The sequence below is a fragment of the Triturus cristatus genome, chromosome 2_1 (genome assembly GCF_964204655.1).
Source record: "Triturus cristatus chromosome 2_1, aTriCri1.1, whole genome shotgun sequence".
Lineage (NCBI taxonomy): Eukaryota > Metazoa > Chordata > Amphibia > Caudata > Salamandridae > Triturus > Triturus cristatus.
Genome location: NC_140581.1, coordinates 309685497 through 309757585, shown reverse-complemented (window position 1 = coordinate 309757585; position 72089 = coordinate 309685497).

Sequence of the window (72089 nt, the reverse complement as noted above, 5' to 3'; positions counted from 1 at the left end):
GAGTTAAGGTTTAGTAAGTGCCACTGGGAGTTGACAATATGTCGAATTTTGTTGTTAATCGAGGAGTGTTTTGTAATGCATACCAGTTGTTCGGTTTGTTTTTTCTCTTTGGGGATAAACAAAGTATCCCGATCGTAGTAGCGAGCTCTTTTAAAGGCATCGCGTACCACTTTTTTAGGATACCCCCTTCGAATGAATTTTAGTTTCATAGATTCTGAGTGGTAAAGATAATCCTGAATTGAAGTGCAATTTCTACGGAGACGTAGAAATTGGCCAAATGGGATGCTATTTTTCTGGCTGGACGGATGGAAACTGTCAAAATGAAGGAGAGTGTTTCTCGATGTGGGTTTGGTGAAGAGTGATACTTTCAATTGAGCATTTTCGTGTTTCACTACCACATCCAAGAATTCCAAACTTAGGTTACTAATCTGGGCGGTGAATCTCAGGTTGGGGTCTGCCAGATTGATCCATGATAGGAATTCATCGAGATTGTCCCTCTCGCCCTGCCAAACGAAAAAGATGTCATCAATGAAGCGTGCCCAATATCGGATGTTCTCGTAATATGGGGCCACTTCATTGTAGATGTTCTTTTTTTCAAAGTGTCCCATGTATAGGCAGGCCACACTTGGGGCACTTGATGCCCCCATGCTGACACCTTTGATTTGATGGTAGATGTCTCCATCAAACTCAAAGTAATTTTCCTCAAGAACAGTTTTAAGACATTCCATGAGGAATTTGCTGTTATGTAAAGTTGTCTGGGTGTCCATGATATCCTTAATGACCATAAGGGCATCTTTCTGTGGGATGTTTGAGTATAAGGATTCGATATCCATTGACACTAGGAATTCTTTATGATGGTTGAATTGAAGGCCCTCAATTTTGGATATAAAATGTCCAGTATCTTTGACATAAGATTCCAGGTTGGTCACCATTGGTTGTAAAAATGTGTCAATGTGTTTGGACAAAGGTTCTTTAGCTGATCCGATTGTGGAGACAATCGGTCTCATGGGGGGGTCAATTTGGTTTTTATGTGTTTTAGGTACCCCATAAATGATGGGGAACCTAGTGAATGTGGGAGTAAGATATTCTGCTTCTTGATGGCAAATTTCACCCCGTTCAATCGCAGTTTCCACTGAGCGTAGAATTCTCATTTTTAATTTGGGTTCAGGATTGTTCAGGATCTTGGTATAATGTTGGGGGAATTTCAATAAGTTGTCCATCTTTAGTTTATAGTCATCGGTATTAAAGATGACAATCCCTCCTCCTTTGTCGCAAGGTTTTATTGTTACCTCAGGATTCTGTTTCAATTTGGTCAATGCCAATTTTTCTTCTTTGGGTATATTGTTGGAAGCATATGGTATAAATTTGAGGGCGTTTTGGATTTTATTGAGAACCGCCTTCTCAAAGCATTCCACTTCTTTGCCCACCTGTTCAATGTTAGGTGTGAAATTGGATGGTGGTTTCAATCCCGATAGGTTATTGTTGGGAGCAGAGTCCATAATATTTTGAAAGAAATTTTTAATCGTACTTTGCGGAAGAACACATGTAGGTCCTTCATAAGTTCGAATCTGTTAAGGTTCATAGAAGGGACAAATGAAAGGCCCTTCGTTAGAAGAGCTTCAGTAGAAATGTCCATTTGATGGGACGACAGGTTACAGACTGGAATTTTGGTTAGGTTCTCCAATATTGGTTGTGGCGTGTGCGGATGTATCTCTGTGGTTGTGCTGGTTCCTGGAACCTCTGGGTAGTTTGAGGTTCCTGGAAGTTGCCTCTTGAATGTGAATTTTGATACTGACCTCGATGTTGGTTTTGGTATTGGTTTTGATATCTGGGGCGAAAACCGCCCCTTCGATTCCCTAAAAAACGGTTTTGTCCCTGGTAATTGTCCGTACCAGACCGAAATTGTGGATTATAATGAGGAGATCCCTCACTGTCTGAGTCTGTGGTGTCTGAGAAAGTTACTACTCGTTTATTGTTACGTTGTAAATCAGCGGTATATTCACCTGATGGAGCATAGAAGTTTTCCGATAAGAATGGATAGGCTCGCTCTTGAGAGAATAATCTAATGTCCTTCCTGAGTTTGTCGGTTTTTCTTTTAAGGAGATATTCGCTAAATGACTCTAGTTCAGATGTAATTTCCTCTAACTTCTTCTTGCCTTCTTCGAGGCCATTAGAGAGTTTAAGTTTCTCCTCGATTTCTAATATCTCAATATTTAATAGACGGATAACTTCTCTCGCTGTTTCCACAATGAGGATCATCCAATCCCGTGAGCATCTGTTTGAAATTAGGGCCCACTTTTCTAAGAATAGCCTGATTTCCACAAAGAGACCAGGGATGTTTCTGACTCTAAGACCGATGGGGATTGTTCCTGCTTTAAGGTATTCTAGAATGAAATTTGCATGCGCTTCAGTGCGTTTTGTTTTTTTCTTTAAATTATAAAGTTTTGTCCATTCCTCATTAGGGCCTTTAGAAAGAGAAAATAGTCTATCTGATTCTGTGTCTGAACCTATAAGGCGTGCATAGCCCTCATCCGAGAAACCAAATGTTTTGATACTATCCATAAATGGACTTATAAGATAAATAAAATACAGAAAAAAAGATGATAAAAAATAAAAAGACAAAAGAAAAAAGGGAAGAAATCCTCAGAGCTGAACAAGAACGAATAAAATTGGTTTGGTTAGGTCGTTCCTCTTGATTATATCTGAGGTCAATGTGATGGAGAAGGAAAAGAGGATGGAATGAAATGTGCAGAGACGAACTGGAAATGGAATGAATCAAACCATAAAACGTAAACCCCCCAGCAAACAAGGCTGGAAAAGAATATCCACTACGAATAGGGGTACCCCAATTTGAATATAGGGAGAGCAGTAGGGGACAAAGCCAATAACTCGAACAAAAATGATGCTCTACCTGTTTAAATAAAGATAGATCGAATAGATCTCACTGATAACTCACCCAAAAGGGGTCGCCTACGGCCACACCATTAGGAAGAGAGCACACAAACAACTATAAATTGTGATTGAAAATTATATTTTTCTTTATTCTTTTTGTTCAATAATTTTTTTGATAAATATACAAAAAAACATGTGCTCAAAATAAGCAGAGGGTAGATTTTTTGAAAGGATATATGCAAAAAAACAAACTAGGCCCCCACAGGGGGGTTAGAGGAGTGTATAAACGATTAAATCACAGTCATACTCATCAAGCAACCCATACAATCTTACACAATCAACCCATACATTAGACATACATTTGCTCTACATTTAAAATATTTTTATATACACAAAAGAACAATCTCCTCACAGTCTTGGAGTGTCTAATTTGATGGACACCACTAGATCGTACAAAATGACACACCGACGCGCGTTTCGGTGCAATCACCCAACCATCAGGGTGCCACCTTCATCAGGGCGTTTTCTGTAATCACAGGGGGCCTGCGGATAGGTAAAATTCAAAGAAAAAAACATCTCATTGGGAGTAATAAAATGATTTATAGTTGTTATCATTGTGTACATCAATTGTAAGTTAAAGAACATCAATAAATGAGTAATATTTGTTCGCGAATCAATTTTAGACCAAAATGGTGTGGCGAGCAGGCGCTCAAGTTGGGTTTCAATTTAACGAAACAAAAGACTGATAAATGAACATGTACAATAAAAATAATAGGAACGTAATAACCAAAGCAACTGCACATTTGTAAGCCATCTCTCATTGGATAGGTTAACCATAGAGGAACCGAAAGAGGAAATACAGGGAACCTAACATAAATAGTGCTATAAATTTGGAGATAACAACAACAAAAAATAGAAAAAAGAGTAAATCTATGGTATACTGTATGGAATTTAAACCTCACCTAAGTTCAAATCCTAAGGAACATCAAATAAGGTAGAGAAGCGATCACAGGGAGGGATGTAGGAGGAACCACTACTATAAGTGTCCTAAAATGGGATAAAATAGGAGAAAAGAAGCACCCATTAATGAATAATTTAACACAGGTTGGGCTTAATTTGTACAAGAAAAGTAAAACAACAACTGCTTGCCTTGCAAGTTGTGCGGTAAAGGCTCAGATCGGGAAAGCTTCAAGATCGGTAAAAACCCCTTGTTTTGTTCATTCAGGTGGTTGATTCCTTTAAATGATTACAGGCTAGAGGAAAAATAGAATTAAACCAAAATATGAGCTGAAAATAAGGAGATCCTGAGCGATGAAAGTAAAGAGCTCGTGTCTGATAGCCAAAGAACCTCAAGGGACAAAATCTGAAAGCTAACATTTCGTAAGTTATAAATTGTCCTGATAGAGAAAGCGGTGATGAGTAACAACTGTTTGCTAAGATCTAGGACAAGGCGTCATAATGGGGGTGTTATAATGGAGATAAGAGATTAATTTCCTTATATGTCTGGACAATTAGAGAAGTAATGGCAATTTAAGTTGTCTAGTTAAAGCTTAAGGATCCCATTTCAAAAGTAAACTTAACATAAATATAACTAAATGGGTACATTTCAAGAAAGCGAAAAATAGCTAATTGCTAGCGGCTTTGAGTTAAATGTCGGGAGATTCAATCATACCTTAAGATCCATAACGCGATGATAGGAGGCCAACTGGTCACGTCACGGTATCACAAGGTACTTAGGAACAATATATCCCGGGAGCAACCGCTCATATGAAAATATTGGTTATAACGAGGCAATGAAGTTGAACTAAATAAGAAACGATAAAAGAATATAATCAACAAACATTATTGCTGAACGAATAACCCAAAAAAACACTGTGTTTATATCAGAGTCATGTAAGTATCTAACCTCCCATTCCAAGCGCTAGGGTGAAAAAGAAATCTGCGCGTCTGGTTTTATACCTCATAAGTAGGTTCCTGATGTCTCAAGCCGATGCGTGGCAGGGATAGCGTGATTCCGAATGAGTGGTTACCGCTGCAAGTAACCGCGCGAACGGCGGGTGTATAACCGGGTCTTTAAATACAAAAGTCAACCAATAAAAAGACAACAAAGCTTTGTCGTCAGAGAGCACGTGATATCGGCTTAATCATCATAATGCCGATTGGTGCTCAGTGTTAACCGGGAAGGTAAGTTAAACGATCTATTGGTTCCCTGTATGGCGCAATTGATTCATCAGCCGGGAGAGAGGGAAAACATAATCTCAGACGTACTCGGAATGCACGCGATGATGAAATGAAATAAAGATGTTTCTCAAGAGACAACACAGAAGGTTCATTAGATGGAATCGAATCAGAAGTAAAACAATATATTAATGCTTAAAAAAGAGATCTTTTTTTAAAACAAATACAAAGAACGAAGTTCAGTTACAAAAGTCAATAAGTGTGATGGAAAAATCTGACCATGGAAAAATCAATCAAAAGGGTTCAATGCAGTCAGGAGGGTTGCAGAGATAGAATGTAATTAAACAAACTGAAAGGGGAGGTAATCTAGGAGCGTAAAGGGTGTGCCCCACATATAATTCCCAGATGAGTCAACGTTAAACGGGCCAATAGAGATGGTTTAGGCCAGGCCAACAGGGTGTAATCCAGCCAGAGAACAACTCAAAAAGATTATAATATCGCGTTCTCCCATGGTAAAGATTCGTTAAGGCCATTTTTTTGAGCATCTAGAAGAAATATCCAAAAAACCTCACGTTTTTTACGGATGTTAGTGATGTTAGTGCCCTTATGGCTGTGTATTTTTTCCAAAATGGTGTAACGTAAATCACTTTCATTGTGATTCGCCTCTTTCCAATGGGATACGAGTGGAGCTGAGAGATTGTTACGTCTGATGTTTGATTTGTGCTCTCCAATACGTACCCTGCATTCCCTCGCGTTTTCTCCGACATAGGGTAGTTCGCAGGGACATAGGACGACATAGATACAATTCGAGGTACGGCAGTTGGTCATTTCCCCTAGTTCTACCGAACGATGACGAAAATTGATTCTTTCACTTACAATGGCGTTGACACATGCATGGCATGTTCCGCATTTATGGTGGCCGCGGATAGGTTGGCTGCCAGTGATGGATTTCTGTACAAGTCGGGTCTTGGAGCTTGTGTATTTGGCCTTAACTAACAAGTTCCTCAAGTTTTTGTTGCGTCTAAAGGCAAATAGCGGTTTTGGAATCCTGGGTGCACCAGAGTCAAGGTTTAGTAAGTGCCACTGGGAGTTGACAATATGTCGAATTTTGTTGTTAATCGAGGAGTGTTTTGTAATGCATACCAGTTGTTCGGTTTGTTTTTTCTCTTTGGGGATAAACAAAGTATCCCGATCGTAGTAGCGAGCTCTTTTAAAGGCATCGCGTACCACTTTTTTAGGATAACCCCTTCGAATGAATTTTAGTTTCATAGATTCTGAGTGGTAAAGATAATCCTGAATTGAAGTGCAATTTCTACGGAGACGTAGAAATTGGCCAAATGGGATGCTATTTTTCTGGCTGGACGGATGGAAACTGTCAAAATGAAGGAGAGTGTTTCTCGATGTGGGTTTGGTGAAGAGTGATACTTTCAATTGAGCATTTTCGTGTTTCACTACCACATCCAAGAATTCCAAACTTAGGTTACTAATCTGGGCGGTGAATCTCAGGTTGGGGTCTGCCAGATTGATCCATGATAGGAATTCATCGAGATTGTCCCTCTCGCCCTGCCAAACGAAAAAGATGTCATCAATGAAGCGTGCCCAATATCGGATGTTCTCGTAATATGGGGCCACTTCATTGTAGATGTTCTTTTTTTCAAAGTGTCCCATGTATAGGCAGGCCACACTTGGGGCACTTGATGCCCCCATGCTGACACCTTTGATTTGATGGTAGATGTCTCCATCAAACTCAAAGTAATTTTCTTCAAGAACAGTTTTAAGACATTCCATGAGGAATTTGCTGTTATGTAAAGTTGTCTGGGTGTCCATGATATCCTTAATGACCATAAGGGCATCTTTCTGTGGGATGTTTGAGTATAAGGATTCGATATCCATTGACACTAGGAATTCTTTATGATGGTTGAATTGAAGGCCCTCAATTTTGGATATAAAATGTCCAGTATCTTTGACATAAGATTCCAGGTTGGTCACCATTGGTTGTAAAAATGTGTCAATGTGTTTGGACAAAGGTTCTGTAGCTGATCCGATTGTGGAGACAATCGGTCTCATGGGGGGGTCAATTTGGTTTTTATGTGTTTTAGGTACCCCATAAATGATGGGGAACCTAGTGAATGTGGGAGTAAGATATTCTGCTTCTTGATGGCAAATTTCACCCCGTTCAATCGCAGTTTCCACTGAGCGTAGAATTCTCATTTTTAATTTGGGTTCAGGATTGTTCAGGATCTTGGTATAATGTTGGGGGAATTTCAATAAGTTGTCCATCTTTAGTTTATAGTCATCGGTATTAATAGATGACAATCCCTCCTCCTTTGTCGCAAGGTTTTATTGTTACCTCAGGATTCTGTTTCAATTTGGTCAATGCCAATTTTTCTTCTTTGGGTATATTGTTGGAAGCATATGGTATAAATTTGAGGGCGTTTTGGATTTTATTGAGAACCGCCTTCTCAAAAGCATTCCACTTCTTTGCCCACCTGTTCAATGTTAGGTGTGAAATTGGATGGTGGTTTCAATCCCGATAGGTTATTGTTGGGAGCGGAATCCATAATATTTTGAAAGAAATTTTTATTCGTACTTTGTGGAAGAACACATGTAGGTCCTTCATAAGTTCAAATCTGTTAAGGTTCATAGAAGGGACAAATGAAAGGCCCTTCGTTAGAAGAGCTTCAGTAGAAATGTCCATTTGATGGGACGACAGGTTACAGACTGGAATTTTGGTTAGGTTCTCCAATATTGGTTGTGGCGTGTGCGGATTTATCTCTGTGGTTGTGCTGGTTCCTGGAACCTCTGGGTAGTATGAGGTTCCTGGAAGTTGCCTCTTGAATGTGAATTTTGATACTGACCTCGATGTTGGTTTTGGTATTGGTTTTGATATCTGGGGCGAAAACCGCCCCTTCGATTCCCTAAAAAACGGTTTTGTCCCTGGTAATTGTCCGTACCAGACCGAAATTGTGGATTATAATGAGGAGATCCCTCACTGTCTGAGTCTGTGGTGTCTGAGAAAGTTACTACTCATTTATTGTTACGTTGTAAATCAGCGGTATATTCACCTGATGGAGCATAGAAGTTTTCCGATAAGAATGGATAGGCTCGCTCTTGAGAGAATAATCTAATGTCCTTCCTGAGTTTGTCGGTTTTTCTTTTAAGGAGATATTCGCTAAATGACTCTAGTTCAGATGTAATTTCCTCTAACTTCTTCTGGCCTTCTTCGAGGCCACTAGAGAGTTTAAGTTTCTCCTCGAGTTCTAATATCTCAATATTTAATAGACGGATAACTTCTCTCGCTGTTTCCACAATGAGGATCATCCAATCCCGTGAGCATCTGTTTGAAATTAGGGCCCACTTTTCTAAGAATAGCCTGATTTCCACAAAGAGACCAGGGATGTTTCTGACTCTAAGACCGATGGGGATTGTTCCTGCTTTAAGGTATTCTAGAATGAAATTTGCATGTGCTTCAGTGCGTTTTGTTTTTTTCTTTAAATTATAAAGTTTTGTCCATTCCTCATTAGGGCCTTTAGAAAGAGAAAATAGTCTATCTGATTCTGTGTCTGAACCTATAAGGCGTGCATAGTCCTCATCCGAGAAACCAAATGTTTTGATACTATCCATAAATGGACTTATAAGATAAATAAAATACAGAAAAAAAGAAGATAAAAAATAAAAAGAAAAAAGAAAAAAGGGAAGAAATCCTCAGAGCTGAACAAGAACGAATAATATTGGTTTGGTTAGGTCGTTCCTCTTGATTATATCTGAGGTCAATGTGATGGAGAAGGAAAAGAGGATGGAATGAAATGTGCAGAGACGAACTGGAAATGGAATGAATCAAACCATAAAACGTAAACCCCCCAGCAAACAAGGCTGTTAAAGAATATCCACTACGAATAGGGGTACCCCAATTTAAATATAGGGAGAGCAGTAGGGGACAAAGCCAATAACTCGAACAAAAATGATGCTCTACCTGTTTAAATAAAGATAGATCGAATAGATCTCACTGATAACTCACCCAAAAGGGGTCGCCTACGGCCACACCATTAGGAAGAGAGCACACAAACAACTATAAATTGTGATTGAAAATTAAATTTTTCTTTATTCTTTTTGTTCAATAATTTTTTTGATAAATATACAAAAAAACCTGTGCTCAAAATAAGCAAAGGGTAGATTTTTTGAAAGGATATATGCAAAAAAACAAACTAGGCCCCCACAGGGGGGTTAGAGAAGTGTATAAACGATTAAATCACAGTCATACTCATCAAGCAACCCATACAATCTTACACAATCAACCCATACATTAGACATACATTTGCTCTACATTTAAAATATTTTTATAATCACAAAAGAACAATCTCCTCACAGTCTTGGAGTGTCTAATTTGATGGACACCACTAGATCGTACAAAAAGACACGCCAGATCGTACAAAAAGACACGCCGACGCGCGTTTCGGTGCAATCACCCAACCATCAGGGTGCCACCTTCATCAGGGCGTTTTCTGTAATCACAGGGGGCCTGCGGATAGGTAAAATTCAAAGAAAAAAAAAAAACATCTCATTGGGAGTAATAAAATGATTTATAGTTGTTATCATTGTGTACATCAATTGTAAGTTAAAGAACATCAATAAATGAGTAATATTTGTTCGCGAATCAATTTTAGACCAAAATGGTGTGGCGAGCAGGCGCTCAAGTTGGGTTTCAATTTAACGAAACAAAAGACTGATAACTGAACATGTACAATAAAAATAATAGGAACGTAATAACCAAAGCAACTGCACATTTGTAAGCCATCTCTCATTGGATAGGTTAACCATAGAGGAACCGAAAGAGGAAATACAGGGAACCTAACATAAATAGTGCTATAAATTTGGAGATAACAACAACAAAAAATAGAAAAAAGAGTAAATCTATTGTATACTGTATGGAATTTAAACCTCACCTAAGTTCAAATCCTAAGGAACATCAAATAAGGTAGAGAAGCGATCACAGGGAGGGATGTAGGAGGAACCACTACTATAAGTGTCCTAAAATGGGATAAAATAGGAGAAAAGAAGCACCCGTTAATGAATCATTTAACACAGGTTGGGCTTAATTTGTACAAGAAAAGTAAAACAACAACTGCTTGCCTTGCAAGTTGTGCGGTAAAGGCTCAGATCGGGAAAGCTTCAAGATCGGTAAAAACCCCTTGTTTTGTTCATCCAGGTGGTTGATTCCTTTAAATGATTACAGGCTAGAGGAAAAATAGAATTAAACCAAAATATGAGCTGAAAATAAGGAGATCCTGAGCGATGAAAGTAAAGAGCTCGTGTCTGATAGCCAAAGAACCTCAAGGGACAAAATCTGAAAGCTAACATTTCGTAAGTTATAAATTGTCCTGATAGAGAAAGCGGTGATGAGTAACAACTGTTTGCTAAGATCTAGGACAAGGCGTCATAATGGGGGCGTTATAATGGAGATAAGAGATTAATTTCCTTATATGTCTGGACAATTAGAGAAGTAATGGCAATTTAAGTTGTCTAGTTAAAGCTTAAGGATCCCATTTCAAAAGTAAACTTAACATAAATATAACTAAATGGGTACATTTCAAGAAAGCAAAAAATAGCTAATTGCTAGCGGCTATGAGTTAAATGTCGGGAGATTCAATCATACCTTAAGATCCATAACGCGATGATAGGAGGCCAACTGGTCACGTCACGGTATCACAAGGTACTTAGGAACAATATATCCCGGGAGCAACCGCTCATATGAAAATATTGGTTATAACGAGGCAATGAAGTTGAACTAAATGGGAAATGATAAAAGAATATAATCAACAAATATTATTGCTGAACGAATAACCCAAAAGAAACACTGGGTTTATATCAGAGTCATGTAAGTATCTAACCTCCCGTTCCAAGCGCTAGGGTGAAAAAGAAATCTGCGCGTCTGGTTTTATACCTCATAAGTAGGTCCCTGATGTCTCAAGCCGATGCGTGGCAGGGATAGCGTGATTCCGAATGAGTGGTTACCGCTGCAAGTAACCGCGCGAACGGCGGGTGTATAACCGGGTCTTTAAATACAAAAGTCAACCAATGAAAAGACAACAAAGCTTTGTCGTCAGAGAGCACGTGATATCGGCTTAATCATCATAATGCCGATTGGTGCTCAGTGTTAACCGGGAAGGTAAGTTAAACGATCTATTGGTTCCCTGTATGGTGCGATTGATTCATCAGCCGGGAGAGAGGGAAAACATAATCTCAGACGTACTCGGAATGCACGCGATGATGAAATGAATTAAAGATTTTTCTCAAGAGACAACACAGAAGGTTCATTAGATGGAATCGAATCAGAAGTAAAACAATATATTAATGTGTAAAAAAGAGATCTTTTTTTAAAACAAATACAAAGAACGAAGTTCAGTTACAAAAGTCAATAAGTGTGATGGAAAAATCTGACCATGGAAAAATCAATCAAAAGGGTTCAATGCAGTCAGGAGGGTTGCAGAGATAGAATGTAATTAAACAAACTGAAAGGGGAGGTAATCTAGGAGCGTAAAGGGTGTGCCCCACATATAATTCCCAGATGAGTCAACGTTAAACGGGCCAATAGATATGGTTTAGGCCAGGCCAACAGGGTGTAATCCAGCCAGAGAACAACTCAAAAAGATTATAATATCGCGTTCTCCCATGGTAAAGATTCGTTAAGGCCATTTTTTTGAGCATCTAGAAGAAATATCCAAAAAACCTCACGTTTTTTACGGATGTTAGTGATCTTAGTGCCCTTATGGCTGTGTATTTTTTCCAAAATGGTGTAACGTAAATCACTTTCATTGTGATTCGCCTCTTTCCAATGGGATACGAGTGGAGCTGAGAGATGGTTACGTCTGATGTTTGATTTGTGCTCTCCAATACATACCCTGCATTCCCTCGTGGTTTCTCCGACATAGGGTAGTTCGCAGGGACATAGGACGACATAGATACAATTCGAGGTACGGCAGTTGGTCATTTCCCCTAGTTCTACCGAACGATGACGAAAATTGATTCTTTCACTTACAATGGCGTTGACACATGCATGGCATGTTCCGCATTTATGGTGGCCGCGGATAGGTTGGCTGCCAGTGATGGATTTCTGTACAAGTCGGGTCTTGGAGCTTGTGTATTTGGCCTTAACTAACAAGTTCCTCAAGATTTTGTTGCGTCTAAAGGCAAATAGCGGTTTTGGAATCCTGGGTGCACCAGAGTCAAGGTTTAGTAAGTGCCACTGGGAGTTGACAATATGTCAAATTTTGTTGTTAATCGAGGAGTGTTTTGTAATGCATACCAGTTGTTCGGTTTGTTTTTTCTCTTTGGGGATAAACAAAGTGTCCCGATCGTATTAGCGAGCTCTTTTAAAGGCATCGCGTACCACTTTTTTAGGATACCCCCTTTGAATGAATTTTAGTTTCATAGATTCTGAGTGGTAAAGATAATCCTGAATTGAAGTGCAATTTCTACGGAGACGTAGAAATTGGCCAAATGGGATGCTATTTTTCTGGCTGGACGGATGGAAACTGTCAAAATGAAGGAGAGTGTTTCTTGATGTGGGTTTGGTGAAGAGTGATACTTTCAATTGAGCATTTTCGTGTTTCACTACCACATCCAAGAATTCCAAAGTTAGGTTACTAATGTGGGCGGTGAATCTCAGGTTGGGGTCTGCCAGATTGATCCATGATAGGAATTCATCGAGATTGTCCCTCTCGCCCTGCCAAACGAAAAAGATGTCATCAATGAAGCGTGCCCAATATCGGATGTTCTCGTAATATGGGGCCACTTCATTGTAGATGTTCTTTTTTTCAAAGTGTCCCTAGTATAGGCAGGCCACACTTGGGGCACATGATGCCCTCATGCTGACACCTTTGATTTGATGGTAGATGTCTCCATCAAACTCAAAGTAATTTTCCTCAAGAACAGTTTTAAGACATTCCATGAAGAATTTGCTGTTATGTAAAGTTGTCTGGGTGTCCATGATATCCTTAATGACCATAAGGGCATCTTTCTGTGGGATGTTTGAGTATAAGGATTCGATATCCATTGACACTAGGAATTCTTTATGATGGTTGAATTGAAGGCCCTCAATTTTGGATATAAAATGTCCAGTATCTTTGACATAAGATTCCAGGTTGGTCACCATTGGTTGTAAAAATTTGTCAATGTATTTGGACAAAGGTTCTGTAGCTGATCCGATTGTGGAGACAATCGGTCTCATGGGGGGGTCAATTTGGTTTTTATGTGTTTTAGGTACCCCATAAATGATGGGGAACCTAGTGAATGTGGGAGTAAGATATTCTGCTTCTTGATGGCAAATTTCACCCAGTTCAATCGCAGTTTCCACTGAGCGTAGAATTCTCATTTTTAATTTGGGTTCAGGATTGTTCAGGATCTTGGTATAATGTTGGGGGATTTCAATAAGTTGTCCATCTTTAGTTTATAGTCATCGGTATTAAAGATGACAATCCCTCCTCCTTTGTCGCAAGGTTTTATTGTTACCTCAGGATTCTGTTTCAATTTGGTCAATGTCAATTTTTCTTCTTTGGGTATATTGTTGGAAGCATATGGTATAAATTTGAGGGCGTTTTGGATTTTATTGAGAACCGCCTTCTCAAAGCATTCCACTTCTTTGCCCACCTGTTCAATGTTAGGTGCGGCCGTAGGCGACCCCTTTTGGGTGAGTAATCAGTGAGATCTATTCGATCTATCTTTATTTAAATAGGTAGAGCATCATTTTTGTTCGAGTTATTCGCTCTAACCAGATTGACTTCTTGCTACTTTGACAGAAGATCAATGAGATAAAAAGTGATCAAGAGAATATAATTCTTTTAGCACCTTTCTGAAGGCCAGGTGACAGCTATGTTTACTGTTCCTGATCAGAAGGATTTTCCAGAGACTGGGCTCCCGATGGTGGAATGGACAGGCACCTAAATGAGCTCTTGTCACTTAGGGCACATTGAGCAGCAACTGGTGCTCCAATCTCAAAGACTGGCTGGGTGTATAGGGTAGTAACACTGAACCCGATTCACAAAAGTAATCTGAGACAAAATCCTAAATTTACGACTTTCGGTATTCACAAAAGGCATTTAGGAGTAGTAAAGTTAGGATTTTGTTTTAAGACAAAATCCTAACTTAAGTTAAATTTAAGTTAGGATTTGTCTTAAGACCAAAACTTAAGACAAAATCCTTACTTTACTACTCCTAAATGCCTTTTGTGAATACCAAAAGTCGTAAAGTTAGGATTTAGTCTCAGATTACTTTTGTGAATTGGACCCAGAGTCTTTAATTCAGAGCTCTCTAGTCCCTAACATGCCTTATGGGCCTGTTCTTTGTTTTCTTCATTTTGTAGTTTTCCCTGTGCTGGCCTAAATGTGCCCATTATAGGCCGCATTTTCCTTTGGACACGATACTATGTAAACATGCTTGATTTTGTGCCACATTGTACTTATACACGGAACCTGCATATATTTTCTCATTCTGTTCTTTTCCTGGGATTTAGTCTGAGCACCACTGACAAGGTTAAACAATAATGTCTCTTGTTATTCTTTTCGGCCAGGCACTTGCACCTAGACATAACACAAGAATGAAGCTGTTGTTTATGTGCACACAGGTCCTAGCATATAGATGAGTACATGGCCAACAAACAGACACATGGAATGGGAGTTCTGAGACAAGAACACTGCGTCTGCTGAGACGCAGAGAATTCATCTGCGTATGCTGAGTTATGGAGTCTGCCAATAATCCCAGAGATCTTTCATATAATAATTTAGCTTTCCCCGCAGGGGAGGGGGGTTAGGTTACTTTACCTTATAAACTGGCAGCACTTTTTATGGTATATGGATTATTGACCATGCTAACAGTAGTTTTATTATGCATTTGTTTTCTAATTGTGGCATGTATACTGCATTTCAGAGCACAGTGGTTTGAATAAGTATTCTAAACTTCTTTTGTGTCTCTTTATTATTTTATTGTTAACAAGTATGAGTGAGTGAGCAAAAGGCTGTTTCCTGTTACTGCGTTACCTGAGAGGGTCTAGAGTGTTGTGTTCTGAGGGTGCCAATTCACTTGTTTCTCTGATATGGTTAGGAAGGCAAGTCAGGCCCTGTAACTAGTCGGACTTGGGCTCGTGGATACTGAGGTGGTATGATGACTCAGTCCCTACATGCTGATGTTCCATTTTCCCAAGCATAGTTCTGTTCTAGAGCAGAACCCATGCAACAGGCTAAGCAAAGTGATCAAATGTGCCCTTTTTTGCTCAGCAGGTCGACAATCCACAACTGAGACATGGTCAAATTTTCATAGGCAGATAACGATGCCAGACACCCTAAAGCAAATAATGATGATAGGGGAACACAACTTCAAATGTGCTTATGAGCTTGGAGGTGAATCATGTATGTCTGGTTAGTGGCATGCTTACCCATATGCATTTGAATAAGTGTACACATTGTTCCCCGGGCTTAATTGGACTACCATGAGCCTAGAACAGTATTGCCTCTTTCCATGTCTATCATTGCAAATGTGTGAGAAGGTTGTGATATTTTGTTCCACAACAGCACCATGCACTTGACCTGCTTATAGATGCCTGCGTTCATCCATGACCTATTATGATTCCCTCTGTATTTGAATTTTACTGTTCTCAACCAGGAACTACATCCCACTAGAAAACATATGTGCTTCCCTTTCTGGTTATGTGGCTCCTGCTGTTCAGTTCATTTGCTTCCACGTCAGCGATGGAACTAGGGGCGTGGTAGGTTTTTTATTGCCCCAGACCTGCAGGTGGTTCAAGATGATAATGAAAAGTAAGGAGGCATTTCAATCAGTTTGCTTGACACACAGCATTAGCTGTAGGTTCAAATGCAGGGAAAGGTCAATGGTAATTAAGGAGAGCCCAGAGAACACATTCGAACGAATGTGGCTTCAAAGGGGTGGCAGTAGCTTCCAAAGGTTCTCACTTTCGAGGTTCAATAGGAGTTAAAATAATAAGGCATGAGAAAAGTAGAAATGTTAAAATAGCTCCTTTTTCAATGGCGGCTCCTCCGCTAAGGCACATTTCTACAAAAACTTTCTCAGACTAACATCGCATCCACATCCATCGCCACCACAAACACACGCTATCCACTTTTTTCTTATTTGCTACAGTCACTCATTTAGTAACACAGGGCTATTTTAGAACCCCTATCGTCTTATTGAGTTAACGCCTCTGCAAGTAGCCCAGTCAAAAATTACTCCAGCACCACTGACCAGCCCTGTGTTGTCAAGTAGCTTTTGTCTGGTCATTTTGATGTTGTTCCTGTTGATAACACAGGTAAGCAATGTTGAACTTGGTATCTTCGGATCTGGGAGTTTATTATTTAGTACTTGGAGGCAACATTTATCTGCTAGAATGGTAGGTCTGGCTGATTTACAGGTGGTTTTCTCAGTGTTAGTTGCTCTAAGAATCTGGATCATTATCTATGTAGAAGAGTAAGTGATTGTTTGACTTTTACTGGACCCTTATTTTTTGGTTGCTATAAGGACGCTGTGGACTCTGACACCACTATTCAGTGTCACAGTGTATGTTTTTGGGCCCTATAATGGCATTTGCAAAATTGGTTCCACCCAATTGATCTAAAAGAAAATAGTAAATGGCACAGAAAATGTATCCTTGCCAGGGAAATCAAATGCCATATGTGGGCAGCAATGTGTATTTACAACACCCACTACTGATGAAAAATACATGGTTGCCAGGAACACCGTTGTACTGTGGCTGGGTTCCAGTTTAAAACCACTGCAGTGAAACATAGGAGAGCAAGTGCCTCTGCCATGTTACAAAACGCATTTTATGGATTAATAAATCAAAAGCGTGCACTGTAATCCCAAAGGACAGGGTGCCTAATATATAAAATAAAGCATCATCCTTAAGATTTTAAAGAGGTGCATGCCTATCTCATATATTAATGTCATTTCTGAAGTATGCCTTGTAAGCCCATAGTACAAGGTACCTAATATCTCAAATTAAAGTAACAGACTTAAGGGCATATTTACAACAAAGTGGCGAAGCGTGTCGTTAAGCCAAGAAGGCTAACGACATGCTTTGTCACTTTAAAAACGCTCGTACAGACTGAAGGACTATGAATAGTTTTTATTGTCTGCATTCTCCAGAAATAAGCCTGGTATTAATAGAATTGTTTATATTGTATCTCCATTTGGCAAAAGGTGAGCCAAATGATTTCAAGTTATTTTCCCCTTAGTTGTCATAGTTTTTTATTTAATGGTGAAGTCAGATATTTGATAACTTTGAAAAGTAGCTTTATAAAAATTTACTTTTTGCCTCCTATGCCAAAACAGGCAGACACTCAGTTCTGCAACTTATTTCACCTAAAGACCACAACATCAGTGGGTGAATACATCTCTTGTATGTAGGATGAGAGTTGTGATTGAAATCAAAGCCTATTTGCCCACTCGAATTTCATAATTAAAAGCAAGTGGCGAGGCTAATGCGTAATTTTTTTTTATAAATCACGTTATTACTTATATAGATCGTGCATAAAATTTTCGCAACTCTAATGTACCAAACAGAATCCCTTCAAGGAAGCGCGCTATTTTGAAATGGGAAAGTTTCATAAAATTTGGATCCAACCACATTTGTCCACTCGAGTTTCATAACTTAAAAGCGAGTGACGAGGCTAACGAGAAACATTCAACCTAGTAATTACTAATCTAGATCGCACGTGGTATTATGCATCTCTAAAGTACCCAACAAAATATTTTCATTTACAAAGCGCCATTTTGAGATCGGAAAGTTTCGTATGTTTCGTGGTTTCATATTTCCACTAATATATGGAGGGTATATGTTTAATAAATACATATTGAAAATCAGCCCTGGTTTCTAGCAAAAACTTGTGTTATTTCTCCTGGTTCAATATTCTCCCTCCCCAAATAACTTCTATTTTGTATAGTCCCGTTATATGCGGCTGCATAGCGCTGTTTTGCCTGTTGACAGTCATTCAGCACCACTTATCAAGTGTCATTGTGTCCAGCAGAATGTGTCTTATTTTTACAAATCATACTGTGATTTCTCCTACATGTTAAGGTTACTGATTGCTAATCTACCAAGTGACACTCATTCTGTGTGACAAGTTAGTCATATTACTGGTCTGTCTATGGTTATAGGAAATTTTAGAGAAATTCTAAACAGAAAGCAAAATGTGTGGAAAAAGACAGAAGGGTATTTCAGAGATTAACAAGTTGCCATAAAGCTTTACATTGACAATATATGTGTAACAACTTAACAAATGTAATGAACATATATTGTTTGTATATAGATCTTAGTTAAACCTCCTGTGTTCTTGAGAGGAATACAATCGTGTTTATGTCATTTGAATCCTCCTAACTTTATATTCTGTTTTCAGCATCCACCAATACCATTCTCATATGTTGAGTAATCATAAATCACATACAAATGAACAGGAAACTTAATGATAGTCTTATCTAACAAAATATGTTATCTTCCCAAGAAACAATGTAATTCCTGGTCAAAATAAGACCTATCTCTGTGCTACGCAGCCTAAGTATCCATAGTGCCTCACTCCTTCGTAGCATTAATTCCCTGTTTCCTCCCCTGGGATGTCTCAGGGTTTGGTCAATCCCATAGAAAACAAAGTCCTTTGTTCCCATGTGGGAATCGCATACCATAATGTGTGCAGCAATAGGATATCTTACATCCCCCTGTTTCACTGCCCGCATATGTTCTCCAATCCTCTCTCTTAATGTTCTGATTGTGCTGCCACCATTTGTTTTGCCACATCTGCACTCAATCACGTACACTACTTATCTGGACCAGTGAACGTGGTTTTCTTATTCCAAGCCCATTTACATGTTACACAATGTCCGCAGACATAAAAGCCAATGGTGTGTTGAGTCAACCAAGTTGTGGGTCCCTTGGCTCTTGGGTAACTAGGGCTTAGCAGGTTTCTTAGGCAGACTCCTCTCCTATATGTAATATCAGGTCGTGTGCCAACCGATCCTACAAGTGAGTTGACGTCTTTCAGGATATGCCAATGTCTATTTAAGCTGCGTGTCAGTACCTTGGATAATGCATTGTAGTTTGTAACTATCCGTATTCTATAATTCTTGGGTCATGTTGTAGATTTGTCTTTCAATGTATCCTGTCTATCAATAGTTAGTATCCTCTGTTTAGCTTTCTCGAGTGTGTGTTTCTTGTAACCTCTCTTGCTAAAGCGTTCCATCATCCCATTGGCACTATCCTCAAACTCAGGATTGTAACTACAATTGCGTCTAGCCCTAATAAGTTCTCCAAATGGGATACTTCTGATTTGGTGTGCAGGATGAGCACTAGTTGCGTGCAGGATTGCATTGCATGCTGTGGTCTTGCGATACAGACGACTGTGTATCTGGTTGTCCCTGATGTAGATCTCAGTGTCTGAAAACTTGACTTTCTCTGTGCTGAAATGCGACGTGAACCTGATGTTGTAATCATTACTGTTTAGGTGTTCAATAAAGCTCTCTAGTTTCTCTGTGCTTCCTGTCCATATCATGAGGCAGTCATCAATATATCTGCCCCAGAATAAAATTGAGTCATTCCATGAGGAGCCCATGTCGCTCCAGATCCACCTCTCCTCCAGCCAACCCATGAAAAGGTTGGCATACGAGGGAGAGAATCTGGAGCCCATGGCTACTCCCTGTTTCTGTCTGAACCAAGTATCTTTGAACAAGAAAACATTATTGTCCAAGATAAGTTGAATCATATCCATGAGCATTTCCGTATGATCCCAAGTGCTTGCTGACCTAGTACTTAGAATACTCCTAATGGCTCTCAACCCTATGTCTCTTTTGATGTTTCTATACAGTGCAGTGACATCTAGTGTCACCATGATCATATTTTCCTCCCATTTTAGGTCTGATAAAATTCCTAGAATGTGCTTCGTGTCTTTAATATAAGATGGTAAATTGCTGACTAGAGGTTTTAGGAAAATCTCAACCTACTCTGAGATTCTGTCTGTTGGTCCTTTATTGCCCAATATGATCGGCCTACCCGGTGGAAAAGGGAGGTTTTTGTGAATTTCCGGTAGTGTATATAGGCATGGGTATTTAGGATGATCGACCCTTAAGTATGTCACTTCTTCATCATCGAGAAGTCCCATCCCATGCCACTGTCTAAGATTTCTGTTGCTATAGTCAGTTAGTGTCCAAATCGGGTTCTGGGGAAGTTGTTCGTAGCGCTCACTATCGTTGATTCATGAGAGAATTTCCTTTTCATAGTCTGCGCTTTCCATCACAACTATATTCCCGCCTTTATTTATTAAACATATACCCCCCATATATTACTGGAAATATGAAACCACAAAACATACGAAACTTTCCCATCTCAAAATGGCGCTTTGTATATGAAAATATTTTGTTGGGTGCTTTAGAGATGCATAATACCACGTGCGATCTAGATTAGTAATTACTAGGTTGAATTTTTCTTGTTAGCCTCGTCACTCGCTTTTAAGTTATGAAACTCGAGTGGACAAATGTGGTTGGATCCAAATTTTACGAAACTTTCCCATTTCAAAATGGTGCGCTTCTTTGAAGGGATTCTGTTTGGTACCTTATAGTTGCGAAAATTTTATGTACGATCTATATAAGTAATAACGTGGTTTATGAAACAATTTATGCGTTAGCCTCACCACTCGCTTTTAATTATGAAATTCGAGTGGGCATATAGGCTTTGATTTCAATCACAACTCTCATCCTACATACAAGAGATTTATTCACCCACTGATGCTTACATTCTTAGTGACGCATTGCAGGATCATACTATTCCATTGGTTTACACCTAAATACTTAACGTTACCTCAGATTTAACCAGAGATACTGATATATATTCGCTTTCAGACATATCTACGCTTAAGGGAGTTTGTTATAGGAACACTTCAAGATGGCACCCAGAACACTCCTACTATCTTGGGTCGCATTTTCTTAGTCCGTGCATTTTCGCAGGCTTTGATTTGTACGGCCATTTAACGGGGCCGGCGTGAGAAGCGGACACTCGTACTCGAGGACGCGATAGGAGAAACAGATGTGATATCACCACTCTAAAGTAAGGTGAGGAAGTAAGAATTTTGTGATGTTGCAGAAGGACGGAGGAGGGTTGGTTTAGAACCAGCTTGACTGGATTGTTTTTATTTATTGATACCCGGTAGCCATCAACTTTCTGGGACGCAAAGACTTTACGGGCGTTAACAGTTTACCACTGGAACTTGTGGATAGTACTTTCACTAGTCAATATTAGAATGGACGTCCTTTTATACTAGGGTTGACACCTATTCTACCAGCGTTACATGTGTGATATTATAAATAGCAACCACTAGGAACTCTTCTTCTTTTAACTTACAGGTGACAGACCATTACTCTTGATCTGTATTCTTTTGGGACGCAACACAATACTACCCTCACCTACATACCGTGTGGGTTGGAATTATCACCACACTGTAAGTAAGTGTAAATTTGAACTTAATATCCTTTAGTCATACTTTTTGAGATTAATATCGCAGAGTAAAAGTAACTGGAATTCATCTTGCTCCCACTTCTCTTTAGTAACATATCAACACAGGACTCATAAGGTTAGTTCTTTTGGCACACTTTATATAACAGGATACAGAATCTCGTATCACGGGTTGCTTTTCACGTATTAGTTGCACCATGGGTGAGGTCCTAGATATAAGCACAATGTGCTTTGATGGCATGGTATGATATAGTGGAGACCTGTACACACACCTTCCATTCACTGGTGCAAAATGTATTCACTCTTCTGGTCATGTCAGGCTTATTCGAGATAAGCTTTACTTACCTCAATTTCCTTTTTGCCTGTTTTTTGTTTTCTCTTGTTTTTTCTTGTTTTCTTAGTCTTACAATTCTCTGATTCGTTTTTTGCACTGGTTTTTATTAAGGTTGTACAAGTACGCCTTTTTTATACAAAATGATTGTTGATTACGTACTTTGTATTTTATTTAGCCTTGAAAAAGTCGCGGGTTAATCCCCATGCTGGCGACAAAACACGTGTTGGCTTGTAAACCTGTATATAAAGACTGAGAACAAAAGGAGCAAAAAAAGAAGAATAAAAGAACAAAAGAAACGTGTTCTAAATACTTGTTGAACTGTCTTGACTTACTGTAGCTACAGCTGTCATACCCTTATACGTATTGTGTGCTGGGGCTGTTGTTTTTTTGTATTGCAAGTGTGGCACAGGCTGCACAAATTTGGGGAGGCTGCTGGTTCTCCCTACCTTACAGCACCTTTGAACAAACACCTGTATATACATTGATAGTGGGTGACATCTCCTTTGTAGCGCCATTTCCCTAAAAAGTATATCACTGTTCAGTCGCTATTGCTAGTTACAGTATGTATCCTAGAGGGGTTTTCATACTGATCCATAATGCAGTCCTATTTAGAGTGCACAGGGTGATCAGGGACCCTGAAGGACGCTATCTTTCAGTTGCTGGAAGCCTTGGGGCAAAGCAATAGCTATTGATTAACGTATATACCCCTAACATGGACTCACCTGACTTTTTTCCTGGCACACATTTCTACCCTCCACATCAACTCTGTAGTGATGGGGGGCGCCTTTAATCATACTTTGCAACCCACCCTTGACACCACGGGACTGGACTATATTACCAAACCACATTCCGCTAAAGCACTCAATGCCATGCTGCAGACCCACTTACTGGGCAACGCTTGGAGCCATCATCACTCCACAGATAGGGGCTTCTCTTTTTATTCAGCGCCACATGGCACATGACCTGGTATTGACCATTGGTACCAATCCTCTGACCTTCTTCTCGATGCACTCTTGTTTGATTATCTTGCTCGAACCTTGTCGTATCACTCACCAGTGCTTTTGTCTCTTATAGTCCCCAATATTGTGTGACCATCAAAGCCCTGGCGTTTTCTGACAGAAGCTTTGCTTGACAGTGTTCTTCACAGCAAGGTTAGAGAAGCTCTAATTGAATATTTCCAGCTCAACTTGGGCTCTGTGTCATGTTGGGCTCTGTGTCATGTTACGCCACTTTATGGGAGGCTTTTAAAGTGTATATACGGGGTATGCATGGCCAAACAGGCTGGTGTGCTTTGCTCTGTTCACTGTGAACTTGATGTGACCGAAAGAGCACTAGGGGAGCTCAATGCACGGCCTGACAGGCGTCCCACCCTCTTCTCTCCACCAAAGGGCAGCCCTCCTTGCAGAATTTCAGGAACTTGCAGCCAGTGAAGTCAATTACTTGGGCAAGTACGCACATGCTAGAATATATGGGGAGGTAGAAAGACCTAGACGGACGTTAGCCGGGCTCCTTCGCCCCGCCATCACTCTTCCTTTGTAACGCAATTGCAACCGGATGATAGCACAAAACTCTCTCAGAACTCGGACATCTCTTCCACCTTCTTCTCTTATTACTCTCACATATATGTCACCTAGTCCCTCCCGGCTGATACTGCTCTTACTGACTATCTGGCAGAGGTGGCGAATGGTATGAATAGAGGAGGGCCAACGCCAATTCCTAGCCATGCCTATTACTGTGGATGAGGTCACACAGGCCATAGATTATCTTCATGGATCCCGGGCACGGACGGTCTTACTGGCATATTTTATAATACATATAAAACATTGCTATTTCCCCATCTTCTTGAGATCTACACAGAAGCACTTGAATGCGGGGTGCTGCTCCCCATGATGCGTTAGGCTGTCGTCTTCCTGCTTCTTAACCCAGGCAAGCCGCCCGGCAGGTGCACATCCTACCGGCCCTTATCTTTGCTTAATCAGGACTATAAAATCCTAGCTAAGCTACTTGCAACCCATATTTCTCTTTTAATAGATCAGATTATACCCCCTTTTCAAACTGGCTTTGTTCCGAACTGATCTACATCTGTTAATCTCAGCACAGTGCTTGAGGTAATTAATCAAATCGAAACATCCCTCCCTGCCGCAGCTAGACTATGAGACCCCGAGAAGGCGCTCGATTCTTTGGAATGGCCCTTTCTATATGCTACAGTGGGTTAACTTGCCTTTCCCCATGAATTTGGTGATCTTGTACGCCTCTTATATATGGGGCCGGTGGCCGGACTTCAGGTTAATGGTGTGCTCACAGAGCAAGTCGCATTATTGGGGAGCACCAGGCAGGGATGTCTGCTTTCACCCCTACTATTTATTATTGCTATGGATCCTCTTGTACATCATCTCCAGGAGCTACATCTGCCACTGGGACTAATCTTCCTCCACTCCTTCGGAAGGTGGTAAGGTTTGGCATTTTCTCTGGGCTTGTTATTAATTGGTCCAAATCTGAGAAATGTCCATTGACCGACGCCACACTTCCCCTGCAGCTAGATTTTCCGCTGCACTGGTGCGATGACCCCCCTCTTTACCTTGGCTTCTTTCTGCACTGTGCTGCCTCAGAATTTATCCGACTAAACTATTGACCTGTTTTTGACCAGTTATTGTCCCAAATAGATAGGTGGATTAAACTTCCATTATCAGTTGCTGGCAGAATCGCTAATATATTAAATAGATTGCACTGCCCCACTTTTTGTATCTTTTCCTCAATATCCCTATTCCACTCACGGCAAAATTCTTCAAAGTAATGCGGCGCATTCTAATCAGATTAAGGGGCATATTATCAAGCCAGGCGATAAAATTATCGCTGCTTTAGTGGCAGAAAACTGCTGCTAAAACGTCGATAATGAGCTTGATAATATGCTCTATGGAATTCCAATTGAAGCCCATGTTAGATGTCCTTCACATTTAACCTGAGCTTCAATTGGAATTCCATAGAGCTTATTATCAAGGCCATTACTGCCGTTTTAGCGGCAGTTTTCTGCCACTAAAGCGGCGATAATTTTATCGCCTGGCTTGATAATATGCCCCTGATTTGGGCCAGCTGGCAGGCACTTATTAGCTGGCAGACGCTGATAACGCCTTTTCAACATGGAGGGTTTGGGGTCCCGGATTCTTACTTAGGGGCATATTAACAAGCCAGGCGATTAGGGGCAGGTTTCTGCAGCTAAAGCGGCGATAATTTTATCGCCTGGCTTGTTAATATGCCCCTTATTTAGTCGCATGGACGCAATATATATACTTCTGGTATAATCCGGATGCTAGGCTGCTTTACGTGAAGCCCAAATATTTGCCCTGGCTCACTTTCAACAATTATGCCGCGTGGACTTCCGATGTCTCCCTCTTTCAGGGCCTGGAAGAAGCTGTGTTGATATGTGAATTCTGAATACCTTTCCCCTCTGCACCTGACGCTACTCTGTAATCCATGGGTTCCACAGCTACTGAAACAGTGACTAAACAGACACTATGCTGATGTGGGCTACACATCATAGGGGAATTATTGTGGGATGCCATGCTGCGATCTGTATCAGATCTTGCAGAGGGAGACAATGTGTCCCCGATGGATGGATTTCTATTGCACAGAACGCGAGTTTCCAGACAACGCTGCATTGGGCTCCTAGACTATGGAGTCGAGGGATTTCCCCCCACTTTCTCTTTTCATTAAATCTGCCAGCAACACCCATCTGGTTTCCCTTCCTTATCACTTAGCCCAGACACTCTGGCCCCCCTTGGGGGGTAGGCTCGTGTGGCATGGGAGAGGGATCTGGGTCAATCTTTCACAGATAAAATTCAGGCAATCTGTTGTGAACAGACCCGGGTCATATCAAATAATTCTAGACATAAACTTCTTGTCTTCAAATATCTGCTTAGAGCCTACATTACACCAAAACTCCTAGCCAAGATGGACTCCTATAGACCTCAGAGTTGCCCCAAGTGTGCAGCTGAAAGCGCCAATTTTATACACTTGGCATGGACCTGCCGAGTCAAGATGTACTGGAGGAAAGTTTTCTGACACCTCACATTGATGGACACAGGCCATAGATTATCTTAATGGATCCCGGGCACGGACGATTTTACTGGCATATTTTATAATACATATAAAACATTGCTATTTCTCCATCTTCTTGAGATCTACACAGAAGCACTTGAATGCGGGGTGCTGCTCCCCATGATGCGTTAGGCTGTCGTCTTCCTGCTTCTTAACCCAGGCAAGCCGCCCGGCAGGTGCACATCCTACCGGCCCTTATCTTTGCTTAATCAGGATTATAAAATCCTAGCTAAGCTACTTGCAACCCATATTTCTCTTTTAATAGATCAGATTATACCCCCTTTTCAAACTGGCTTTGTTCCGAACTGATCTACATCTGTTAATCTCAGAAGGGTGCTTGAGGTAATTAATCAAATCCAAACATCCCTCCCGGCCGCAGCTAGACTATGAGACCCCGAGAAGGCGCTCGATTCTTTGGAATGGCCCTTTCTATATGCTACAGTGGGTAAACTTGCCTTTCCCCATGAATTTGGTGATCTTGTACGCCTCTTATATATGGGGCCGGTGGCCGGACTTCAGGTTAATGGTGTGCTCACAGAGCAAGTCGCATTATTGGGGAGCACCAGGCAGGGATGTCTGCTTTCACCCCTACTATTTATTATTGCTATGGATCCTCTTGTACATCATCTCCAGGAGCTACATCTGCCGCTGGGACTAATCTTCCTCCACTCCTTCGGAAGGTGGTACGGTTTGGCATTTTCTCTGGGCTTGTTATTAATTGGTCCAAATCTGAGAAATGTCCATTGACCGACGCCACACTTCCCCTGCAGCTAGATTTTCCGCTGCACTGGTGCGATGACCCCCCTCTTTACCTTGGCTTCTTTCTGCACTGTGCTGCCTCAGAATTTATCCGACTAAACTATTGACCTGTTTTTGACCAGTTATTGTCCCAAATAGATAGGTGGATTAAACTTCTATTATCAGTTGCTGGCAGAATCGCTAATATATTAAATAGATTGCACTGCCCCACTTTTTGTATCTTTTCCTCAATATCCCTATTCCACTCACGGCAAAATTCTTCAAAGTAATGCGGCGCATTCTAATCAGATTAAGGGGCATATTATCAAGCCAGGCGATAAAATTATCGCTGCTTTAGTGGCAGAAAACTGCCGCTAAAACGTCGATAATGAGCTTGATAATATGCTCTATGGAATTCCAATTGAAGCCCATGTTAGATGTCCTTCACATTTAACCTGAGCTTCAATTGGAATTCCATAGAGCTTATTATCAAGGCCATTACTGCCGTTTTAGCGGCAGTTTTCTGCCACTAAAGCGGCGATAATTTTATCGCCTGGCTTGATAATATGCCCCTGATTTGGGCCAGCTGGCAGGCACTTATTAGCTGGCAGACGCTGATAACGCCTTTTCAACATGGAGGGTTTGGGGTCCCAGATTCTTACTTAGGGGCATATTAACAAGCCAGGCGATTAGGGGCAGTTTTCTGCAGCTAAAGCGGCGATAATTTTATCGCCTGGCTTGTTAATATGCCCCTTATTTAGTCGCATGGACGCAATATATATACTTCTGGTATAATCCGGATGCTAGGCTGCTTTACGTGAAGCCCAAATGTTTGCCCTGGCTCACTTTCAACAATTATGACGCGTGGACTTCCGATGTCTCCCTCTTTCAGGGCCTGGAAGAAGCTGTGTTGAAATGTGAATTCTGAATACCTTTCCCCTCTGCACCTGACGCTACTCTGTAATCCATGGGTTCCACAGCTACTGAAACAGTGACTAAACAGACACTATGCTGATGTGGGCTACACATCATAGGGGAATTATTGTGGAATGCCATGCTGCGATCTGTATCAGATCTTGCAGAGGGAGACAATGTGTCCCCGATGGATGGATTTCTATTGCACAGAACGCGAGTTTCCAGACAACGCTGCATTGGGCTCCTAGACTATGGAGTCGAGGGATTTCCCCCCACTTTCTCTTTTCATTAAATCTGCCAGCAACACCCATCTGGTTTCCCTTCCTTATCACTTAGCCCAGACACTCTGGCCCCCCTTGGGGGGTAGGCTCGTGTGGCATGGGAGAGGGATCTGGGTCAATCTTTCACAGATAAAATTCAGGCAATCTGTTGTGAACAGACCCGGGTCATATCAAATAATTCTAGACATAAACTTCTTGTCTTCAAATATCTGCTTAGAGCCTACATTACACCAAAACTCCTAGCCATGATGGACTCCTATAGACCTCAGAGTTGCCCCAAGTGTGCAGCTGAAAGCGCCAATTTTATACACTTGGCATGGACCTGCCCAGTCAAGATGTACTGGAGGAAAGTTTTCTGACACCTCACATTGATGAATGACTCTGATTTGACTCCTTCCTCGTAGCTGGCACTGCTGGGATACGTCCAGCCCTGGGTGCTAGAATAAGACGTTTCACTGCTATTGCCCTTCTTCTGGCAAAAAGGCAGGTCTCCAGGCACTGGGGCAGCCCCATGGCCCCAGCGGTTAAGTCCTGGATGAGAGATTTAATGTATTTCAACACGACTAATGATACCTATGCAACATTGCTGTCCCTCCCCTCCAGGCCCAAAAATATATGGCAGCTCTACCTGTTGCTCCATCCAGAGGAGACGGACTGAAGATGTTTAGCTCCATTCATCCCAGGGACCCTTTAAACAGAGGCGGGGCGGGATTGTAGAGAATACCACATGAGGACACGTAGCGACCACATGTTAGAATGTACTGATGGCATACTGCTGTATCTCCTGCTATGGATTCTATGTACCTGACATTGCTTTGCTCCCTCGTTATTCTATTCTTTGATGTCTCTGCAGCTGGACATTTCACAATTAGAAGTGCTATTACGCATATTACTGTTACTGACCTCTTAATGATGCTATGGCCGACATTCAATTACCTTTTTTCTTACTCTTCTTTTTTCTATAGATATACACCCCTGTATTGTTGATTTAGTTGATTTGTTTCTGTCTTTTTGTTATATTGTTATGCACTGCTTATCTGATTATTTGCCAATATTGTCCTTTATGACTTCAACTGTGTATTTCTTTAGCAGCTATTTGTTGAAAAAATGTATTAAAAAAAGAAAATAGTAATCCACGAGCAGAGGCTTTGGCCACATGTAGAAGTATAAACCGTCGCAGCTCATAGTCATGTAGCTAACCATGTGTCCAAACTTAAACTGAAACTCTTGTATGTGAACAGCTACAGGTCAGATGTAATATTACAACATAATTAAAGTGAAAACCATTGACCTCATTTTGAGGTAGTCAGAGATCACAGCTGCAACTGTCTTACTAAACATTTAAGATCTAATTGCCTTTAGAGTTACCAGTATCATGTATGTGTTTTCTTTCCAGAGGCCTTCAATATATTTGACCACTTAATCCACCTCTAAACAAACAGATGTTCAGTACAGTAGTGGATTTTTTCTTTATTAACAGATTGAAGATTACAAATCACCATAATGTCCTTCTAGAATACAGTTCTGTGAGGAATGCTCTAATGTGCTTCTTTGTCACCATTAACATATTGAACACAAAAACACCGGGTGTAAATAAATATCATGCAAGAATATCAAGAAAAATAATATTTGCTTTCTTTAAACTCTACACAGAATACAACACTATCAACAACAAAAATATAGAAAATAAAACAACATCAAACACAAATATATTGAAAAAAAAGTATTGGCCACACAATACAGAAAATGAATCACCACCTAAAGAACATTATCAAAAAATCACGTACTCATATACATTTTCAAAATATACACACAACATATATATACAACCAGCAGCAGTCTGTGCAGGTAACAGTGGTGGAGCGGTGAGGCAGGGTAAGGAGGGATTTCCAGGGTTGATGCAGAGGGAAGATTAAATAAATGATTAATTTCCCCTCTGCATCGTCCCTCGAAATCCCCCACGGCTGTTACCTGCACGGACCGCGGCTGTATACAATAATAAAGAATATAATGCCAGGACTGATGGATCTGTTGAAGTCACTTGGGCCGCCCACTCACAAGCACATCTGTGAAAAGGAGGGGAGACGCTGGGAGTGTTTCCTTTTCCTGGTTTACTTTCCAATAAACAGAGACTTGAGAAATCTCCCAAAATGAAAGATATTTTGAGTAAACAGTAGCTAGAAGCAAAAGTACTTTTTGATGAATCTATGGACACAGTGGATTTAGAAACCCTGATGCAAGCAATTCAAACTTCGATCTAGTCCCAAGGGTGAAACTATTGGTGGTATAGGGCAAAATAGGGATACCTCCTGGGGTTTCGTTATTGATTTAGCAGCTATATACAGGTAATTTTGCTGGAGTGATGTATGTATGTATGTATGTATGTATTTTCATTTGTAGAGGGCACTGTAACCCTACGGGCATCCTGGCGCTAAAGACACAGTGAAGAAACTTAACAACAGCTCTCAGTGGATGGAAAGCCCATGAAATTATGCTCTGGGAAAGAGCCAGGTCTTAATATGCTTACGAAACAGTGGCAAATCCTGAACCTGTCTTAACTCTAAAGGGAGACTATTCCACAGACGGGCAGCTGCAACGTCCCCCCATAGTGGATCTCTTTGTCTTTGGCACCCTGGCTAGCCTGGCTGCCGCGGAGCGCAGGCTGCGCGTGGGGACATACCAGCTAAATCGACGTTGCAGCGGTCCAGGTCCAAGCCCATGAAGAGCTTTGAAGACTGTGCACAGAGACTTAAACAAAATTCTTTGTTGCACGGGGAGCCAATGTAGCTCCGTTAATGCCTTGGTAGTTGATGCATTGCGCGGTCTCAATAAGGCAAGCTTTGCAGCTGCTGCCTGAACACGCTGGAGTCGCAAGATCAAGTAGCCAGGGGACTCAAGCAACAAGGCATTACAGTAGTCCAGACGAGTAAGAACAGGACATCGGACCACTGTGCCTCTAACTTTAGAGGGAAGAAGTGGTAAAACCTTGCATAGGCCTCTGATGATCATATGGCAGTTCGCGGCCACTTTATTAACATGAGACTCCAGACTCAGCTTCTCATTGAAGCTGACCCCCAGGTTACGCGCTGTCTTCACAGGGACCAGCGGTGTGTCCAGGGGGAGAGGCCAAAAATTAGAAGGCAGAGCCTGCGGCACTTTACCCACTGCACAGTGCAGAATCTCAGTTTTAGCACTATTAAATTGCAAGGCATTATTTTTCAGCCAATACACCATTTCTGTCATACATTTGTGGAATGTAGTTAAGGAGTCCGCATGATCCCCCTCCAGGGAAACAATCAGTTGCGTGTCATCAGCATAGTTGACCGCCCTGATGTTGTTGGTTTTGATAATTTCCACCAGTGGTTGCATATATACGTTAAACAGGACCGGACTGATTGAAGATCCCTGAGGGACACCATGTTTGTTAGACAGAAAGACTGATTGATACGGAGGCAGAAATACTGCCTGCCGTCTGTCCGACAGATAGGAACAAAGCCACTTCAAGGCCAGATTTGTGACTCCCACCTCCTCAAGCCTTTGCAAGAGAATGTCATGATTGACCGTATCGAATGCGGCGGATAGGTCTAGCAATATCAATGTTGCAGAGTGACCCTTATCCGCACGCATCCGAAGATCATCTAAAACGGTGACCAGTGCGGTCTCCGTCCCGTGCCCGGGGCGGAAGCCAAACTGGTTTTCCTCCAGCTTGTTGCTGACCTCCAGGAAACCAGAGAGCTCCTGACTGACCAGGCGCTCCACTATCTTAACCGGGAAAGGCAACAGGGAGATGGGTCTATAATTCCCGTAGCAAGAGGGATCCAAAGAAGGTTTTTTCAGAAGGGGTGAGACCAACGTATCCTTCCAGCAAGATGGAACCACTCCGCTACTGAGTGATTGAGTAGCAATCTGGTAAAGATGTGGAAAAGTCTCAAAACCCAGTTCCTTCCATAATTTCTGAGGGATAGAATCCAACGGAGAACCAGAGCACACTTTCATGGCCAGCCTAATGAACTCCTCCTCAGTGGGACAGGTCCAGTGATCAAGAAAAGGCCCTGCCATAGACAGTTTTTCCCCAAGGTCCGTCCAACCTGGTGGATTAACTATCAATGGTTCCGCCCCAACCCTAGTGCTTAACAGGGGGTCAGGTTGCAGACACTCAATAATTCCTTTGATTTTATCATGGAAGAAGGCTGCCAGCCCATCACATAACTCCTGTGAGGGAATAATCTTGTTACAAATACACTCTGGGTTGGTAATGTCTCTAAAAATGATAAAGACACATTTCACACTGTTAGGTGCCTTTAATATAAGGTCTGCAAAATACGTCGCCTTAGTGGTCACTATAGCTTTTTTGTATCTGGCTAAAAGATCCCTCCAGATAATTTTATCATTGTCCGAGTAGTGCCTACGCCACTGCCTCTCTGCGTGTTTACACTGGATCTTAAAACTCCTTAATTCCTCTGAAAACCATGGGGCAGAGGGAGACCCCCATTTCCTGATCCGCTTCAGGGGAGCAAGCAGATTAATGGTATCCACCAGATGCCTGCACAACGCCCCATAGTTCTCATCGACCGACTTCTCCAGATCAATAAGGGGGACCAACCCAAAAAGTGGCGCTGATTGGGCTTTCCTCATTAAGGCCTTCCAATCCCTTCCCAGGGCACACCTTTCCTCCCGGGGAGGGGGCCTACTTCTTAGGACCGGTAACATTCGAAATTTGACCAAATGATGTTCAGACCAATCCACAGGTAGAATACTATCCATGGCCACCACGTTATCCCCAGCAAAAATCAGGTCAAGCACATGGCCTGCAGTATGAGTAGCCTCCAACACCAGTTGCGGCAGATTTAAATTGGCACATGATTGAATAATATTGTTGTAGGCTGTTGTCAACTTTCCATTGGGCCAGAGGTTGAAATCTCCCAATATTAACAGTCTGTGGTGAGTAAGTGCCAGATTACTGATCACATCAAGTAATTGCTGTTGTGACTGGTCACTTATGGCCCCAGGGGGTCTATAGCAGACTATACCAGTCAGAAAACGGCCGGACCTATCCTTTAACGAAAAGCCCAAAGTTTCCATATGCATAATCTCATCTATGTCCAGTGGCGAGAAGTCCCACATATCTTTATATATGATCCCGGTTCCACCCCCTCTACCACTGGATCTCGGCTTATTAAAGGCTTTGAATCCTGAGGGCCACACTGACCCCAATTCAATATCCAGCCCCGGCTCTAGCCAAGTTTCAGTCAAGAACAGGGCATCTAAAGTGTGCTCCTCAATTAGCAATTGAATTTCAGTAGCGTGTTTAGAGAGTGACCTAACATTAAGGAGGCCACAGTTCAAGACTTCCTCATGTAATGGAGAAGCACCGGTCCTCATAGGAGGTCTTAACCCCGGCACCCCCCGAGCAAAGCTACACTTACCTAACTCGTACAGCTGTTCTGAAGTGTAGCAGTGCCGAGTAGTGTTCCTATCCTTACAAACCACAGAAACTGAAGCGGCAAGATTTCTGGCGGAAGGCGCGGACGGGCGCAGACGGGCTTGCCTTTGGCGCGCCGCCAGCATGCCCGCGGCGCGCATCCGCTGCGCGGTTGCTCCAGTGCGACGTAATATAGCCGCCACAGACAGAACACTAGAGTGCAAACCTCCTAAAACGCGGCGCCAGCTCAGCCGAGACGGACCGGACCGGACGTTGAAACTACAGAGGACATCAGGATCAGCAGAGGTGTTTGCCAGGGTTGTGTGCTGGCACTTACTTTCTTCTTATTGTTTATTAATGATTTTATTATATACCTGATGGACTACAAAAATTATACAATAAAAATGGCTGTTTCCAAGGTTCATGGGTCACTATTTGATACACTCCTTCTTTCAAAAAGCCCTATGAGCTTCTGCATTCTTTTGGAAATATTCAGTCTTTTCCGTAAAAATCATGACCTGGAAATAAATGGTATCAAAATGGTATGTGGTATTCAAGTTGCGGAAAAAACCTTAAGGTAGAGTAGTCCTGGAAGAGAAGTTATTGCAAAGGGTTGCCATATTTTTTACTTATTGGTGAGACTGATTCCCATAATTTGAAGGCCCAGAAAAACCCACTGCCCCTAAGGCATGACGCTTAGGCAATCATTAGGTTTGTCAATCGAACCTCATTATATCCTATTTCCCTGGCTTTGGAGGTCAACAAGGTGCAAGCCTGTGGAGCAGCTCTGCATGGAACAGAACTGTGGTGTTGCTGCAAGCTAGATCTTTTTGAGAAAAGTGGGAGTTCCTCCATCAGAACACTGTTGAACCTCCAAACGAGTGCATCATTACTCTCATTTAGGCTTGACTTAAATTTAAAAACAATTACAGACATAGCTAACTTAAAACCAATTCTATAATGAATCCGTCTATGGGCAACAGAAGAGTTGACACCCTACAGAGAATGGCTGGAGGACATATTAAGTAACCATCTTGCACAATAACTTGGCTAAGCTATACAAAAACCATGGCTGAGTATGTTAGGCTTGAGTGAGTGCTGTTTGCACCCCACCTCAATAAAACACCTGTTTGCAAATCTGTGAAATCAAGCTATTGGAATACTGTATTAAGCGCAAGGCTTGCTGCTGTTCCAACAGGTAGCCTTTCTGATCTTTTTTTGGCTTTTAAGTTTGAATTCTATTTTGAAAAATGTATAGATTATATTAAACCATCCGCCTTGTTCAATAAATTTAAGCTAGGGGTTCTCCCTCTTGCCTCTTTTACTTATTCATGGACCAAAAATGATAATGCAACACAATATGATATCCTATGGGTTCTCAGGTGGAAGAAAATGAAAAGTATTTGTTATTTTTTTGCATTGGCTTTGTGAAACAGCGTGCTCAGCGAATTGTCCCCTTGGTCAAGAGTTGCATTGTCTTTTCGATGTCAAAATACCTGCAGTCATTCAATTGCACTTTATTGGGTTTCTTAACCATCAAATCACACAATAACAAAAATAGCACAAAATCAGACTAAAAGGGGCACTACATAGAGAAAAAGAAATATTAAAAGTTCAGCGTTTGGCAAACGGTTAAAAATAGTGCCGCCACTCTACATAATAACATAGTTAAATAGAAGACAATACACATAAAAATAATTGATCAACCATCCTGAAGGAAATACCAATATAAAAAGATAAAATGTAAAGTCTTAAAAGTGCAATGATATAACAATATGGCAATAAAATGTCATACTCTGTGTTGAAAAATAGTGCAAAAATGGCAAATTTGTTTCAAAGGCAGATGGCCCAGCCCTTAACGTTACTGAAGCAACACTGTTTACAGCAATACCTGATTTACAATGTACCTATTAATGGAAGAGCTTGGTTCGCTTGTACCAAACATGTAACAGAAAGTGACTAACAGCGAACACAATCGGGCCTGAAATATCAGTTTTCAAAATTCTCCGGGCAACCACATGATGAGTCACACCCATGTTCAGGCACAATGGATGTTTCTACTTGTGACATGACCCAAGATATTATGAGCCGAAGAAAAGAATATGCTCTGTCTCTGGGCCCAGTCCACGAGCAGGACACAAATCAGAGGTCTGACATTTACTCTATCTGCTTTATTATTATTATTATTATTATTGGGATTTGTAAGGCGCAACGAATCATCCCCAGCGGGATCTCTCGGCGTCTTTGGATGCACAGTACCGGGAACTATGACAGAGTAGCAATTAGAACAACCAGGTTTAAAGCTGCTTCTTAAACTGCACCAAGGTTGTGCAGGCTCGTATGTCGTCCCATAGTCTGTTCCAATGGAAGGAGGCAAGATGAGAGAATGCACGCCCACCCATTTTGATTTTATTAATTTTGCAGGGACAGAGCAAATTCCGATGCTCGATCAAAGTAAGCAAGTAGGTACATAAGGAATTAACTTCTTCCTTAAGTATGCCGGGCCCATCCCCTGCATTGTTTTAAACACTATCATCAAGAGCTTAAACACTGCTCTCTTCCTCATGGGCAGCCAGTGCAGAAGTTGCAATAGAAGTAGTGACAGGGTGCGAGCTGGTTTGTTAAGGACCATTGGTGCCGCTGTGTGTTGTACAACTTGTAGCCTTGACACAAGATCCTCCCTGATTCCTAATAGTAGTAAATTACCGTAGTTTAGTCTACTAACTAATAGTGCCTGTATTAAGGTCTTTCTGACCTCCAAAGGGATCCACATGCTTGTGAGTGATCTCAAGGGCAAATTACCCAGATGAGAACAGACATGCAGACTCTTGGCTAAAGGTGGAATAATAATATCCAAACATGGTTCAAGACATGGATTGAATGATTTTGAACTCAAGAAACCGATTTGTCAAGTGCCCATTGTTCCCGCTCAGAGCATAATGTTCTCAAGCATAGACCCAATATTGAGATTTCAGAATTGCGATCTCAGCCTTATGAATTCCTGGATCTTCCCATTGTTTAATTAATCCTAGCTTCTTGAACCAGCCATATACAAAGTTGAACCAAGGAACCTTAATTACATTGGCCATTTCATCAATTCCCTAAGAGAATCTCTATAATCTATCAACTCTGGCGTGGACCAGAGATGTACCCAATGCATGAGGGGCTTTAGTTGTGCCATGTCAGATATGAATACACATATGAAAAAGAGGAATGAGAGATCAGCATAGCCTCATCTTTCAGACCCAAAAAGTGCTGCACTTTGTGCCTTGGCATGATAAGCATCAAGGGCAGGGGAAATTGATTGGGATCGAGTTCTGTTATCCGTACGAATTATTGCTTTAGAACAGTGTTGTTTTAACAGGAGACTCTTGCTGAGCTGATGGTCCTACTTAAGTTTGGCAGATAGGTTAACCCCCCGGTATTCAAAACGGACCCTTTCTAAAAGTTCGTTTCTGGCCCTCATTGTAACAATTTCTTGTTGTAACAGTCCCAACAACCATATGTTTTGTTTTTAAAGTGTTCATCTCGAGACCTCATCCTTTGCAAAACCCAACAAATTAATAAATTAGATTCAGTAGCCCCATCTTCACTAATGGTAGGGACATGCAAATCTATAATGGATTATGGGGATCTTCTCACCATTCAAGATGTTGAATCATTTCTACAGGTAAGGAGTTAATGGACCACATCATTGATGTACAGCATAAACAGTGTAGGGGCACGAATACAGCCCTTGCGCAGACCATGTAGAATGGGGATGCGAACGATCAATTCGCCCTGCCTGCCCCAGCTGACCTGAGGGGAGCTCTTATTATGCATTCTTGCAATAAGATTAATCATGTGTTCAGGAGCCACCATTTCACCTAAAACTCTTCATAAGTTCTCACGGGGAACAAGATCGAATGCAGCATACAGATCTAAAGAAGTCACACATAATCTTTGCTTGTTCAGGAGTAAATACTTTCAATGTAAAAGGGCCTATCTATAAACCTGGTTGGACGTGCTAGTTTTCATATGGAACTTAGCCTGAAGTGGAGACAATTTACACTCTTCATCTATCCAGTTTTGCAATTTATCAAGGACTTGCCTGGCAAATACCTTCTGCAAATTGTCAATTAGACTTATAGGCCTATAGTTAGATGGTCTTCAGGTATTGCCCTTCTTATAGACAGGAAGTTTCTCAGCAACACTCCAGGACTCCGGAATTCCACCCCCCCCCCCGCTTTAATGGTGTTCAATAGAAGATTAATGTAGCTAATCCAGAACTGGGGCTCTGATTTAAACAAATTGTCAAGTATTTTATCAGGACCATGAACTTTCTCTGATTTTAAGCGGCTTATAGCAGTAGAAGTATCTCCTAGGTTAAAAGTTATTACACTTTCCTCTCGTGCATTAGCCTTTTGTGTATCTTTGGGAGGAATTCTAGATTTTGAGCAAAACAACTGGTCTTCAAACGCCACTTGAGTATGCCTGCAGTCAATGTGGCACATAAGATTAAGAAAAGGTGTTACATAATGATTGTGAGCTATATTTTAAAGGCACAGAGCACCTCAAATATCAGTATCTAAATGAAGTTACAAGAGTGAAACAGATGCTAGTCAATTGTTCTGAGCTATAAAGTAGCACTTTGAGCTTATAGTGCTTTTTTGCATTTAGCCAGATCAAAAGGTTTTAAATGTATTTTGGCTAGCATAGTGGACCCTTTGTGAGGTTTCTGCTGACCAATCCAACTTGCTCTAGCACAGTTGTTTATTGCTTTTCCTTTCTATTTCTTATTTTAATTAATTTTGCAAGATTAACATGCTGTACTGATTCAGTAGTTATACCACTGGATTTTGTATTTTAATGAGCTGCAATATTTTAATGTATTTACATGTTTTATGTGTACTACTATGGTTATGTGAACCGAAATAAGGTTCTTGATGATGATGAGTATCAAACCGAAGCAGTTGCCTTTGGAAAAAAAGCTTAGCAAATGAAAGGAAGTGACTTAATTGGAAAACTACATGGAGGTGCATAAGGAGTCCAGGGGGTTGCTTATTTTCATAGTACTTACCTTTGAAAGCTCTCAAACTAAATTGTTGGAGGAATGGATCTAATGGTAGGGAAATGCAAATATCTGATGGAGTAGCTTATCAAAAGTACTAAAATGAACTTAATATCAATATATCAAGAATTAGAAAATCTGAGGGAGCAACTAAAAGAGCCAATAAATGAGGACTGATCTATCTATCCACAGTGTCTTCTTGTGGCTGAAGCTTTCAATTATAAATTGGTGGAACCTGCATCTATCGCTGTTGCACCGTCACTGCCTGTGGGTGAGTATAGGAGCAAACTCTTAATTCAAAAAGAGTATATACCAAGAAGGAAAAAGTAAAACAAACTGATGAACTTAAAGCCATCCCTCTGTCTGAGGAAAAATTGTCAGAAAAGGACTGCACAACGGGTACATGGAGTATTCAAGAACGTCAGAGTGCACAGCCATCATCTCATTATTAATGAGATGGAAGTAAGAAACATTATACATGAGTTAAGGGAAGCCAGTTCCTGGTGAAATACTAAGGGGCATATTTACAACGGCTTATCCCCATAGACACATCGCGTTTTGCAACATTCTGGTGGCGATAAACCCTTTGCCTTATTTAGAGGGTGGTACTAAACCACTCAGTGTAGCTTAATGCCCCCTGGTAAATTAGTCCCCTTTTCACGCTACACTTAGCGTGAAAGGGACAGGCAATGCGTGTTGCAGTCGATGTTCCACTGCAAAACCCATTGATATTTACCCTGCCCCCTATTTACAAGGTAGGCATAAATATGGGGCGGCACCCAAATTAGGGTAAAAAAACACATGGTTTTAACGTGGTTATACAATGAGAAATTACTAATTTGTCCTCGTTGTTGCTGTTTTTATTTGTGCTTCATTGTGCAGCACACATAGAAAAAACAACAATAATGCACATAAACAATCATTAAAAAAATAATGATTCGCAACTTCTATGTGTGCTGCACAATGCAGCACACACAGGAGTTGCAAATCACCATTAGTGATTGTTTATGTGCCGGAAGGGACACCTTCCTGTACATAAACAATCATTCCCTCAACACAGGCACCCTTGCACTATTGTGCCTTGGTCTCTGTTTTGGTGCTAGGCCGCTAAATTTAGCACCAATGCTAGGGAAAAGGCAGGGTGTGCCAGATCATTGTAAATACGGGGCATCCCTGCCTTTTCAGAATGGCGGAGCTTGGCATTAGAAATTTTAGCTTAGCACCGCAAGTTGACATTCTATTGTAAATATGACCTCAAGTATCCCCAAAAATGCTAAATTAAGCAAACCATTAAAAACACAATAGCCTATCCCTCAATACCCTAAAATATGAAAGACAAAAAAATAAAAACTCCAGGGAACCTGCACAAAACATGGAAAATATATGTGAAAAAGTTGGAAAAAACCCCAACTACTCTTTCTCGCATTAAAAAATGCTGCAGGCATCCCAAACCCATCTGCCCACCTCAGTTAAAAAAACAGTAAAAGAAAAAATGTACATACCTAAAAACATACAACTCCACAAAAATTCAAACATTAGTTTGATAGCATCAAAACAATAACTCTACATATACCTAACAAAACATACATAATTTACTCCAAACCCATCTAACTATTTCCAAATCCTAACTTATTATAACTCATACACCATACTAACCTACACAAAGTAATATAAATAACAACCCTGACTCACTTATATACCTTAAAATTAGTAAACAAACACTCTTACCTTCTTAGAAGGCATCACATTGCAAAATACAGTAACTGGTAAATAAATGCAGCACAATTGAAATAAGTGATGACTTTTAAAAAAATGATAAACAAAACTGAACAATCAATTACTAAAAACATATTATGAATAAAAATAGTTTAAGAAATTTAAATACAATTCCAAAAATATACAAAAATATATAAAAGAATTCTACATGTTATTTAAAAAATATAAAACATATATGAATACGTACATATAAATGAAAGAAATATAATGTATTCATAGTATGTATTGGTTTATGAAAATATGCATTACATGAAGATGTATTACAACAACGTTTTGAAAATGTTTAAAAAATGTTACAACTTAAAATGTGCAAAACATGTGTTACAATATATCAAATAATTGTTTTATATATGTGTAAAATGTATTTTTTATTTTTAATGAATGATAAAATAAATTATCTTTAAAATTATATTACATAATGTATGGTAATGTAACATGTATGAGTGCATCTTTTTCTTTTTAAGTAAAAAATATTTAATGTTGCTGAAAAATTATAACAAATATAACATTAACCAAATTGTGAAAATATTAGACTCTAGAAAGGGAAAATTACCTATTACCACTCCCACTTTAGCCACTATGGGGATAGTGTTGTGCTCTTCAAAAGTCAAATTTTCTATTCCAGTTCAAACCTAGCGACATTGGTAAGTGTTAGACTCTGAAGAGGTCATATGAAATCTTCCCACTTGAAACATTGCCACTTTGGGGAAAGCACTAGTAGATTGCAACAAAAAAAGCTCTGTTAGCTGCAAAGAGATCTTCTTGATCATCAAGGATTTCACCTCACCCACAGCCTCAGCCATTGTCCACACATCACTGCCTCCCAACAACTCTGAGACAACCTATCCAACTACTTATACAGCAAAATTCCTAACGCTCACAGCAACTTCGCACACCAACCCTACCTCAGAGAACTCCTTGCTAACCAACCCACCGCCAACCAAGACAGCGCTATCACTAGAAATGACACAACAGCAATCAAGCAGATCATCCACTCAGGGACCCCAGTGGACCTCACCACTTCTACAACCCGGGAACAACACAAATCAGCACAACCCTGACCCACTTCATCAACATCTCCATCCCAGATTAATGGAAACTTGCAGCAATCAGCGTTCTCCTCAAGAAGCCCACTGCTGACCCAAATCAAATGATTAACATCCAACCCATTCCCTTCTCCCCTATCTAGCCAAAGTGATTGAGAAGGCCATCAACATGCAACTCACAACCCAACTCGAACTTCACTGTTTCCTAGACAACACTCAATCAGGATTCAGAAAAAAGCACACAGTCTCGAAACGGCACTCAACAAGGCCACAAACGAAACGGCATTAGAATCATCCTGAACTGGGGCAAAACAGTGGCCCTAATCCTGCTCAACCTCTCTGCTACCTTTGACACTGTCTTCCACAACACTCTCATCAAAAGAATCCACAAGATTGGCATACTAGAATTCATGCAGAAATGGTTCTTTTCCTTACTCCGTGGAAAAACCCACAGGGTCAGGCTGCCACACTTCACTTCAGAGACCAAGAAACAGAGTCCCACAGGGATTGTCCCTCAGTTCCACCCTTTTCAACATAACCATGACACAGCAAGTCAACATCATCCAATCACAAGACATCACCATCTTCTCCTGATTATACCAAACTCATCCTTTCCTCATGGACAAGACAACCACCGCCATAACCAACTTCACCAACTGCATGTCCATAGCAGCAGACTGAATGCGAACCTACTGACTGAAGTTCAACTCCAACAACACGGAAGTACTGGCCTTCGGCAACAAGACCTCCCTTTTGGACTCCACCTGGTGGCTTTGCCGAGTTAGGACCAACAACCACATCCATAAACCACACAAGAAATCTAGGGATCATCTTAGAAGACAAGCTCAGCATGACGGCTCAAGTGCACCTCCTGATTCCAAATCCTGCGCATGCTGTGAAAGATCTTCAAATGATTAGCTCAGAATTCCAGACAGACCATAGTGCAAGTATACATCAACAGCAAGCTGGACTACAACAAAACTCTCTATTCTGGAATCTCCGAACAACTCCTACACGGACTTTAGCCAATCCAAAACACTGCTGTAAGAATCATATTTAATCTCCAACGCTGCACCCACATCACACTGCACCTCAGGAGGCTTCACTGGCTCCTCTCACAAGCTCAGCCAATGAAAACTTCTCATACACATATATAAACCCTTACAAAACACCGGACCAGAATACCTGAATACCTGCGGCCACTTTCACCAACCCAAAAGACACTTAGGCTCTGCCCCACTCCTACTAGCACACACTCCCAGCATTTGATTTCCCAGTGAAGGTATAGTCCTCAGTGAGGTCAGTCAGAAGGCTGTAGCAGAAAGGAGATTGTCTTCAATGGCAATCTTCTGGATGAAGTCTAGCTGAATCCATCATGATAGTGGGTAAAGTTTAATTTTTAGGCCGAGGAGATTGATATAGCTCAAAATACCCCAGCAGTAAAAGGCTGCAGGCTGCAGCTGAAGAAGGCTCCTCAAGGCCAGATACCAACATCAAGAGGCCCCACTGAAAAGGATTTGCTGCTACGGAAAAGAACGAAGCAGGAGCTGCTACGAAGTCAATCCCACCGACTCTGCCCCAGATCGGCTTGCAGGTAACTCCTGGTCTTATGTTGGTTCTCAGAGCAGTTGTTTGTGGGACTACCACTTAATTGTGCCCAGTCTAACACTAGTCCCACTCAAAATAACCTTAGGGAGGAGACAATTGGAGTCCAAAATGAATAGATTTACAATTCACACTCTAAACTGTGTCACACCAGGGAAAGTGTTGCATCCTAAAGTAGTAGGTTTTACTTTTCCCACTCCAAACTTAGCCATTTTGGGGAAAGAGTTGGTCTCTAAAGAGGTAAAATTTACTTTTTATTTTTTTAAATTTTTTTTATTATCCACAGTATCAAAACATCAATAAATACATACAAATGTGATAACAAGGTATAAAAGCAATTCGTTTAATTCAATTATACCACAAAACATAATTAAATTGAGTTACATTATCGTTCCCCTTTAGCAATTCATATGATCAATCATTACCCCATACATAAATACCTCATTTGCGTTTCCTTGATCCTTTCACAGAATTTAGACTATGCTCCAAATTATATATATTATAAAACCGGACTCACCACATTTCAAAAGATGGTGCTTTCGGCTGAAGCCAAGAAGAAGCTAGACATAACCGAGCAACCGCCGTGGCAATAAAGAGCAAATACCAGAATTTATACATGGGTCTCCCTTGCTCGAGATCCTCACCAATCCCTAGCAGCATCACGGAAGCCGATATTTTAACGCTAACCCCTGAGATCTCTGTCATGAATTTCTCTATATGTTGTATATATGGCACTAGTTTTGCACAGGCATAAAAAACATGAAGACTATCAGCGTTATCCATACCACATCGGAAACATTTACCATCATTGCCCCTCCCCCATTTCATCATCTTGGCAGGAGTATGATAGAGATTAAATATGGTTTTAAAAAACTGGGCTTTGAGATTCGCTGACAGACAAATTTACCCGGCAATAGCAATTGCCTTCTCTATAGAAACCCCCGGCTCTCCCACTTTTACTGCCCACTTACAGTTTTGTTTTTCCAAATCATCCCTCCTTGAAGCTAAAAGGATTTTATAGAGGACCCCTATCCTTTCCTGGCCCCTAAAAGCTTCGACTAATGTAAGTGGTACCATCGCCGAGGGTTGTTTACTCAAGAAATCGCGTATTTGTAGGAATTTGAAAAACTGATTCTTGTGGAGAAGGAATTTATCTGCTAAGTCTATAAAAGATGCATAAAGCCCCCCAGCCTCATAAAAGTCCCCGATTTGAGAAATACCATTCCGTCTCCAGCTAATTGCGACTTAGTCATAAAATATTGATGGTAATATACCAACGGCCATGGTAGGGGTATAAAAAGTTAATCCCTGAATTTGTAGAGATTTCCGAACCGCATTCCAAACTTTAAAAGCTGCCCCCAGAATTTTGAAACATGTTCTTTTGTAGTAGTTCCTATCCAATTTCTCAAACAGGCAGTTCTTAACCTCTTTACCTTACACCATCTGGTAAATTGAGGGAGCCTCAGCAGTATTGCTCACATCTTCTCCAGTCAACATTATCCGCATATTTACTAAAAGACAGGAATACTAATAGAGTGTAAAGTCAAGAACTGACCACCCCGCTCTCTCTCTGGGAAGAGTCATGAAATGCATAGCTCTCCGGGGTTTCCCTAGAGCCCACAAGAATTTAACACAAAGTGTATGCAGATGTTGTAGCTGGGCACGGGATACCTCCAACGCGAGTGATCTAAAAAAATACAACACCTTAGGGAGTAAATTCAGTTTTGAGGATGTTATTTCTACAAATGTAAGCAGTCCCAGCTTTCTAACGATTGCTTTACCTTGGGAGTGATATCCCTCCAATTAATATCGAACAGATCTTTCAAGCTTTCTTGGATCTTGATTCCCAGATATGTGACCTCCTTAACCACTGTAGGATCACTGGCCATAATCTGTTTTGTACACAGAATCTGGGTTTTAGATGTGTTCATTTTATAGCCCGAAACAACGCCAAACTCGCATGCTAGGCATTCTACTTCAGGTATAGCCGTGACAGGATCTGATTTTATGATGGCAATGTCATCAGCATATACAAAGACATGGAATTGGTCTCCCAGAACGCAAAAGGGTTTAATCTGGGTCCTTCTCTCTAACATTATTAAAAAAGGATTAATATATAGGGCAAACAGCAGGGGAGAGCAGGGACAACCCTGTTGTGTGCCTCTTGACATTTTTATAGGGTCTGATACAAGACCCATAGAGCAGATCCTTGCAGAGGGCGAGCGATATAACACTTTTATGGCCTGCATGAACCCCTGACCGAACCCCATCCGCTGCATAACCCCACGGAGGAAATCCCAGGCTACACGATCGAACGCCTTCTTGGCATCAAGTAAGATCAGCCCTAAGTCCCTAGCTTCGACCTGCGCAATATCGAAGAGCGTCACAATTCTACTAATGTGATTCGCAGTCCCCCGACCAGGAATAAATCCATGTTGTTATGGGGAGACCAGGGGAGAAATAACCTTTGCTAATTTATTCGCCAGAATTTTGGAATAGATCTTCCCATCACAGTTGACAAGAGAGATCGGGCGATATGACCCTGGCAGGTCCGGTGGTTTATCTTTTTTCCTGAAGACAACAATGTTGGCCTCGTCCCAGGATTGTGGTGCCCTTCCCATTTGGGCTGCCTGGAAGACAGCCAACGATCTGTTTTAAAATCCTGAAAAAAGGCCTTATACACCTCCGGAGGGAGCTTATCAGGGCCCGCACAGCCTTACCAATCGCCATACTATTTATGGCTAGTTCTAACTCCTCCATGGTAATAGGGCTCTCTAAGATCTCTGCCTCCTCAGGTCCGACTTGTTACACCAACTGTTGTATAGCAGAGTCCCCAGTATGCAACCCTGTCTCTTTTCCCAAACATACATTTTCATAAAATTCATAAAAAATCTGAAGAATTTCTTGGGGATCATAAACCATATCACCTGACTGATTCTTCATGCCGGCTAGTCTATGAGCAGCCTCATTAGAGCATAGTCTATTGGCCAGGCAACACCCTACTGCTTCTCCATACTCATAACATTCCTTTTTGTATACCAAATATTTAGCTGCGATTTCCTCACTCCAGGATAGATTGATGTTAGCCTTACATCTAGCAATCTTAGTTTGTAATTCAGCAATGTCGTTCTTAGCCAAGATCCCCTGTGCCAGATTTTCTTCCGCAGTCTTAAGTTTAGTATACAAATCCTGCAGTGCAGGCTTAGCTTTCTCTTGCTGGTACAATCCATAACTCAGGACCTCCCCTCTAAGGCAGGCTTTAAAAGCATCCCACAGAACCCCAGTGGATGTTGAATGCTGGTTATCTTGAATGAAGCCCTTGATCCAGTTCTTAATATGATCTATAAAAGTATTTTCAAGAAGCAGTTTCCTGTTAAAGGTAAATGTTTGTGGATTTATACAAGAACCTAATGCAGGTATATCCAGGACTACTGGTGCGTGATCAGATGTGATTCTTTGGAAAACTCGGATTTTGGCTTCTGTAATAAAAGAGGCGATACAAAAAAATAATCGAGTCGTACTAGCTTTTGATGGGGATGGGAATAAAATGTAAAGCCAGGATCGTGCAAACAGAGATAATCCCAAACATCGACCAAACCATGATCCATCAGTAAATGAAATAGCGCCTTAAAAACCCTAGGTTTCCTACCTTTGTAGTTTTGTATGTCCGATTGAAGTTCTTTATTAATCAAATTAATATTAAAATCCCCACAGAGCACCAGAAGGGTAGGCCAGAGTGCGGGCTCCACATTAAGTTGTTCCAAAACCATGGCTTCATCCAAATTGGAGTCGTAAACAGTGCATAGAGTAACCTTTTTCTCCCCTATCATACATTACACAATAAACCATCAACCCAACGTATCAGCTAATACCCGTCCCGAGGTTTGTATGACAGGTTTGGCTAACACCGCCACCCCCGAGTCATTGTTGATTGTTGAGAGGCTGCTAAAAGCACAAAACCCATTTCTTATATTATTTTCCTCTTTCCCCAATGTACATGGGTTTCTTGTAAACAGACCACATCTGCTTAAATCACCCGAAGTTCGGCAGCTACCCTTTGTCTCTTGATATAACTATTTAGGCTACATACATTTAATGAGCATATTCGAAGGCCAGGTCTAGCCATTAGAAAAGTAGGGAATCAATCCAATACTCACTTCTCTAAAAACAGACATTAGATCTATTAAACTCAAACTCTAAATTTTTTCAATACTGTGGATTATTTTCTTTATTTATCCCCACCCCAACGGCCCCACCCCGTTGCCACCCCCTAGTAAACCGCTACCCTTCCACAAGGCTTTGGGACCAATGGTCCCTGTGATGACAAGCTCTCCCAACCAGGTGATCACCCCCACACCACACCCGTCACCCTATGAACCAAACATGGCAACATACAAAACATGTTGAATTCATAGCATTCTTAGACCATATACATGTTGCCGAAGCCAGCTTATCCTATTTAAATCACCTAATCTCACATAGGGTGAGTTAACAGACAAGAGAGAGGAGAATTGCCTTCTCTATAGAAACCCCCGGCTCTCCCACTTTTACTGCCCACTTACAGTTTTGTTTTTCCAAATCATCCCTCCTTGAAGCTAAAAGGATTTTATAGAGGACCCCTATCCTTTCCTGGCCCCTAAAAGCTTCGACTAATGTAAGTGGTACCATCGCCGAGGGTTGTTTACTCAAGAAATCGCGTATTTGTAGGAATTTGAAAAACTGATTCTTGTGGAGAAGGAATTTATCTGCTAAGTCTATAAAAGATGCATAAAGCCCCCCAGCCTCATAAAAGTCCCCGATTTGAGAAATACCATTCCGTCTCCAGCTAATTGCGACTTAGTCATAAAATATTGATGGTAATATACCAACGGCCATGGTAGGGGTATAAAAAGTTAATCCCTGAATTTGTAGAGATTTCCGAACCGCATTCCAAACTTTAAAAGCTGCCCCCAGAATTTTGAAACATGTTCTTTTGTAGTAGTTCCTATCCAATTTCTCAAACAGGCAGTTCTTAACCTCTTTACCTTACACCATCTGGTAAATTGAGGGAGCCTCAGCAGTATTGCTCACATCTTCTCCAGTCAACATTATCCGCATATTTACTAAAAGACAGGAATACTAATAGAGTGTAAAGTCAAGAACTGACCACCCCGCTCTCTCTCTGGGAAGAGTCATGAAATGCATAGCTCTCCGGGGTTTCCCTAGAGCCCACAAGAATTTAACACAAAGTGTATGCAGATGTTGTAGCTGGGCACGGGATACCTCCAACGCGAGTGATCTAAAAAAATACAACACCTTAGGGAGTAAATTCAGTTTTGTGGATGTTATTTCTACAAATGTAAGCAGTCCCAGCTTTCTAACGATTGCTTTACCTTGGGAGTGATATCCCTCCAATTAATATCGAACAGATCTTTCAAGCTTTCTTGGATCTTGATTCCCAGATATGTGACCTCCTTAACCACTGTAGGATCACTGGCCATAATCTGTTTTGTACACAGAATCTGGGTTTTAGATGTGTTCATTTTATAGCCCGAAACAACGCCAAACTCGCATGCTAGGCATTCTACTTCAGGTATAGCCGTGACAGGATCTGATTTTATGATGGCAATGTCATCAGCATATACAAAGACATGGAATTGGTCTCCCAGAACGCAAAAGGGTTTAATCTGGGTCCTTCTCTCTAACATTATTAAAAAAGGATTAATATATAGGGCAAACAGCAGGGGAGAGCAGGGACAACCCTGTTGTGTGCCTCTTGACATTTTTATAGGGTCTGATACAAGACCCATAGAGCAGATCCTTGCAGAGGGCGAGCGATATAACACTTTTATGGCCTGCATGAACCCCTGACCGAACCCCATCCGCTGCATAACCCCACGGAGGAAATCCCAGGCTACACGATCGAACGCCTTCTTGGCATCAAGTAAGATCAGCCCTAAGTCCCTAGCTTCGACCTGCGCAATATCGAAGAGCGTCACAATTCTACTAATGTGATTCGCAGTCCCCCGACCAGGAATAAATCCATGTTGTTATGGGGAGACCAGGGGAGAAATAACCTTTGCTAATTTATTCGCCAGAATTTTGGAATAGATCTTCCCATCACAGTTGACAAGAGAGATCGGGCGATATGACCCTGGCAGGTCCGGTGGTTTATCTTTTTTCCTGAAGACAACAATGTTGGCCTCGTCCCAGGATTGTGGTGCCCTTCCCATTTGGGCTGCCTGGAAGACAGCCAACGATCTGTTTTAAAATCCTGAAAAAAGGCCTTATACACCTCCGGAGGGAGCTTATCAGGGCCCGCACAGCCTTACCAATCGCCATACTATTTATGGCTAGTTCTAACTCCTCCATGGTAATAGGGCTCTCTAAGATCTCTGCCTCCTCAGGTCCGACTTGTTACACCAACTGTTGTATAGCAGAGTCCCCAGTATGCAACCCTGTCTCTTTTCCCAAACATACATTTTCATAAAATTCATAAAAAATCTGAAGAATTTCTTGGGGATCATAAACCATATCACCTGACTGATTCTTCATGCCGGCTAGTCTATGAGCAGCCTCATTAGAGCATAGTCTATTGGCCAGGCAACGCCCTACTGCTTCTCCATACTCATAACATTCCTTTTTGTATACCAAATATTTAGCTGCGATTTCCTCACTCCAGGATAGATTGATGTTAGCCTTACATCTAGCAATCTTAGTTTGTAATTCAGCAATGTCGTTCTTAGCCAAGATCCCCTGTGCCAGATTTTCTTCCGCAGTCTTAAGTTTAGTATACAAATCCTGCAGTGCAGGCTTAGCTTTCTCTTGCTGGTACAATCCATAACTCAGGACCTCCCCTCTAAGGCAGGCTTTAAAAGCATCCCACAGAACCCCAGTGGATGTTGAATGCTGGTTATCTTGAATGAAGCCCTTGATCCAGTTCTTAATATGATCTATAAAAGTATTTTCAAGAAGCAGTTTCCTGTTAAAGGTAAATGTTTGTGGATTTATACAAGAACCTAATGCAGGTATATCCAGGACTACTGGTGCGTGATCAGATGTGATTCTTTGGAAAACTCGGATTTTGGCTTCTGTAATAAAAGAGGCGATACAAAAAAATAATCGAGTCGTACTAGCTTTTGATGGGGATGGGAATAAAATGTAAAGCCAGGATCGTGCAAACAGAGATAATCCCAAACATCGACCAAACCATGATCCATCAGTAAATGAAATAGCGCCTTAAAAACCCTAGGTTTCCTACCTTTGTAGTTTTGTATGTCCGATTGAAGTTCTTTATTAATCAAATTAATATTAAAATCCCCACAGAGCACCAGAAGGGTAGGCCAGAGTGCGGGCTCCACATTAAGTTGTTCCAAAACCATGGCTTCATCCAAATTGGAGTCGTAAACAGTGCATAGAGTAACCTTTTTCTCCCCTATCATACATTACACAATAAACCATCAACCCAACGTATCAGCTAATACCCGTCCCGAGGTTTGTATGACAGGTTTGGCTAACACCGCCACCCCCGAGTCATTGTTGATTGTTGAGAGGCTGCTAAAAGCACAAAACCCATTTCTTATATTATTTTCCTCTTTCCCCAATGTACATGGGTTTCTTGTAAACAGACCACATCTGCTTAAATCACCCGAAGTTCGGCAGCTACCCTTTGTCTCTTGATATAACTATTTAGGCTACATACATTTAATGAGCATATTCGAAGGCCAGGTCTAGCCATTAGAAAAGTAGGGAATCAATCCAATACTCACTTCTCTAAAAACAGACATTAGATCTATTAAACTCAAACTCTAAATTTTTTCAATACTGTGGATTATTTTCTTTATTTATCCCCACCCCAACGGCCCCACCCCGTTGCCACCCCCTAGTAAACCGCTACCCTTCCACAAGGCTTTGGGACCAATGGTCCCTGTGATGACAAGCTCTCCCAACCAGGTGATCACCCCCACACCACACCCGTCACCCTATGAACCAAACATGGCAACATACAAAACATGTTGAATTCATAGCATTCTTAGACCATATACATGTTGCCGAAGCCAGCTTATCCTATTTAAATCACCTAATCTCACATAGGGTGAGTTAACAGACAAGAGAGAGGAGAAAAAGAGAGAGAAAGAAAAAAAGGGGAAGAAACAGGCCAAAATAAGAATAGAAGCAGACATATTTACAAATCTACATCTTAATTCGGGACCTGACCTTGGTTCTAGCTAATTCTAACTGCAACCCCCAGATTAAACATGTTTTTACAAACTTTGTAAAAACTCTTTTGCTAGTACCTCAGAGGTAAAGAACCGGGTTTGATTTGGGACAATAAGTTTGAGTTTGGCTGGGTTTAACAAAAAAACTTGAGCTCCTTTAGCCTGAAATGGTAAATTAAGCTGGCCTGGATGACAACGCCTTTCCACAGTCAGAAGTCAGGCCTTACAAAATTTTTTAGCCCTTTCCCTGACCTTTTTTTATCGGGCGTGCCAAAGAATACACATCTTACCTAGCCAAAAAGCTGTAAAGAGATATTAAAATCACTCTGGGTCTGTCCATAAATTGACCAGGTCTTGGGCGGGGATTGAATGGAAACCGATGCGCTCTCTCTACTTCTCTCGCCCAATCTCATTTACCCAGCTCCGGAAAGGCTTCTGCAAATACATCAATTATGAATTTGCGAGGGTCCTGTCCCTCGACCCCTTCTGGAATTTGCAAGACTCTAAGATTGTTCCTGCGAGAACGGTTTTCTATGTCTGCTAGTTTCCATTGTGTATCGTCTTCTAGGGGCCGTAGAGAGTCAGTCAGAGCCCTCGGGGCGACCAGTTCATCTTCAAGACAGGAGATTCGTGCTTCTGCTTCATTAAATCTCGTTGTGAACTCTGTACAGGTCTTAGCTATGTGCCATACAGAGTTCTGTAATTTGCGACATGATCCCTGGGCTCTCTGATTCTCTACTCGGCCTCCTCTCTATGAGTGACAATGATTTGATAAATCAGTTAATGATATGTCCTCGGAGGCCTTAGTTGGCACTTCTGTAGTAGTCCCTGGGGTGTGCCCATTCTCAGCGCTTAAATCGGTTGAGCAGGAATAGTCCCACTGCAGAGCATTATTTCCATTGCCACCGTTCCTTGGTTTGGCCCCACTTTTCAGATCTAGTTTTTTACGAACTGTTCGCAGATTACCATCTGATATACCACCGGAGTCCTCTAAGTGTAACTACTGCAATCACTACCTCCGTCATCCTGCACACCAGACCTACCTGAGGCCCCGAGTAAAGACTCGAGGTCATCATTTGAAGAGTTTGACCGGTCAGCTAGTGAAAAAAAATAGTCCCCAATCTCTATGTCCTGCATTGTAGATTTATGGCTCATAGTGTCGCCTTTTGTATCCCTATTTAAAGCCACACCGGGATCATTGGCACCCATTAAGTTGACATTGGGACCGCCACCCAACGCAGGTACCAGGGTAGGGGGGTCGCATGGATTAATAGGTAACCTTCCCTCCCTGGTTGCATCCTCGGCCATTTCTCTGACTTGGGCAGCCCCATGTGTGGATGAAGGTCCCGTGTTGGAATTGACAGTATCACTAAAATTGCAATCTCTTTCTCTCCCCTCTGGTTCCAAGGTAAGATCCGTAGTACTCCTGTATCCTGCTGCCACAGCGGTAGACGTGTCGTAAGGAGATTGGGGGAATTGGAGAGTTTCCCCCTTATCTTTGACTTTGCCAGCAGAGAATAGTAGTGGTATAGTGCGCTTACCCGCATTCTCCGTCAATTTTCTCCCTTTACCTCCTTTTGACACAGTGTCTTTATTTGGCGATTTAGAGGTACTCACTGTGTTTGATGTATGTTCTATCGCAATACCAGCATTGTCCACCAGAGGGCGAGTCCTCCCTCTCGCTGCCTTGGGAGGCATTGCAGACACGTCTCTATCCAGCCCTCTGCGGCCGCCGTAGTGTATAGACGCGGGGGAAAACGTCGACTCCAACTCCGGGCGTAACTCGACCAACAGCGATAATGCAGGCGGTGCAACCTTGTCGAGAATACTGCGGCCGCGGTAATCAGCATCCCGTGCCGGTCTTCGTCTTGTCTCCTCTCTCAAAGGTAATCAATGTGGCGTGATCATAGCGTGGGGGCTTTGAGCACCCGGGAGCAGCCAGCTTACGCGTCCGACCCGGCGGACGTCATCTTGCCCTAGCAGTAGGTGCTTCTAGTGTTGATGGACGAGAGGTAGAATTTAATATGTACAGTCTAACCTTACTCTCACTGGGGACAGTGTTGGACTCCAAAGAGCCAAGATTTAATATTTGACGCTCAAACCTAGCCATATTGAGGAAAGTATTGATCTCTAAAGGGATCAGGTTTACTATTCCCAAACCAAACGTAGCCACATTAGGTTAAGTTTTTGACTCTAAAGCAGACAAATATAATGCGTTCACTCAAAAGCTAAACATATTATTGAAGATGTAAAACTTTATATCATCAATTTCAATTACAAATTAAATAAAAAATAATACACTATATACTAATTTGCACATAAATTAGATTAAATAAGTATTTAAAATAAAAAATAAACAAGTATTTATCCTAAAGAATCAATTATGAAAATAACATATACTAATCAAAAAATACAAAATTTAAAATCATTATAAAAGTACTACACACATTACTTACCCATAACCATAACAATCCGCCTAACAAAACAACATAATAACAACAAAAAACTATTAGTAACATGAATAAGAATTATTAAAATGATCTATGCTACAAACAGAAAAATAAATTTCACTACCACACATACATTACTTAAACTTTTTTATGTAATAAAATAATTATTAGTTAATTAAACCAATTAAACAATTAACCATTAAACATTTTAAAATAAAAATTGATTTTAATTTACTTCCCACCCTACTTCCCTACAAATTCAACATACCCGCCAAATTACATATTAACAATAAAATATCGATAAATATAATTAAATTAAGTTATCACATATGACAAACTTAATAATTCAGTTAAATAGCAAACAATACACCATTACAAATGAATGTAATATTAATTATTTAAGCCAATTTAAAAATGTACTAATTAATAAAATAATAAATAAGTTCAATTACTGTCCCTTCCACTCCCACACAAACTAAACAATCTGCTAAAATATTGGAATAAATATAGTGTAATTCAATTTGAAAAAATTGAATAATTTCAATAAAGCAATAATATACAGTGAATACATTTAAGTGATAAAACATATCCTAAAATAAATATTACATATAACAATATTGAAATAGTCGATACAATTTACATTAATATTTTCTACTAAGTAACAAAAAATACTCTTGCATGCGAAAATAAATCCTACAATTTTCTTTACATCTCAATATTTTTTCTAAGTTATAATGACCAACAATTTTGTTGAGTCAATATTGTGGTGGGACACCAAGTCTATAGGCAGAATCTGCCTGGGTGATGTTCTTTTTTTTCATATGCTACATGACACAACATCGCCATCCTGTTCTAGCACTACTGACTGACCAGAACCTTTTCAAATCTCACAAACCCGTCACACTAGAGCTGGGTCAAACTGTAATGGAGGCCTGTGAGCTCCACTCAAACTAAGGGCCTGATTTAGTTCTTGGCAGATCGATCCCCAGCATGGTTTTTTGGCCCACTGGCTTGGTTGGTGTACATGCCCTATTTAGAGGTTAGCTAGTCCATAGACGAAAGATTACTGCTGTCCGACGTCACCGACAGAAAATCTCGACTGCGTTGATTTTGGGATAGGCAAAAGCGACTGTCAGAGGGAGGACCGCCTATTTCCCTGACGGGCCAATCACGATGTGCCTTCCCGCCGACATGACTGTGGGGGTAAAACCTCCACACCTGAGTTGGTGGAATGGAAGAGATATAAGGCAGAAACTAATTTTTTCCCACTTATACACTTCCTGTTCCGCCATGGATCCGTTCTTCCAAGTCCTGTTGCTTGTGCTGCTTCTTGATGATGAACAAAACCATCACCATCATGGCCACAATTGACTGTAAGCTCTACTTTTACCTGTTATTAATTGAGTCATATGTTAACATATGCACCGGACTCCTGCATTTATAAATCTCTCTTACAAGTAATGGCATATCAACATGTTGTTGACTTTTAAGAAATTTAAAGACACACACCTGTATGATCACATTGTAGTTATACATTTGGTTCAAGTTGCCTTAAAAAAAAATAGACAATTGCACAATAAAGGATATCTAAATAAAATTCAAAAAGTCACCATACAGGTGTGTTTAAAGAAATTCCTAAAACTCCCAAATTAAAAACATAAACATCACACATCATAGGAATAAATGGAATGTAACATGATGTAGAAATTGCACTAGACAAGGTGCAACATTTACCGTAGATATTCACTGTAAAATTAATGTATGTCACAAATTAGAAATATTCAGCATGTATGCACCCATGTATCATTTCCCCTTGTCTAATGCAAGATCTCCACTCTGTTTCATTCTGCTCAGTAATCAAGGTAAACAAACACACATATGGCATTTTTTTCAATGTCGTTTGGAAAGCCTCTGATGACTGGTCGGAGGCTTTCTGACCGACATCATAGGTTTGAACTCTGCCCGCCGTATTACATTGACAGCAGTCGAAGTCCAGACTGGTGTGTGAATCTGACTCGTTTCCAACAGGAGTCAGAAGGACCTCATAATCCCTAACAGACTGCGTTTCTGCCGTCGGGATTTTAATGGCATTTTCCGACAGAAGTTCCATGTCGGCCTTTCCTACATGGAACTGATGTCGGAACGTATTTTTGGGGGCCGCTATAAGCTCACCTTTCCCTCTCGCCCTATGGCTGTGGCCCTGGGGGGCACCATGAGGGGCCAGCCACACGATGCAGGGATTTACACAAACTCCCATTTCTCAATGGGAGATTGTGCTGTGGGTGGTTTCTGTCCGCCGCACAAGCTCCCATAGAGAAATGGGAGTTTGTGACTGCACCATGTGCGATCGCATCAAAATGAGGTGTGTGGAACTGTCAGCCTATGATCGGTCAGTTCCTACACCAAAACAGTGTCGGTCGGAGGCAAGTCCAACCAACATCAAAACCGTCACTTAATAGTAAAACATCCAAATAAAATTTGTAACATCAATTAGTTGGTACAAGCGGCAATTACTATGATGAATGCCTGTACCTACATTCAAATGACCATCACATTCTATGCTAACCGGTATGTGCGCTTAAAAAAGTAGACATAAAAAAATCAATTGTAGGGGGCGTGGCCAACCAAGATGGCCGAGTGGGTGTGATCCATGAGGGCTCCACTGCAAATTCAGTAAATCATCGGGAATATACTGACTATCTGCGTCACCAGCGTCATGGAAGAGACATGGTGTGCTCCACATACGAAGTAAGCCCTATACGGCGTACAACCATTTTCCTAATCTAACGGATGCTGACGGATTCTAAATGGCTGGCAGCATGGCTGTGATCAGGAGGAAGACAGAAGAAGAAAACCGGAGAGACCGGGCAACCAAGATAAAATCACCAGAGGTTGCTGGCTGATGAGCAGAGCCCCCAAGAGGTGACTGATTTGACGGTAAAGCTGTGCGGCGCCCACCCAGACAAGGACTGGCTTATGCAGTGAGCAGAGCAAACGAGAGGAAAAGAGGGGCAGCGGAGAGAACAGGCTGGACTGGGAAGGTGGGAAAGAGACCTGGCGAGACAACCTTCTGGAGCTGAGGTATGTGTCGGGACAAGAGCTGGGGGGATGTGCACTGTAAGGTCGTCAGATCTCCGACTGAAGATTCTACCCCAGAGGGGGTCTGCGAGTCCCACAGCCAGTGCCTGACTTTAAAGATGGTAGCCTGATGGGCCTCATAAAAGCGGCTACCTCCAATAAATATTAACGTTACCATCTGCATGATTGCTCTATTTAAAGAAGCGCAGTGTAGACTTGCCGCTCATCTGAAATTAGTTGAAGTATGGGTTCCTGAAGGTGACGGGGGATTTTCCTCTTATTCCCACTCCAGCTGCATTCGCAACTTCAATGGTCTGATGTCTCTGTGTGGAGCAGATAGGAGGGGATCAGCTCCGACATCAAGAGGGTAGTAAATGTAGTATAGCAGTGGATGCTCCCTGGGGGGACTAAACCCAATGGAGTGCTGTCAGATGTTTATGGATTAAGGGCTAAAAGCTTAATATTAAGATACACTCCGGAAGGGATAGAGAACCAAGGCCAAGGAGACATCTGCCGCCAGCATGTGAAACATGCCCCGGTGGGCTTGTTCACAAGACTCAGAATGTCTAGAGGCCTGGGCAACATCGTGACCCCATATTTAATGCCTGTATGTCACCAAAGAAGGCCCAACAGAACAGAGTTTCAAGCTACTTTGCTCGAGCAGAAGCATGTTTAAGCTTTCTGGATTCCTGCACAGAAGGCACAATGGCCCTAAGTAAGGAGGATCTCCTAACATCCCTATAGGACTTTCAGAGGGAATTCTGGGAAGAACAGAAGACAGACTGTTGCAGGGATTATGCACATACACAGAACTATGCAGAGGAAAGCAGGACTTCGGTGTATTGTCGTGTACCAAAACACACGCCTCAGTTGCCAGAACCCCTATCCGGCTAGATATAGCATCCCATTCGTTCTCCATACTACAGCGGAGCTACCAATGATTGGATATCCTAGAACATGTGACTTAGGGCCTCTCAGAATTCGTGGGAACAAGAAACTCTTTTGCTTAGATACTCATACCTGTTCACAATTTGAGTAACCAGAGACACTGTATAGTTTAAAATGTTTATTTCAACTAACCCTGGGCGAAGTACTACGCTACGCTCGCGTAGTTTGCGAAGTTTGCGCTACTTCGCACGACGCGAATTGCACGTAGCACAGTGCAAACACGCATAGTGTAGCGTAGCGGTAATTTTTTGCTTTCTCGCGGTCCTCAATGTCAAGTTGGCAGCCGTGAGTGAGCAAAATGACATCCCGAGTGGCAGAAAACGACTGCTTGCACTATGCAAGATGCCGTTTGCAATGATTGCACAATGCGGACAAGCATCCGGCACTGTGCAATCATCGAGAACAGCATTTCCTACCTGCACTTCACGTAGCTATGCGTTGCGCTACTACGCGAACTACGCCCAGGGTTAATTTCAACTAACATGCTCTGTAATGCAGTATACGTGCTAACATTATCAAAGAAATGCATAAAAACAATATAATCAGCATGGTTACAATTCCATATAATACGAACGGGGAGAGCATATTATAATGACAGTGGATGAAGCCTCATAGCACTTTAACACCCTTCCCCTTCTACAAGCTCTGTTTAATATATCAGTGGAAGACCTATGGCCTTGGACAGCGGAACCCCCTACCTCAAGTAGATGATAGGATTTACATCTCCGGACAAGCACAGCTCTTCCTCTGGAAAGGTTTTCTCCAAGTGTTGATAACTTGCATCCCATGCACTTTTAAAAGCACCCGAAAAGTCAGAAGCGCAGCTGTGTTCCATGTTATGTCTATATGTGTGTGGGACGGACCAAAGCCGATTTATCAGTGGAGTTGTTTTCTGGCCCTTGAACACGATGTACAGACAAGAACTCAGAGCACAACAGAAATAGTGAAGGGCAGACAGTTCCCATGTGAAGCAGCACAAGTAAAAGTGTTTACGGGAACCAAGGCATCTAGTGTTGTGTGCAGAAGCGGCAAGATGGCGGTGATGCAAAGCATGAACTAATGCTAACTTAGTAACGTCTGCTGGCACCCCTAAACCCTCACGACAAGACCTGACTGTCTACCTTGAGTCCCTTAAGACGGACATCAATAACTGCCTGGCAATGATTCAAGGTGACATTGATTCAGTGGGCACCAGGACACTAGATTTAGAATCCAAGGTGCAGGATCTGGAACACCAAGTGAACAAATGGAGGACACAGCAAACCTGCTTGAGACGCAACTCAAAGCCACCATCCTGCAGTGCAAAGAGCAAGAAAATAGGCCCCGTAGAGACAATATTCAAATTTGCAATCTGGCGGAGGTGGTGGACCAGGACCTCGATTCAATCGTAGATGTCCTATTCTCTTAGCTGCTCAGTAACACGAATTACAGGGTGAAAATTGAAAGAGTACAGAGAGTGGGCCCACTGTAGGAGGGAAAACATAGATGTCCCAGGGATGTGTTGGCCAAGCATCACTCTTTGAAGGTGAAAGATATTATTCTTCTGCGTCATGCATGCTCTTCCAGGACATTGCTCCAGCTACACTGATCAGCCTCCAATAATTTAGGCCTTTCATGGATAAGTTGCTACAGGACCAGATCAAATTCCGCTTGACCGACCCATTTGGTCTGACATTCCAGCTCCATAACAGGCCACATCACATCACGGAAGCCCAGGAGGCCGCAAAACTACTGAGAATATTTCCCAGCCCGGAGCGAGAGGCTGTGGGCGGAACTGGGGAGTCTGCGAGCGCATCAAAGCCGACAAAGGACATCAATGGCAAACCCAGCTGTGCACAAATCACAGAAAAATCACTGAGAGTTATAGAGAAACAGACCTTTTGAGTTTGTTAGGGTGATTGCAGGCACCCCTTGGCACACAAATATTTGGATTCTCCAACCCTGCACTGCAATACCCTGGCTGTGATGTGGCGGAGTTGAATTCAACCACTAGGGGACTACGCACTGGGATAAACACTTAGGGCCTAGATATAACCTCAGACAGGCCTCTAAAACAGTTATCCGTCCCAAAGCTCATAAGCCAATGTTGATTTGCCTTAGCAGGTTCTGACCACAGTTCCCGAGTGGAGCTATACTACAATGGAAGTGATAAGTTTGTATGAAAATGAAATCTTTCACTTTGGGGTTTTAATTTCTGTTTACCACTGGTACATGGGGTATTACCATTTCAATTTGAAGTGGGGGGGAGAGAGAGAGGGAGGAGGTATTTTTCTATTCCAAGTAGTTGACCATGAGGGATGGGGTAGAAGGGGAGGTCTGTGGCCTAATAGGCACATGTACTACAGGGCTGAGGCATGATGATTAGCACACTAATGTGGATTGTGAAGGGCCTGAATTCACCTGCTAAACGCCAAAGAATATGAAAGTATAAAACAGACCGGAAAAACTACGTGGTGGCCTTCCAGGGAACTCACTTAAAATGATCGGAGGAACATAGATTACAAATCCTCCGCAACCTCCAAACACAAAATGGTGGCTATTTTTTTTCACACGTCGCTGCAGTTTAATCCAACGAGTTGTAAAACTGATAAAGGGGGTAGGATAGTTATGGTGAAGAGCCACATCCACGGACGTTTATGTACCTTTGCCGCACTCTACACCCCAAACAGTAATCAGACCCTCTTTCTGCAGAAATTTGTGGGATTGCTAGGGGGGCTATGCAGAGGGCAACATTGTGGTTTTGGGGGACTTTAACCTTTCTTGGGACTCCAGTGTAGGTAGCACGCAACCTTCCCAACATAATGCGGGCAGTTTTCCTAGAGCCCTGAAGAAGAAATTTGGAGAATGAGGTCTGGTGGACACCTGGCGTACACTATGCCCAAACAGCAGGGACTACACCAAAGCTATTCACGCATAGATTATGTCTTTGTGGGTAACACCTTGGTTCAGGGTTTGCGCTCCGCAACAGTACATCCCATCACACTCTCAGACCATGCTCAAATGGAGATGACCATAGACTGGGAGGCCACCTTAACCAAATACCACTGATTATTTTTCCCCGGATCTCTAGTTTGGGATCAACTTCTATGAGATGATTTGTAAAAGTCGATTAAGGTATATTTCCAGCTTAACAACCCAGGGGACACCTTCCCCTCAAACACTTGGAATGCCTTTAAGGCAGTACTGAGGGGACACTGTTTAGCCTTAAACTCCTCTCTGAATAAGCAAAGAGCTGAGGAGAGGCAAACGTTAAAAGCTAAACTTATAATGGCAGAAAAATCTCACATAGAGAACCTGACTTTAGCCCAACAACAAAAGGTAACAGCACTCAAGGGAAAGCTAAACGCTATCTATACCAACAGGGCAGAAATTACCCTTATGAATCTTCAATGAACGGGGTATGACTGGGGTATAAGGTGGGCTCCTATTTCGCATGGCAATTGAGGGTTAAGAGAGAGAAGGAACATATCGGCGAAGTTAGGAATGATAATGGATATGTTACGTTGACAGATACCGAAAGGCGCACATATTTGGTCGCTTTTATGAGACCTTTTACATGAAGGAAGGGACGGTGGAGCAGGACCGGTTGGGCTACCTGGATGGGGTCACCCTCCCCCATGTGACGAAAGCATAGAATGACTGGTTAGGCAGCCCAGTTACTGAGGAGGAGGTCCGAGCAACAATAGGGACTCTTAAACTTCATAAGGTCCCCGGACCAGATGGGGTGACTACCCAGTTTTATGAAACATTTAGCTCTGAACTCCCTCCACAATTAGTGTCTCTTTTTAACTATATGGTTGCAGCGGTGGAGTTTGCCCATCCATGAGTGAGGCACTTCTCTCGGTGATACCGAAACAGGACACATATCCCAGAGCCTGTGGCTCATATCGACCAGAACCACTTTTAAACCTTGATACAAACTAAACTCAAAAAGGCTAGATGCTCTACTCCCAGAGTTGACCCACCCAGAGTTGGGCTTTATTAAATGCCACCAGATGCATGATAATATTCAGAGAGCCATACACCTGGTAGAGAAAACAACCAAAAATTCTGTTGCAATAGTCCTGGTAGTCCTCAACGCCAAGAAAGCTTTTGAATGGGATTATCTGCTCCACACTTTACATAAATTTATTTTTGTGACAACTATATTACCATGATTAAGGCCAACTATGTGTCTCCCAGACCCTAAATACTGGTTAACAGTTAATTGGGTGAGCTTGAATGTCTTTCAACTGGGCCGGGGGACCAGACAGGGGATCCCTGTTGTCACCCCTTCTATTCGCACTGAGCATTCGACCAATGGCGCCCAAAATACGCTCCACAGCGCAAAATAAGGGTGTCCATTTTGGCTCCATGGAGCATAAGATTTCTCTATTTGAGGACAACATTCTGCCATCTTTAACATCTCCCCGGACTTCATTGATAGCCCTCATGGGGAATTACATAGATTTGAGTGGGTAGCGGGGTTTGAATCAACTTGACAAAGTCCTTCTTGCTCAATATGACTCTACCAGCGGAGAGGGACTCCTTGGAAAAGACTATCCCCTTCCAATGGGCTAAGAAAGACATTACATGCTTGGGAATGAAGATTACCCCTAGCCTTGGTGGGTTATACAAGGCCAACTATCCCCCACTACTACACCAATTGAGATCAGACTTTAAAAGGTGGGCCCCCACTGTACTTGTCTTGGATCCGATGCATTCAGGTTGTCAAGATGACTGTTTTACCCAAGCTCCTATATTTATTTCAAGGCCTTCCGATTGAGCTGGAAAAAGGGTCCTTCTCAGCTTCGCGCTCTTTAGTAACATGCTTTATATGGCAAGGTTAGAGAGCTCGCCTATTGTTTAAAGTGCTAAGTATGCCTAAATCAGGAGGCGGTCTAGCACTGCCGGACTGTGACCTATATTATAAAGCAACTTAAGTGTGGGTGATCCCTGAATGGTCTGCAAGGGAATCAGACAAACATTGGCTGCACATGGATCGAAAGGTGATGTGGAAATATATCTGGGATCTGATTCGGAAGCCAAAGAGTGACCGCCTGGTGTACATTTATTTGAGTACGCAATGACATAAATAGGCAGACGGAATGGACTACTTTTCCCTCTTCCTTCACTCCCATAAACTTTAATCCTGCATTCCCCACAGTGCTCCGAATGGGACCCTTCGATGCATTGTGACTAGGGGACTGTTTGACAATATCGGACCTCTTTCATAATGGGGACATTAAAATGTTTGAACAGTGTGAACAAGACTTCCACCTCCCTAACACAAAACTCTTCCCTATATCCAACTTATACACTGGGTTCTCCAGTCGAGCATGATGAAGGCAGCCACTAGAAACCTAACCCCAATGGAACACTTTGTGAGACGAAGAGCTGCATCTTCTTTCTGTACGTGCTCTTATTAGAATCGCTAATTACACCTAGTCACTAAGGACATGAAATGATGGGAGCAAATCCTGGGAGAACCTATCTCGGACTCCGCCTGGTCTAGACTGTGGCAAGATATTACCCGGTTCACACACTCAATGAGTGTGGGAGAAACGCACTTTAATCTCTTATATGATTGGTACCTATCACTCCACCAAACTAAAGAGAATCTATCCCTAGATTTCAGAATTGTGTTGGAGGGGCTGTGGAATGTTGGGTGACTTTAAGCCATCCACCCTTTCTGGGCTGAAATCTTCACCCAAATCAAAGTCATACTGGGGTACTCGATACCTGAGGACCCAGGATTCGTGCTTTTGTGCATATGAAAAGAAACTCTTGGGTATCAGACAAGTGGGGATAAATCAGTGATGTGATTGTGCTTTGAGGCCACAAAAATGGCAGTGGTGGCAACATGGAAATTTGAAGCAGCACCCTCCTTGACACACTAGATTGTGGCATGCAGTCACGATGGAACAAATGGCTTATGTTGCCACGGACCCCTACAAAACCTTTGAATATAACCAGGGCCCGTTCGTGAACTATCTTTCCATAGGCCTGCCTCTGTGTGCATGCCCCACCCATACGAGGACTCTACTCCTTTTCCAATTTTGAACTGAGCTTATTCTTTTGAAGGAAACTGAGGTGAGAGCCCTAACTCTCTTTGATTTTCTACTCCTTCCAAGCCTTCCGAAGGGAACTACACAGCTGACTATGGAATATCCAAGCTTCAAAGCACCCATATACCAAAGGTTACATTTTGGAGATTTTAAGGGGGAGGGAATAAGGGTATTTTGAGTTGTTTGTTTGAAAAGTTCGCCTTAAAGGCAACAATGTAATGTGGCAGCTTTCACGTTAGACAAACTGTATTTTTTATTAGCTATGTATTCTTATGGGAGACTGTTCCATTGTCATAGCTGTATTGAATGCCTATCTTGAAACTAATAAAAACAGTTTTGACAACAAAACTCAGTTGTATTACCTGCCATTATGGTAAAGAAAAACAAGTACTTCACATTTTACTCAGAAACATTGCTAAGAATTAAACAATTGCTAAGTAAAAATAATGCCAGGACTAATTTTGTGAGATCAAAAGTATGAATGAGATAAGGCTCTCAAAATAATAAATAAGCCAAATGGCAGTCCATAAAGTAAAACATCTGCACTACTGTGCAGCAACACAAAGGTAGCCTCCAAATACACTGCCAATGGGAACCTCCGCAGGATGGGGCATCTAGTGGGCAGATCAAGCACTGCCCAGATATTACATGGGGTTGTGATTTTGGGAAGGGTTCTCTTGCCTTTGACAGGAGTGGGTTGGGATGTGGAAGGGGTGGTTTTTCATTTAGTAGGGTTGACTTGGTATGTGGAGCGGGTGGGTTAGTGTGTTGAAAAGGTAGATTGGCATTTTCTTAGGGTGGGGTGGGGTTTAGCAGAGGTGAAGGGAAGAGTAAAAAGGACATTATCAATGGGAAAATGGGTAGGTAGTTGGGTTTGAGTTTGGGAGGTAGAGAGAGTGGCAGTGTCTGATGTGCATGTGTCAGTTGAGCGTGCAGGTGCCTGTGGGTCTGGTGTATGTTGTGTATGTTCGGGTATGTCTTGCATCATGGTGCCTGTTGTTTGAATGAGTCTGGTTGTTTGAATTTTTGGGATTTTAATTCTGATGTGTGTGTGGGTGTGGCTACGTGTGCTGTTGAGGTGCTGGGTGTGGCTGTGGTGCATGTGGGTGTGGTGGTGGCTGTGGTGTCTGTGGAGGTGCTGGGTATGGGTGTGGTGCATGTTGGTGTGGTGATGGCTGTGGTGTCTCTGTAGTCTGTGGAGGTGCTGGGTATGGGTGTGGTGCATGTGGTTGTGGTGATGGCTGTGGTGTCTGTGGAGTCTTTGGAGGTGCTAGGTGTGGGTGTGGTGCATATGGGTTTGGTAGTGGCTGCAGTGTCTGTGGAGGTCTGGGTGAGTGTGTGGTACATATTGGTGTGGGGGTGGCTGCAGTCTCTGTGTAGGTGCTGGGTTGAGTGTGGTGGTGGCTGCAGGTTCTGTGGTGATGGGGGAAGTGTCTATATGTTTGGCTATATGACTGCGTTTTTTGTGGAGTTTGTGTTTCATTGTTGGTATGTTCTGCTTGTGTCTGTGTAAGCAGATGCATGCAAAGGTGTGAGTGGGCTTGGGACAGCTCTGGAAATAAATAATATGGATGGGGAACAGTTGGGAGGTGGGCACAAGGTTGTGATGGTTGGAAGGCTATGGTCAGTGTGGAGGCTAGAATGTCTTCCAGGTAGGCTACCATTTGTTGTAATTAGCAGCCAATCCCCTGGTTAGTATTCAGTAGTGCAGTCTGGTCTACAAAGAGGTTCCTGAGAAGGTCAATAGCCTGCTCACTCAGCGCAGCCAGGGGGCCCGGAGCAGGGGGTGAGGTTTGGCCAACGGGGAGAGCAAGAGGGAGGGCGGACATGGTACTCTGGGTGGTGATGTAGTTAGGAGACTTCCTGTCATGTCCACCACCACTAGGTGATTGGTTCTGATACTCCGTCCATCACCACCCCCTTTTGTACTGCTTTGTTCGCCGTAAGTTGGCAGGGTATGCTCAGACGTGAGTCCCTTGCTCACTTTGCCACTGGATTCAAGCAAGCCTGGCTGAAGACGGCTGAAATGCCAGAAACCGGTCCTAGGAAGCTTGTTTCTGGTCCAGGGAAGGCACGGCTTGGCAGTTCGGGCTGGACTCTTGCCATGAGGCACAGGGTCAGACTGATTTGCATATGGCCGTGTCTGAACTGGGGTGACAGAGTGGGCTAAAGAATGGTGATGGATCAAACCCAGATCTGTTGACTGGGTGTGAGTGTTTGATTGGTTCTGATACTCCGTCCATCACCACCCCCTTTTGTACTGCTTTGTTCGCCGTAAGTTGGCAGGGTATGCTCAGACGTGAGTCCCTTGCTCACTTTGCCACTGGATTCAAGCAAGCCTGGCTGAAGACGGCTGAAATGCCAGAAACCTGTCCTAGGAAGCTTGTTTCCGGGCCAGGGAAGGCACGGCTTGGCATTTCGGGCTGGACTGTTCCCATGAGGCACAGGGTCAGACTGATTTGCATATGGCCGTGTCTGAACTGGGGTGGCAGAGTGGGCTAAAGAATGGTGATGGATCAAACCCAGATCTGTTGACTGGGTGTGAGTGTTTCATTGGTTCTGATACTCCGTCCATCACCAACCCCTTTTGTACTGCTTTGTTCGCCGTAAGTTGGCAGGGTATGCTCAGACGTGAGTCCCTTGCTCACTTTACCACTGGATTCAAGCAAGCTGGCTGAAGACGGCTGAAATGCCAGAAACCGGTCCTAGGAAGCTTGTTTCCGGTCCAGGGAAGGCACGGCTTGGCAATTCGGGCTGGACTGTTCCCATGAGTCACAGGGTCACACTGATTTGCATATGGCCGTGTCTGAACTGGGGTGGCAGAGTGGGCTAAAGAATGGTGATGGATCAAACCCAGATCTGTTGACTAGGTGTGAGTGTTTGATTGGTTCTGATACTCCGTCCATCACCACCCCCTTTTGTACTGCTTTGTTTGACGTAAGTTGGCAGGGTATGCTCAGACGTGAGTCCCTTGCTCACTTTGCCACTGGATTCAAGCAAGCCTGGCTGAAGACGGCTGAAATGCCAGAAACCGGTCCTAGGAAGCTTGTTTCCGGTCCAGGGAAGGCACGGCTTGGCAGTTCGGGCTAGACTCTTCCCATGAGGCACAGGGTCAGACTGATTTGCATATGGCCGTGTCTGAACTGGGGTGGCAGAGTGGGCTAAAGAATGGTGATGGATCAAACCCAGATCTGTTGACTGGGTGTGAGTGTTTGATTGGTTCTGATACTCCGTCCATCACCACCCTACTTTTGTACTGCTTTGTTCGCCGTAAGTTGGCAGGGTATGCTCAGACGTGAGTCCCTTGCTCACTTTGCCACTGGATTCAAGCAAGCCTGGCTGAAGACGGCTGAAATTCCAGAAACCGGTCCTAGGAAGCTTGGTTCCGGTCCAGGGAAGGCACGGCTTGGCAGTTCGGGCTGGACTGTTCCCATGAGGCACAGGGTCAGACTGATTTGCATACGGCCGTGTCTGAACTGGAGTGGCAGAGTGGGCTAAAGAATGGTGATGGATCAAACCCAGATCTGTTGACTGGGTGTGAGTGTTTGATTGGTTCTGATACTCCGTCCATCACCACCCCCTTTTGTACTGAGATTTTCAGATACAACTGGATGTTGTCATGTGATAATGGATGTTAGATGCATTGAAGATTTCAGTTAGAGGCTCCATGAACAAGTTGAGTGCGGGTGAGAGAGTAGATCCCTGAGGGATCCTTAGTGTGAATGGATTGGAATTGGAAAAGGACTGATAGACTTTAATTCTTTATGTTCTGTTGCAGAAAAATGAGGCAAACATTTTAACACTGAACCAGATAGTCTCATCCTGCGTTCAGGTATGTCAAAGAGATTTTAATGTTTGACAGTAACAAAAGCTGTCGAGAGGTCGAGGAGGAATAGAAGTCAGGATTCGTTAAAATCAATCATTGTAAGCGCATCATCGATTATGTGAGTGAGGGCCGTTTCAGTGCTGTGATCCTGACGGAAGCCAGATTGGAATTGATCAAGTGGGTGGTATTCATCTATGTAGTTACATAGTTGGATATGTACAAATGGATATCAGCCAAAAATACCTTTATACAATGTGTTCATAAGGCCATCCAATCTGCATACTTTCATTCTCAATAAGTAAATATATTAATAAATGTGTGTCAACAAATACTGCAAAGTTGTACCAATATTAGCATAAACTGAAAACAGGTTACCTTTGTTTGGGCATTTCACAATGATAACACTTACTTCAAGTCACCAAAGTATATGTCAATTGTCAAAAATTATAAATAAATTCTGTACTGAAGTAGCTTAGCAATGTAGCACATACAATGTAGATACCCATGCTCTTGACTGTCAGAAACAAATATTTGGATGGAATGACAAATGACTTCTACAGCAGAAGTAAATACATAGCCCTTGAAACATTTCTAATAAACTTCAGTAAAGAGCAAAACCATTTTCTCATTTCCCCCTAAATACCCCTAAAAAGTTTGTTGTATCTTTGTGAAATAGTTTCACTAAATATGCTGGCTTTCACTGTAGTCAAAGAGTTGTAGAACATCACAGTTATCATTATATACGATGGTTCATATATAATAATTACTTCAAAGATTCAAATGTAAATCACAATTTGCTAAATATTACATCTTGATGCATTTCAATATTTGCCTAATGAGTCATGGGTTTTGGTCTGATTCTGAGTTTTCCTGATGGAATATTCCTACATATATGTGATGGAAGATTACATCTGTCAAATACCTTAAAGTTTCTAATTTTTCTCCATCATTGATTTGCCATCTGGAAATGACAAAGTACATTGAGAAATGAGTTTGGGTATGTGTTACTCTGTCACCAAAGCTGACATATTCCTGTCTGTGTATCATCAAAAAATGGTTGCCCATCACAATTTTTTGTCCAAAAACAGACTGGCTTGGACACAGATTTATGAAGGAGTAAGACATCATGACAATCTGTCACTTTGAACATATATGAAACAGTATGTCTGATGCTAAACACAATTGGGATATGTTTTGATTCCAAAATGTAGCCATCAATTCTAATATGATTAGTCATTTTGGTTCACATGCTCACTCTTTGTGTGGAATCCCAACTTTCCAATGTGACATTTGGTACATCCACCATATATCATAAGTGCTTAGCATACTATGTCACATGTAATAGGACTACCTTTGTATAATCCAGAACAGTAAAGGAGCATCACACGTGACACAATAATGACTATTGTCCTGTTTGGTACAACTGTCCCTCATCAAATAACCTGATGTGTATGTGGAGTTTAGGCAGCCAAGTGTCCGCTCAGAACAGTCCTGTAGTTGTGCCCAGGAATCAGGTGGGATCCTTACCAAATAATTAATTGACAAAGCATATCATTATACACATTGTGCATAACTTACACCTTCAATAACTCTTCTTGTGCGTTCGACATGGGTCACCATTAATGTTGATGGGGAGGAATTTGTCATGTATAATGTGAAACTCCGATAAGAACGTACCCCTTGTTGCAGCTGTTGGGTCCTCAACTACCCCTCATGTTCCGGCCATGCCACTGCAAGAATGCGGGACATTAGGGGGGTCAGGGTACAATACAAGTGCTTCCCACGTTGGGAAGACTTCCCGAGTTGGACTTGGGTTGACTTTCTGATCCAGCGTCATAAGTCCTCCCATCTCTTGCTGCAATGGATGCTGCACTACTTCTAGACTCCCAGGGTCTGCACCTTCCTGGCAATGACCTTCCAAATGTCCTACTTCTGATGGGCGTTGACCTGTATGGATACAAGACATGAAAGGAAAAACAATAGTTTTGTGACTTTTGGTTTGTCTGCTTTAATGTAACAAACATTTTGCACATCTGTCACTAGCATGACTCATAAGTTAGCATACAACATGTGTATTTTCACATGCTTACCAAAACCAATATCTTAATACACACTTGTGTAGTGACCTGTTGACCACCCTCATCCCATATCATGGTATAAACTCACCAATCCAGGCCTGTGATATCATCTAGCCCAGGGGGCTCCTACATAGTCTGTGATTTGACCTACTTCTGATCAGTGCAAAAGATTGTGAACTACTGAAGGCTAAACATAAATACTTATGGTACAGTGAAAAGTGGCCACTGTGAGTAAGAAGACTGCAGTTTGGACACAACACACTCTAAAATGGGTATAAAATTGAATGAAGTGTTAGCTCAAGAAACTAGGTAACTTTTCCTTTCAATTGTAATCCATTTACAAGCATTCAGAGGCATATTTCTAAGCACACTTCAAACTTTGACCTGGCAAGGATATGTGTTTATAAAAGATGTACCTCAGTTTTTCAGTTATTTGTCCCTGTGACTCAGCCCCAACCTGGCTAAATATTCTGACTGAACACTGCTCATTGTCAGGCCTTATTATCTGCAGCATGATGAAGAAGATGTCACCTGACCACAGCCTTCCCTTAACTTTTACATCCAGAAATGACCTTGTGCCCATCTAATAAATGACCTTGAGGTTGTGTGCTACTCTGAAGGGGCCTGGGAGCTTCTGGCAGCTCCTATACAACTGCTTGGAGAGCCCTGATCTAGGCTGAGGGATTTGTGAGGCAATACAGGTAGCTAACATAATTTTCATTTGATTTGTACAGAAAACATTATGTACAGTTGTAAAGAGTATATAATGTGTTTTCTAATATCCATGAGGTGAGTTTTTACTATAGAACATGCAATTCAAACATATAGTAGATATATCTCTACATACACATCAATTAGATTCTAGGGCTTTAAACTCACAACACATACTAATGTTGTTGTCTTTTAACATTGTAAAGTGCTGAGAAATCCCCAACATCAATGTCCTCTGTAAGGAACAAAATATATGACACTTCACAACACTAACTACGGGAAACAGCCATTACAATGCTGCTGTAACCACGCAGTACCTTTATCATATATGCGTGACAACGTATGCAGGGTTACTACTCATAGCCATTACCATGCATTTTTTTACAACGCGTATGTGTTTACCACACATGCATTGCACAGGTGGTAATGGCTATGCAAGTAACTGACTGGTGCTATCAGAGTTGCTGTGGCAAAGGTACTGGCACAGTGGCGTCCTCAGAGGTAATGGAGAGCTTTCCCCTTCCTCCTGATGAACTGTGCCATTGCTCACATGAGAAGAGGAGCCTTGTCGTCCTGTGGAGGTAAGGGGGATTGGGCATCAATTTGGGCTTTAGACAGTTTTTTTTTCTTTTCTAAAAAGTACTTGGGGAGGGGGTTTTAGAGGTCAGGGCAGGGGCTGGGTATTTTTAAGAAGGGCTTAGGAGTGAACGGACTGGACTTTGCTTGCTACAGCCTGCTTCCAACATTCTGTAAGGGCTTTAGTTGAGCTTGCCTTTTATTAAGAAGTCTTAGGGCCATTAAAGACTTCACCAACCAGAACCTGGGCTCTGTTGCTGAGAGTCCTGTCTTGCCAAGTAGTACCAAATGGGCCCTTGGAAGTGAGTTCTGGTGCAACAAGAAGAAAGATCCATGCATCGACTCCCAGCATCATTCCGAACCGATGCATCGCTGCAAAACTTGGCGCCTCACCGCTGCCTGCACTAGAGTGTGTTTCCCGCTTGATGCAATGACTGCAGCTTACAATGAGTTCCCCAGCTTTCCATTGCAGTGCGCCAGAAGAACTGCTGCAGCATGAGTTTCGAGCAGCACATCACCGAAGTCAGTGATGCACCGATCTGGCTTCTGCTGCATTGCTATGGAATCAACGCAGAATGACTTGACTTTTGATGCATCATCGACACATTGTTCCTGGGTGCTGATTTCTTCATTGATACCACACCCCAGTAAGGAACCAAGTCAGCTTATCTGAAAGTGACTCATCACTTCCCCTGCGACAGAAAGGAACCAACGCATCACCTCTCCTGCCTAGCAATAAGGAACCCACACATTACCTCCCCTGTGCCAGTAAGGAACCAACACATCACCTGCTTTTTTGGCGCCTCACCTCCCCTGCACTTTGCATCATCTTTGATTTTCGACGTATCCAAGGTACTTTGTCCAGATCAAGCACAACCAATGATTTTTAAGAACGGAACTTTATTTAATCTTTGAAAATTCATTTCTTGACTTGTGTATGTTGGGTTATTGTTGTTTAGGTTTTGTTTTATCGAAATTAATATTGGCTATTTTCTAAACGAGTATTGCCTCCTTTTACAGTGTTTACACTGTGTGACCAAAAAGCCGTGAAACCAGAGAAGAGGAGAAGAAGCAAATGACTTGGCTCCAGCCGTGCCGGCCTGTCTGCATCCCTCATCGAGAACTGCAACAAAGTCAACTCTTCCTGCAACTGTGACTCCAAAAGCCAGGGGTGACTACCTGTCTTAAAAAAACAAGAGTTTCCCACGAAGTAGCAGAGCTGCTCCCCTGCATCCCGCATACACCCAAGAACCACAGCGAGGCCTCCGGACTGTCAAATATCGACACCGGAATGCACCACTGCACTGATCGCTCCAAGCCCAAGTTGAAGTGGGCCAATGGTGCTAG